Source organism: Capsicum annuum, chromosome 11 (assembly GCF_002878395.1).
Source record: "Capsicum annuum cultivar UCD-10X-F1 chromosome 11, UCD10Xv1.1, whole genome shotgun sequence".
NCBI lineage: Eukaryota > Viridiplantae > Streptophyta > Magnoliopsida > Solanales > Solanaceae > Capsicum > Capsicum annuum.
Window position 1 is genome coordinate 208,151,323 of NC_061121.1, and position 69,589 is coordinate 208,220,911.

At 34.2% G+C, this 69,589-nt stretch overlaps 2 long non-coding RNA genes and 1 pseudogene across 2 annotated transcripts; 1 reads left to right on the plus strand and 2 right to left on the minus strand.

Moving 5' to 3' along the window:
• Positions 1-2,327: 2,327 nt before the first annotated feature.
• On the plus strand, positions 2,328-2,961 carry LOC124888698. The gene is made up of 2 exons (XR_007047374.1): positions 2,328-2,438; positions 2,648-2,961. It is a non-coding gene; the product is annotated as an uncharacterized LOC124888698 (long non-coding RNA).
• A 6,175-nt stretch (positions 2,962-9,136) lies between these two features.
• On the minus strand, positions 9,137-36,881 carry LOC124888699. The gene is made up of 3 exons (XR_007047375.1): positions 28,853-36,881; positions 13,153-13,216; positions 9,137-12,579 (listed from the first exon to the last, which is right to left on the minus strand). It is a non-coding gene; the product is annotated as an uncharacterized LOC124888699 (long non-coding RNA).
• Positions 36,882-62,003: 25,122 nt separating this feature from the next.
• LOC107846280 lies at positions 62,004-69,150 on the minus strand (annotated as a pseudogene).
• Positions 69,151-69,589: the final 439 nt, after the last annotated feature.

Sequence of the window (69,589 nt, forward strand, 5' to 3'; positions counted from 1 at the left end):
TACCTCTTTCCCTTGCTGTCAGAGGCTAAGAAAGATGCATCAATTTGAACCATATCCGTGATATGATTATTTTCTTTTCTTTTTTTATATTTAAAATATTTTCTTGTTTTTAAAGTCAAATTTTTATAAAATCATTGAATTACATTTTTATTATACATACTTAAAACTTTTAAAAATTTGATATATCTTAAATTTTTCTTATTCTAACATTTTTATATTTATTTGTAGATATTTTAAATCTTCTTAAAATCAAATTTAATTGATTTAAAATTCTTAACTAATGGAAAAAATATTACTTGTTATCAATTCTGATGATTTCTAATAAGAAAAAGTCTTACCATAAATATATTTAATTAATTTTTAATTCTTAAATATTAGAAAAAAACAGTGAGAAGACGATTTTGGCTAAAACAAAAACTTTTAATGAAAGACAAAATGTTCAAACAATAATTCTAAGACTCTTCACACATTTAATATATTATAGACTATAAATTAAGATATAGATTGTGGATTATAGATAGATTATCGATATAGATTATAGATTATAGATAAGCACCACACATCCTTATTAATACTAGTTTAGGATACACGGTCCGCGCGTGTACCTTAATTCAATGAGTTCAATTTTATAAAATCACTTTGATATTATAAAAGAAAATATGTCTTGACCATTTTAGTGAAGTTTGCCTTCAAGCACATCTGATATCAATAAATAAATAAATAATAATAAAAACAAAAAATAACCTAACAAAAATTTATTGGAAAGTCATTCCTATCTGAAACGCTGATACTATAATTTTTTTTTATTCAAAATCAATTGGGATACGGTAAAGGCTAACACCATAACAGACACGATATTCCTAGACTTCCATCAATATTTACATCGCTAAAACTTTCAAGTTAATATTTTCAAATCTCAAAATTATATTCAATGTAATGAAATATAATTTTCACTTAAAGCTTACAAAAATCAACAATACTCAAAACTTTTAATAAATAAATGAGACCCAACATATGACTAACTAACGTGTGTTTGTGCATATTGTAAGTAGTCCAAGAAAAATTTAAATCAATATTGGAAGTATTCAATAAAGATTTACCACAGTTTTCTAATATTTCAATTCTATTCAAATAAATTAACCACTAATACAATTTGCAAGTCATTATTTGTAAGTATTTATTTTTTTTAATGGTTTTCAGCTAAAACTTAGAAATCTAATACTAACGAAAAACATAGTGCTCCTAGACTCCCACCAATTTTTCAAGTTAATACTTTTAAATTATAGCAACATATTCAATATATTTTGGCAAGTGATAACTAACAAAATTTTTCAAGGATTATGAAAAGTAGAACTGAATTGAATGGAGGAAGAAAGAAAAGAATAAATGGAAGTTACAGCTAATTAGATATGATGGATTATATTTTAAGGGCTTTTCAAATAATATTTCTAAGACTCTTCATATTTATAATATATTATAAATAGATTATAGATTATAGATATAGATAAAGAGGAAAATTGATTACCTTAAGGGATTGTTTGGTCTGAGGTATAAGTAATAATAACTCCAGAATAAAATATATAATTATTTTATCCCATGTTTGGTTGGAGGTATTAGTTAGTTAAGGGATTATTTATCCCACCATTCATGCTTTAGTGATGAAATAAGTTATTCCATATGTATGGTGGGATAATTAATCCCGAAATAACTAATCTCGGGATTAATTATTTTGAAATAACTTGTTTTCAACCAAACATCCCCTAATTGAAAAATATTATTCATAATTTTATACCTAAACTAATTCTACTCCTAATGAATCCTACGTTTAAAAGAGTTATTCAATTAAAATATCGGATGGAAATTAAATTAATTAACCAAGTAACATTAAATAATAATTTGAGAAAAATAATGAAAAGGCGATTTTATTTATTTCAAAAATTTTTAATTAAGGAAAAAAAATTAAAATCATCACACTTTTAATATATTATAGATATAAATACAGATTATAGATAAATATATATAATTAAGTTACTTTGATTTAAAAAATATTATAATCAAGTGACGTTATGTGAAATTTACTTCGTAAACTCAGTGGTACTCGTCCCGCCATAATTTTTAATATTTCCCTCCAATATTTGAAAAGAAAAACACAGAATGCCATGTCATCGATCTTCGTCATTTCATCATATTTAATCTCAAACGTTAATATCCTCATCAACGGCCAATATTATTCCTAATGACCTCGACGTGGATCGAAGCTCTCAATAGTATTCCCATCCTTTAAATGACATGGTTATAAAATATTTTGAGATGGGTTTGTTGTTTTTGAAATGGGTTTTCTCTAAATCATGTGAAAATATAATAATCTTAACTATAACTTTTTGACTGTGCAAGTTTTCTATCAATTTTCCAGTTAAATATTGAATGCTATGACATGGGTATAATTATTTTTTATGGGTTTTGATTATTTTTTTTTTTTTTTTAGATTGGTTTTCTTTAAATCACCTGAAAATTCTGCATTTCTTTTATAAGTTGTTTTGTTAAAGAAATCAATTTTTTGAGATGGGTTTTCTCTTATTTCTAGTAAAAAGTAGTAAATTTAGCAATGTTTTGTTGAATTTCGATTATTTCAATTGTTATATTGCAGGGAATAGAAGACGTCAGGACGTGGAAAGGGAGGAAAAGGATTGGGAAAGGGTGGAGCAAAACGACACCGTAAGGTCCTCCGTGATAACATCCAGGGTATTACTGTTGGGGAATAATCTCATGTGTCATTATTTCCTTTTTAATTTGTCTCAAAATAAGTATTGCTTTTTTTTATTTGACAACTTTAAAGGTACAATTATTGACATATTGGTCCTACTTAATTAGAGGTACAATCCCGAAGGATATTACTGTTGGTTCTATTTAATTAAAAAAAGATATTGATATATTTTTTAATAAAGGATAATTTGGTAAATTTTATTAAGTCTTCCTTTATTTCTTAAATTCTGTATTCGGTCAAATAGCGACACATAAAATAAAACGGAGTGAGTAATAACAATAATATTTAATTTTTAACAAAATATTATATTAATAATATTAGCAATACAATAACATAATAGTGTATAATATTATTAACACTTCAGTGATAATACTATAATTAATATGATAATTATAACAATAATCTAAATATTTTTTTAATAAGTTAATAGATTAATTATACTTGAGTCGTGTGAGGTACTTTCTTAAGAAATTATTTCAATAGTGTGAAAGGTTTTTCTAAGATTAAACAAGCATTTTTCTGATTAATTAGAAGACAATTTAAATTAAATAATTCTTTTCTAATTAATCAGAAGACATAGAAATCAACAAAACTATTAATACAAATATCAACAAATTAAAATATTAAAGCAGAAATCAACAATAAGATGATAATTAAATTGGAACAAAGGAAAAGGAAAAAGAATATTAGATAGAGAAAAATACATATTATTGGTTTACATTTTGCAAAAGGAAGAGAATGTTGTACGTCTCGTGCAAAGAGAGAATTGCTATTTATAACATTTGTTTGAGGTAATAACTTTTTATTTTTTTTCTTTTTCTAAATAATAATAAATTATTTTGAAATAAATAAATTATTTTTCTTACAATTCCCACATTATTTCAAAATAATTTATATAAAAAATGTTTTAATTTATTGAATTTGCATGAACAAAATGTAGTAGGTTTGATATCTTCTGAACTATGAATCAAATTTAGACTAATAAAATTTAATTTATAGAATTACTGGTGAAATATAATATTTCTATAAACTGAATAATTCTTTTTGTAAGTTAGAGATTTTATTAATTATAATTTGATCATAATTTTATTGTTCAATGCAATTTTGCTCCAATAAGTCATGCGCGTGCCTGGTATTCATGAGAGCTTTAGAGACTAAGGCTAAAAGTCTCATAGGAATGGTCTCATTTCACTTCTCATATAGGTGAATTTATCAAGTTTACACTGCTTTAAATTATGAATTCATTAAGAGTCAATAACTCATCCCTCCAGTTTTTTAGAAAGTGCGTAGAGTTAATATCAACTTGTTATTACCCATATGAACCTACTTTATGGGATCTCCAATCACATTGGTTGGGTTACCATCTTTATTGATAATCATATTGACTTTAACCTCATCTCTTTTGAGGTTTAAAGAATTAATTTTCTTCCCATAAGTTTAGTTAGTGAATCGGTCGAATTCAGTTCTGACTTCACATAATTAATGAAAATTATTTCATCTTTCAGCAATTGCTTAACAATATCATGCCTCAATTTATATGTCTACTTTTACAACTATAAGATTTATTCTTCGCAATAGTAATTGCGTCTTGACAATCACAGTGTATATACATAGGAGGCATCAGATCATCCTTTTTTTAAAAGGATATTAGACAACAAATCGTCTTTTTTCAAAGAAATATTAGACAACAGATCATTCCTTTTTCAGAGGGATATTAAACAACAGATCATCCTTATTCAAAGGGCTATGAGGCAACAGATCATCCTTTTTAAAAGGGATATTTGCTAAGAAATTTTTAGCCATTCAACCTCAGTACCAGCTAACTCCAGAGCCACAACCTATGATTCCATAGTTGATCTAACAATGATCGTCTGCTTAGATGATCTCCATGATACTGCATCTCCACCAAGCATGAATACATAACCACTTATGAATTTTGTCTCGTCTGAATTAGAGATCCAATTTAAATCACAATTACCTTTTAAAGTTGAAGGAAATTCACCATACAAGATACCATAATTCATAGTTCCTTTCAAATATTTCATCAATCGCATTAATGCACATTATTGGGATTATGAGTATATCTAATCATTCTACACACAGTATAGGCTATATCAGGCCTAGTAAAATTAATTAAATGTATCAAACTCTTAATGATTTGTACATACTTAGATTGAGCAACTGGGTCACCATTATTTTTTTTAATTTAGAATTAGCATCATAAGGAATGGCTACAGGAGTTATCTCTCAACATTCGAACTTCTTTAGAAGTCTTTCCACATAATGTTTTTGTGACAATATTATACCATGTTTACTTCTTATAACTTTAATTCTCAATATCATATTCACTTCACCCAGATCTTTCGTATCAAAGTTAGTAGACAAAAAAAATTTGGTACGTTCCACAATATTTAAACATGTACCAAATATAAGCATGTCATCAACATATAAGAAGATTATCACATAATCACTGTCTACCACCTTTGTATAAACACATTTATCCACCTCAACAGCAGAAAGATCATCTTTTATTAAGACTTGATCAAATTTTTCATGTCACTGTTTCGGAGCTTGTTTAAGGCCATAAAGAGATTTAATTAATTTACAAACTTTATTTTTTTGTCCAGAAATTACACATCCTTCAGGTTGAACCATATAAATTTCTTCTAAATTGCCATTTAAGAAACCTGTTTTTAAATCCATTTGATGGATAAACAACTTAAGAATTGATGCTAAAACAATTACTATTTGAATAGAAGCAATTCTTGTTACTGATGCAAATGTATCAAAGTAATCAATATTTTGCTTTTGAGAAAATCCTTTAGCTACTAATCGAGCTTTATATATATCTAAAGATCCATCCAAATTAAGTTTCCTTTTGAAAATTCATTTACAACCAATCGATTTTGCACTAGGAGGTAAGTCAGTTAAAACCCATGTATTATTTTTCATAATTGAATTAATTCAATTTTTATTGCCTCTTTCCAAAATTTAGCATCAAAAGAAGATACAACTTCAAAATAATTTGATGGTTCATTATCAACAAGGAAAGTTTGAAAATCATTTTCATAAGGAAAATGTTCTTTTCTAGGCCTTGTAATCCTTCTCAGTTCCTCAATATTAGAGGTAGATTCATTTTTTTTTCAATAGGTGCATGAGAGATTTTATCACATAGTGGAAAAATATGTTCAAAGAATTCAGCATTCTTTATCTCAATTATAGTATTACTATCAAGTACATCACCTTTCAATACAAGAAATCTGTATGCAACACTATGTTTAGCATATCCAATAAGCATGCAATTATCAGTTTTAGAACCTATTTTCAGGTTCAAGAAGAAGAACTTTAGCAACGCAACCCCCACATTTTTAAATATTTCAAATTAGGCTTATAACCTTTCGCAATTCATAAGGGGTTTTGCCAGTTCTTTTATGTGGAGTTCTATTTTGTAAATGACATGTAGATAAAATAATTTCACCCCATAAATTATCAGGTGCACAAGAGCTAATTAGCATAGAATTTATCATTTCTTTAAGTGTCTTATTTTTCCTTTCAGCTGCACCATTAGACTCAGGGGAATAAGACGGAGTTACTACATGAATAATACCTTCTTTTTTCACAAAAAACATTTAAAGATACATATTCTCCACCTCTATCAGATCTAATTCTCTTGATTCTTCTACTAAGTTGATTTTTAACTTCAGATTTATAAGACACAAAAGCATCAAATGCATCATCTTTATTTCTAAGCAAATACAACTTAACAAATCTAGAGAAATCATCAATAAAGGTCACATAATATCTTTTTACCACCTCTAGTCATAGTTTGTTTTAAATCACCCAAATCAGTGTGGATCAAAGATAATAGTTCAGTTTCTCTATTAATTGAAAAACATGACTTCTTAAGAATTTTAACTTCAGCACATATTTCATATTTATCAAAATTACTTAAGTCTAAATCAGATATTAAACCAAGTGATTGCATATTCTTTATATATTTAATATTAACATGTCCTAATCTAACATGCCATAAAGAAATAGACTAATTATATAAGCAGAAGCTGATGCATTATCATTTATAATATCAAGTATATAAAGTCCATGATTACAACGTCCATTTTCAATAAGAATATCATATTTAGTTAATATGACCTCATTATTTTCAAATATAACCTTTATTCCAGCTTTTCATAATAATGCCACAGAAATCAAATTAATTAGGATATTAGGAACATGCAACACATTACTTAATGCCAAAGTTTTACCAGATGTGAGTTTGAGAAGAACTTCGCCTTTGCCAAGAACTTGAATAGTTCTCGAGGTCCCAAGATAAATAATTTCTTCTTTCTCAAATTGGGTGTATGATATAAAATCACTTTTATTTATACAAATTTGCCTAGTAGCACCAGAGTCTACCACCCAATTTCTCACATTGGTCTTAATATTCATTTCTGAAAATCACTTTTATTTATACAACTTGGATTGTCATTTCTTTCACATATTTTCATACCTGTATTCTGCAGTACCTACAGTACCATAATCTTCTGACAAACTGACTGGAATAGAAGCAACCAGAGCAACACCAACATCAATATTATCAATAGTCTTAGGATCAAAATTATGTCATAGTTTCTTAGATTGTTGGGGAACAATGAAAAATAATAATAACAATAATATTTAACTGTTAACAAAATATTATATTAATAATATTAGCAATACAATAACATAACAGTATATAATATTATTACTACCTCAGTGATAATACTATAATCAATATGACAACTATAACAGTAATCTAACTATATTTTTAATAAGTTAATAGATTAATTATACTTAAGTCGTGCTGGGCACTGTCCTAAGAAACTATTTCAGCATGTGACATGTTTCTCTAGGATTAAATATGCACTTTTCTGAGAGGATAATCTAAATTAAATAAATCTTTCCTAATTAATCAGAGAATATAGGAATCAACAAAACCATTTATACAAATACCAACAAGTTAAAATATTAAAGTAGAAATCAACAATAAGATGATAATTAAATTAGAACTAAGGAAAAGGAAAAAGAAAATTAGATAGAGAAAAGTATATATTATTGGTTCATATTTTGTAAAAGGAAGAGAATGTTGTATGTCTTGTGCAAAGAGAGAATTACTATTTATAGCATTTGTTTGAGGCAACAACTTTCTCTCTTTTTTCTTTTTTCAAATACACAATAAATTATTTTGAAATAAATAAATTATTTTTCCTACAATTACAAGCAAACAATAAGGCGATTGGCACGTAGAGGAGGTGTGAAGCATATAAGTGGACTTATCTATGAGGAGACACATGGTGTGTTGAAGATATTTTTGAAAAATGTGATACGTGATTCTGTTACTTATACTGCGCATGCTAGGAGGAAGACTATTACTGCTATGGATGTTGTTTACGCCTTGAAGAGGCAAGGAAGGACTCTCTATGATTTTGGTGGTTAGAAAAAAGGACTTGGAAGAGTCTTACTGTCAAGAAAAATTGATAGGGGATTTAGCTATGTTAAAAATAGTATTGCCTGGTTCTTATGTAAGTTGGGTTTTAGGAAAATCTGGTTTTACAACTTGTGGAATTTTCTATGATTCAATGAATACTACTAGTTGTTTAAGTTCACATCTCTGCTTGTTCCTTTTCATGTTTGTTGATATTAGTTTTATCATGTATTTGTCTGCCAATTACTTTTTTGCAATGGATTGTGGATTATTGTTAAGTTAGTTGTGTTTGGCAATTGTGCAAATCCTTGGTTGGGTAGCAATTTTATTCTGTGTTGCTACTTAATGAAAGAGGTGTTTGATATCTTCATCTTTAAAAGTTTTTAAATTTTGCAGGATACCAATAAGCTTTGGTGTATTAATGTTTTTTTTTTGTGTCAACATTGTGTATACTGCTTTGAATTTGTTCAGACGTCTCTTAACTGGTAGTGTCTTGCTTTGGTTTTATGTTTCATTTTGATAGTTTTCCTTGCAAATGTTAAGTAATGGAAACGAGTTTTGTTGCATTTTATGCTCAGCTCCAAAGTGATACTTTAATGTATTCTAGAGTTCTTGTGGCTCTAAACAGCTCACAATTTTTTTTCTTTTGCGTAAGGACACGAAGTTACTATGGAAGATTTGCAAAAAGATATTTTAATTTTGTGAATAATCTATTATCCCCTAAACAATTTCAAACCAATATTAATACAATCTTTTGTATCCACATGACATGGAGAGTGTAGTACACTCTCTAATAAAGAGTGAAGCAAGGAAATTTTTTATTTCTTTCAATATTTCTTTCATAATATATTTTACTTTTAAGTTTATTGATTTTTTTTTCTCATTATTTTCTTCAATGGAATCACCCTTCCTTCTTTTTCTTTTTCCTGCTACATTTTTGCTTTTCTTTTTCCTCTTATTTTCTTTCTACATTACTTTTGAAGCTTTGTTCTTAAATCTATTTCTTGATATTTGATTAATGTGTCTATTCTGACTAACTTTTACTTTTTGTAGTTGTTAGATATCGTCTTTAAGAAGAACTATAACGCTCTACTTTAATTGAGTTTCGATCTCACTATTATGGCGATTTTGTTTTTTCAAATTCTTCCCTACAGTCTAAACCGCACCATAGTAGCCATAACCAAACACTAATAATCACCTTCTCCAAAATAAATTAAGCTTGTCCAATTTCAATCTTCACAATCTTAGAGTGGGTAGAAAGTCCCACATTGGTTGGGGAATGGACTGATAGTTTGCTTATATGGACTTGGATAATTCTCACCTCTTGACCTAACTTTTGAGGTTGAGTTAGGCCCAAAGTCCATTCTTTACATGGTATCAGAGTCAGGTCCATCCCCGTTTTGGGCTCCCGGTCCACGCGCTAGTGCTAGTTGGGCCTGGACGTGAGGGGGGTGTTAGAGTGGGTAAAAGTCCCACATTGATTGGGAAATGGACTGGTGGTTTGCTTATATGTACTTGGACAATCCTCCTCTCTTGAGCTAGTTTTTGAGGTTGAGTTAGACCTAAGATCCATTCTTTACATAACACCCTCCCTAGCATTTCTTTATTTTTCCAATGTGGGACAATTGATTCATAACAATCGCCTCCGCTTGAGAACCAACGACCTCGTTGGTCACGGCTGAGCCTAGTTAGTTACGGTGGTACCCTTTTTAGGTCCAGGCCACCACTCCTGGCGCATAGGACACCACTCCGAGTCATGGCTCCATGCGTGGATCGATGTTTATTGGTCACGGCTATGCCCAGTTGGTCACCATTGGCACCCCTCTTGGGTCCAGGCCACCACTACTGGCACACAGGTCACCACTACGAGTCACGGCCCAACAAGCGGCTCTCCACATGTGGATCGATCCTAGTTGGTCACGGCTACGCTCAGTTGGTCACGGATGGCACCCCTCTTGGGTCCAGGTCAACATTTCTAGCGCGTAGGCCATCACTCCGAGTCACGACCCAACATGTGAGACTCTCAACGAGAGAACCAATGTTATAAACCAAATGGGAGAGCCCAACCCAAAAGACTATCCTGATAGGTGGAAAAACCCGCGTGTAACTCCGCACTAGTATGATATTGTCCGCTTTGGGCCAAGTCCTCACGGATTTATTTTTGGGCACCTCCCAAAAGGCCTCATAATAGTGGAGTTGGGTGACATTTTTAAATATTGGACATGTTCCCTCTATTTTTTCGATGTGGGATTTTGTTTGCTTCGCAACAATTCCCTCCTCAAACCAAGAGCACATGTCTTGTGACCTCCCCGTACCTCCACTACCAACCAGTGGGACACGCCGCTTGACCATCACTTGTTAAGAAGACTTTCAACATGAGTCATCAACCGTAGATCTCAACTACTAGGTCACTTCACATGATTTGCCAAACATCTTGTACCGCCGTTATCACCCAACGGGACACGCCGCTTGAACTCCACTCGCCAGGAAGACTTTCGACACAAGGCACCACCTGCAGATCTCCAGTCTTGTCGTTACACTGAGAACTTCTCACCAACCATAGTCCACCACTCTGACACACCCGAACCTAGGCTCTAATACCACTTGTTGGGACCGCGTGTAACTCCACACTAGTATGATATTATCCACTTTGGGCCAAGCCCTCACGGATTTATTTTTGGACGCCTCCCAAAAGGCCTCATACTAGTGAAATTTGGTGATACTTTTAAATATTGAACATGTTCCCTCTATTTTTCTGACTCAACACGCAAATCCAAAAAAATCAACAAACACAAATAAAATCAACACAATCGATCAACAAACACGTAGATCAATCAATTACCAAGAAAAAACAAAAGTAAAACAAAATTGAAATCGAAGGAGTAGAATGTTCTAAAAATTGCTAGTTGAAATTTGACTAAGAAGCAATAAAGGAGGAGAAAAAAATGACACGAAAAAAGAAAAATAGTAAAGTACAAAAACGTGAGTAAAATGTAAAAGTAAATAAATTCAACACGCGTAAGATGTTGATTGATATGTGTTTAACCTCTCTTTGAAATTGTGTAGGGGGATAATAGGTCGCTCGCAAGGTTAAATTGTCTTTTTGTAAATTTCGGACAACTTCAATGGTGACTTTATGTTTTTTTCTTTTCTTTTTGAGAGTAATTTTATCATAACATGGTAACACATACAATTAGCATGTTTGATGGCCTTTATGATGTATGCTTGTATTCATGAGTTTGGCTACGCAAAAGTTGCTTTCAAATGTGTCCGAATCTCAATTACAAAAGCAATTGTAGACATTAAAATTTCGTGAACTCTACCAGAAGAATTTAATTTCTATTAGAGTTTTTGGAGGCTATAATACCCTAAACTGGCTAATTTATCCTAAATTCTAAATTACACCTATATAAAGGAATAAATATTTCCTAAAAAATGGCATCTCCAATATCCACAAAATCAATCATGGGATATTCATAAATAGATCATTATACATTCAAGAAATATGCTATTAATGACCCTCAAATTACAAAGAAAATCAAGAGGAAATAATCAAAGGAGAAACAAAATTATACTTATATCATTTATCCACAAATGTTCATTACTTCCTAGATTTAGTAATGTTCAAGAAATTTCTTCATTACAATTCAATGATTTCGATGTTGATGCCAGTATACAATTAGACCATGAGACCCTAAGTAGGTGTTATCATATTTTTGACGAAGACTTACCAAAAGAAGATGATATAGAAAAACAAGAGTTAGGTGAAATTATTATCCCTACTAGTCAGGTTATAGAATTACTGAAAAAGGGTGAAAAAGTTTTACCTTTAACGAAGTTTACTAGGGCCAAAGGTACCAAATGTACTAAAAGGTCTTTAATTTGAAAATTATGGAGCATGATTGACACGACCTGACCAGGGTCTGGCTATGTCGAAGATCTCAAGTTCAACCAGGATAGGAGACCACCCTCAATACCAAATCATTGATCACCCTACATCTATGTTGGATGAATTTCGAAAATCTAACAAGATAAGAGAATATCAATTTAAAGACATTATGATAAGTCTATAACCAAAACCAACCACCTACCCACCAAACAACCAATTAATACCACCCATATCCATACTAGTCTGACAAAGCCTCTAATCAAAATCAAAGAATATCCAGTCGGAACATATCCCCAACCACATCCAAAACCAAGACAAAAAAAGAATAGTAAAGACATAAAGAAATTCATAGCATGAAATGGGATCTTCTGAAGTATGGAAGCTCACAACTTTAGTCTGACTAAAAAGTTGTCCCCGAATCACTTAGTCACTGTGCAGAAGGAGAGGAAGTATGGCCAATTCCTACATCACATCAGGATGGAGCATCTGAAGATGGTTAGCAGGGTGAACACTAGTATGTAACTCAGGGATAAAGATAAAGTAATACCATCAATCCAAAACAAGTCAAACCAATGCACATAACCATATGAAAATGCATACATATATACATATATATATACACACGCACGTACAAACACCCACCCACCCACCCCTGTAACTGCCTGGAAATGAACCCTGGACACCACACGGTGCTTACAGTCCTGAGAGACCACAAGCTAACCCATGAGCTGATACCTACTGTGAGCACTGAATAAAATTAATAACAAATAAACATGTGTGTAATTTAACTGAAAAACGCAATAAGGTTTTAGACGATGAAAACAATACTGAATCATAAAGCTGAAAGCAACTATCTGAAAATGGGTAAAACCTGATAATCTAACCAACTGTCTGAAAGTGTCTGAAAAGCCTCTAAGACTGACCGACTGGGGAGTTGATGGGACAAACCCATAACTAACTACAACTGACCCTATAACTAAACTACTAATCTTAACTGAATAAAGATAAACTCGTCCTCGAAGTATGATGACTCACCACTGCTGCTGATGCTGGCTAACTGGTCCTGCCTAGGCCCGATCGGGAAACTGAATGTCCGAACCTATGATATAAGGCATCATAGCGCAAGATAACAAGTATACGATCAGTACTTTGAATGTACTGGCATATAAGATGGGGTTAGGCTGTAATGCATGGGTTAATTGAACATAAAGTAATGACTGGTTTAATAACATGAGATAACTGTATAAGAATGCATGAAAACTGAAATACTGCAAGTGCAAGACCAAACATAAAATATTTTTGATATAATCTGTAAGACTGACATACTATAATATCATAATACTGAAGTTTGATAACTGAGTAACTGATAATCTATATGCCTTTGTCAAGCGATCTGAATTGAATTCTGTACTGAGTACTGAACTGAGACTGTGGGAGGTATCATCTAATCGACATTCCCCATTGTAAGATGATTGGGGTCCAACCTGTGACTGCAGTTGGAAGGGTGTCAGTATCGTGCCATGGATAATAACACTGGCTGTGTGGATCCACTAAGCTACTAAAAAACTAGGGTATCAAGCCTAAAATAACTGGTGATCTCTGGGCAGAGTCAAGCCTAAACTGACGGGTCACCCTTGTGAGGTATTCAAGCTTAAACTGACGGGTGACTTCTTATAACCCACACTGTCTGCGTGGTTCTGGAATACAGGGACTACTACTAACGACTTTGCCTAACTGATGGGGAAACCGCCATCCTGCATTCACTCGATGCTAAATCCTACTCCCAACGGAAAGACGCTAATTTCTGAACTAAACTGAGCTTATCTAAGACAACAACTGAGCAATGATACTAACTAAATGAGAAGGCTCATGGTTTATCTGAAACCACTTTGAAGATTCTGAAAACTAGGTAAATAACTAAGTTTTGGGTATTCATAACCCCCAACACTGAATGGAAATAACAATAAAGGCATTTAACCACTTCAAAACCATAATGGAGAAATCATTCTGCAAAATTATTCTCTTTGGCATTTCATCAAACACTTGAAATTCATAGACTTTATCATGGGAATAGTTAAAATATGTGCTACTAACATAATTGCAATACTAAAAATCATGGTTTAAGGATGAAACATGCGAAAATCACCATTTAAATGTGTCACGGACGAATTCCAACGAAAACACATGGTAAACATGATTTGAAATCAAGGTTCATAATAGCTTCATGTAGATATTTCATAACAACAGGTAAAAATCATAACTTTAAACTTGAAAATGGATTCTTGGAATCCATAGGTGAAAATGGCCCATGGATGAACATCACAAATACCATAATTGATGAATTTGTAAAGGTTCTTAGCGAATTTCTCAAAGCTTGAGCTTGAATCTTGAAGAGGCTAGGATTTGTTCTTGAGAGAGAGTGTTTTCTTTTGAGAGAATTTGTGAATAATGGGACCAATTTTGACTTTTTGGACCCTTAATCCCGTGTTATGTACCAATTGGGTGAAGTTAAATGACCTAAATACCCTTAGAAAATGGAAATAGAAGTTGGAAAAAAGGAGGTGCGATGGGGTACGCGCCGCAGGCTTTGCTCTATCGGACTAGACCACATGCTGCGGGCTTTGGCATGGGCACCCCTACGGCACGATGGAGCGCGCGCCCCGGGCTAATCGCGGGCTGCTACTATTTTGGTGACCCAAACACAACTCTACACTTGTTCAAAAATTCCAATACTCACCCGAGATTTACTATCGATAACCCCGATCATGAATTAACTTAAAATTTAACTTTTTAAGGTCGGAAAGGTCAAAAATAAGATCATTAAAGTTTAGGGTGCTTTGGAAAAGACTAAGTCCTAACACTTAGTGAAATATTCTAATTCTTAGACCCCATTTTTAACATGCAATAGTAAGCTGAAATGAGTTAGGATCTTACGGGGTCTTACAACCCTATATCAGGATAGGGAACAAGTATATCATGCATTTTAAAAACTTAACTTGGGTTGTGTAGCTTTACTGTCATAAGTCCATTCCGGACTATTTGGGTCCAGTGTTACCTCCAGACGGGCTCCAGTGAGTGTTAGTTGCACGAACCAGAGATATCATAGGTGGCCGGAGATTCTCTTGTACCTTTCACCCTCTATGATACATATGTATATATATGCACTTGGGGGATTTCCTTGTACCCCACAAGCACTTGGTTATTAAGACCAACCCTTATATCGGCAAATATGAGTTTCTAGTGTCTGTCCTTCGGACTCACACCTTCACGACTAACTATCGCAATCCTCATTATTCCCCAATTAAAATATTTAACACATAACCAAACCATCAATTCCAAGAGTCAATTATTAAGGCATTTGTAAGTGGTATCATCATACCGACTACAGCTTGCAAGCAATTTTATTAGCCAACACTTAGGGGATTCCCAAGTACCCCGCAGACTCCATTTTTAGAATCACTTAGGAGATTTCCGTGTACCTCACAAGGTTTTCATAAATCTTTCACTTAGAGGATTCCATTGTACCTCACAAGGTTATTAAAACCATCCTTAACCACTTAACCATGTATTAGTTTCAAGAAACAAGCCAAGCCAAGTGATAATGCATAAACCAAAATCAATTATGCAAGTGAGTTGAGGTTATTACCAATTTCCATACCACACCAATTAATTTGGGGATTCCTTTGTACCCCTATTTTCATCCACCATTCCCATGCACCCCAATACATTTAAGAACTATCAATTTAAGCACAATAGTTTCATAAATATCATGGAAGAAACATTTCAAAAATTAATATTAAAACCCCTCAACCTATAGTTCAAACCCAACATCAATATCTAATGAACAATACTTTAAATCACATTCTTTTACAAAATTGATAGAGAGGAAAGAGTAACATGCCTGAAATAGCAAGATGTACGGAGAGAAATCACCCTTGAAAGCCCCAAGTAATCAACCTCTTGAAAACCCTAAGTGTTCTTGACCTTGAGGATTTAAGAGTATTTTGAGAGCTTATTTGATTTCTTTCTAAGTGCTAATGATACCCTAAAGGGGTTATAAGACATGGGTTTTCATTTGGTTAGGAGGTAAAATATCCAGAATGCCCTTAACTTAAAAGCTGAAAAAGGCTACCTTTGACTATGAGTCAACCATTGACTTGTTACCACACCTTACGACTCGTCACCACGTCATAACCAAGACAGTGACAAGGGCCCCATACACTGTCGACCTTACGACTTGACTAACCCATTCGTAATGAGACCCTATGACTCTTAGGGTCCAGTCGTAGTCAACAAAAAACCCAAATGGGCTAAGTACTGGACATCCTATGATTTTAGCCTACAACTCTTAACAAGTCCTTACGATTCATAGTGAGCCACTCATACTTAGAAAACTCTTGTCACAAATTTCCATGATTTGTTTACGACTCATCCAAACGTCTCATTACGAGTCTTTACGACTCATGTCCTCAAGGCATACCCAGTACAGAAGCGCAAATACCATTCACTAGATACCTCACGACTAGGGTCACTGACCTATCAAGACAGACTACAACTCATAGGGTCCAGTCTTAACCAAGGCAGTGAGCTCAAAGCTCAAGAAATTTTTAAGGGTCACAGATACTGGGTGTTTCAATTCTCCCCCACTTGGATCATTCGTCCTCGAATGATGGGTCAAGGTATACAAAAACACGATTTAACACAACTAACAACCACACTTCCCTTTAACAAAGATAGAAAATAAAGATGTTAAGAACACACGTACCTTAAGAACGATTTTTTGGGATTGGAAATAGGAATGGATACTTGGATGTCAGGTCCTCTTCGGCTTCCCAAGTAGCTTCTTCAACCTTATGGTTCCTCTATAGAAACTTTAACAAAGCTGAGTCCTTTGTCCGTAACCAACGAACTTGTCAATCTAAGATTTCAATTGAAACCTCCTCATAAGACAAGGAGTCTGCAATACCCACCTCTGCTAAAGAAATAATTGTCAAAGAATCACCCATGGACTTTATCAACATTGAAACATGAAACACCGGGTGAATGGAGCTCAAGCTAGAAGGCAACTTCAACTCATATGCAACACTACCAACCCTCTTCAAGACCAAGTAAGTACCAGCATACTGGGGACTGAGCTTTCCTTCTTACCAAACCACATCACTTACTTTACGGGAAACACCTTCAAGAACACCCTATCCTCAACCTTAAACTCTAACTCCCTACACCTCATATCTGCATAGGACTTTTGGCGACTTTGGGCGGTATTAAATCTATGTCGAATCATCTTCACCTTTACCATGGCTTGGTGAACCAAATTTGGGACAAACATCTCTGCCTTACCAACCTCGAACCACCCAATAAGAGATCTACACCTCCTACTATACACAGATTCATACAGAGCCATCCCAATACTTGAGTGGTAACTATTATTATATGAAAATTCTACAAGAGTAAAATGATCAACCTAAATACCACTGATTTAATCATACACGCTCTAACCATATCTTCTAATGTCTGAATAGTCCTTTCCGCTTTCCCATCCTACTGCGGGTGAAAAACAGTATTAAGGCTCACCTTAGTTGTCAAACCTCTCTGAAACAAACACCAAAAGTATGGTGAAAACAGAGTACCACGATCCAAAATAATAGATACAGGTGCCCCATGCAACTTTACAATCTCTTGAAGGTGCAACTGTAATACCCCGTATTTCTCTAGCATAATTAAGTCCTAATACATGAGTATTCATATATAAAATTTTATAAATACTCATTATTTCTCAGTTTGGATCACACCAAGTTATGGGAAATTGAATTATCTTTACAACGATATAAGATTCGCCTTAATCAGATAACCGAGTAAGAAGTTATAATGATTTTAAGTTTCAATCGTAAGTCACCGTGATTTGGGCCCGACGCGCAAGAGAAGTGTAAAATCACAATTGTAAAATTTCTGTGAGACTTCGCGATTTCACCATATCGTGGTGATGTCCCATTTCACATTTGGCAATTTTCAGTGAGCCTCCGCGATAATGATGCGTCACAGAGGTAGCCAAAAAGGCATTCCAAAGGCTTACCGTGATGGTTCTGCGTCGCGCCAATAGATAAAATGAGGATTGTCAATTTCCAGTGGCCCGGCACAATTGCACTGCATCGCGTCGGAGCCAAAAATTGGGATGTTCAATTTCCAGCTCGAGTTTTTTAATTTGTTTAAGGGTATTTGAATCTTTTTCCACAACCCTAATCAGTCTAAAACATGAGTTTTAACCCCTAAGTGACCTAAATAATCATCATTTATTCAATTCCTCTCAAAATTAAAGATCCCTTTCTCAAGAAAAAGAAACCCTAACTCTCAAATTCAAGGCCGAATCTCAAGAACTCTCCATCAATCCTCTCAAATTCATTAACCCAGGTATGTTAGATGTTCATCCATGGGTTCCTTTCACCCATGGAGTCAAAGTATCCAATTTAAATTGCAAAATTTTGATCTTTTCAAGTTATATTGATTTCAAATTATGATTAAACCATTAATTTCCATGAATCTTGTTTTGTACCATGTTTTAGAAAAATTGATGTCTATTACTACACTTCATATGTTTGAATATTGTTGTCCATTGATTTAATTTATGATTTGTGATAATGGTGTTGAAGTTGTGCTTTACTACAAGCTTTAAACTAATTCCCATGCTCTATATACACCATGCATATCAAGTGTTTGATCAAATGCTTACAAGAATGAATATTTGATAAAAGCCTTCATGCTATGTCCTCCAAGCTTTAGTGTCGTTTTACTATTATTGATTTTGAGTCCTGGGGGTATTAAATACCCAAAAATCGTAGTTGTTTACTTAGTATCATCTCAGTATCTTCAGGATAACTTCATAATACATCATGAGCATTACTAGATTAGTCAGTTAAACTCAAAAATAGTTAGTAACTCAGTGTCATTCAGTTGGAGTAGGATTTAACATCGAGCGAGTGTAGGGATGGCAACTTCCTCGTTAGATAGGCAGTGTCGTTAGGAGCAGTTCCTATACTCCAGAACTACGTAGCCAGCTTAGTATATGAGAAGTCTCCTGTCAGTTTAGGCTTGATTGTCTCGCAGGGGTCACCTGTCAGATTAGGCTTGACACCCTTAGTCCTTTGGGACAACCCAGTATACCAGACTAGTGGATCCACACAACCAACGTTAGTACCCATGGCACGATATTAACACCCTTTCAACTTGGGTTATAGGTTGGACCCCAATTAGCTCATATTGGGGAATGTCGGTTATATGATACCTCCCACAGTCTCAGTTACAGTCTTAGTCCAGAAATCAGTTCAGACATCTAGTCTTAGTGTTATTTGACCAAATCATACAAATATCAGTTATCTAAATATCCAGTTTACAGATTTTATTCAGTTTATGTTGTATGCTTGGTTATGCATCCTCAATATCTACAGATTTTATGTAACGTCAACATTTACAAACTTTCATGCATTTTATTCAGTACTCCACGTTTTACATATATATTCAGATAATTATTATTCCTGTTCATGAAACCATCCATATCAGCCTACCTCATTTAGCATACCAGTATATTCAAAGTACTGATCGCATACCCTTTTTTTGCGCTATGATGTATTAATCATAAGCTCTGACGCCTAGTTCCCGAACTGCGCTTAGACTTCTCAGACTCTCAGCAGTAGAAGTAGTGAGTCCTCATATTTTGAGGATGGATTATTTTATTTTATGCTTTCAGTCTAGTAGTTAGTTGGGGCCTATCCCATTAACTCACAGTTATTCAGTTTTGAGGCTTTCAAACACTACAATCAGTTATTCAGTATTTAGACATCAGTTGACATGTTAGTTCGTTATTCAATTTATCTCAGATTTCAGTATTTATTTAGACTCAGATAGTTATTTCTTCAGATTCATAATTAAGTATTTGTTTCAGTTATTAAAACCTTATGGCGTATCAGTTATTCTTCCGCATTTATGGTTATGTTATTCAGTGCTCACTGCAGGTACTAGCTTATGAGTTAGCTTGTGGTACCTCAGGACTGTAAGCATCGTGTGACACCCAGGGTGTACTCTCGGGGCATTACAACAACTTTGCATAATCCTCTGCCAAAAAATTAGTCCTCAGTGGCAAGAAGTGAGCAGACTTTGTCATTCTATCCACGATGACCCAAAATGAACAAAATTGATTTCGAGATCAAGGAAAACCAGTAACAAAATCCATATTAATCACTTCCCACTTCAACACAAGCAACTCATTTTCTTGATATAGCCCTACGGGCCTCAAGTGCTCAACTTTCACTTGCTGACACACCATGCACTTAGCCACAAAACTGGCCACATCCCGCTTCATATTATTACGCTAATAAATCTCCTTAAGGTCATGATATATTTTCTTCGAATCAGGATAAATAGTATAATGCTACTCATGAGCCTCAACCAAGATCCTTTCTCGCAATCCATCTATGTCAGGAACACATTATTTGCCTTGGTACCCCAAGATACCACCACCACCAATCTCAAAAGCTACTACCTTTTGCTGACCTACATATCTATTGCACTACCTTTTGCATAATTACACCACCATCCTCAGTATCCAAGAGATGATCTCCAAGGTTAGACAAATAGTGAATGTCTTTCACCAATTCCTACTTATCCTCATCCAAATGAGCTAGACTCCCAATGGATAACCTTCTAAGAGCATTAGTAGCTACGTTAGGTTTACTTGGGTAATAGTGAAGACTCATGTCATAATCCTTGAGCAACTCAAGCCATCTCCTTTTTCTGAGATTAAGCTCTTTCTGGGTGAAAATATGTTGTAGGCTCTTATGATCTGAAAAGATATCCACATGCACTCCATACAAATAGTGATGCCAGATTTTCAATGCAAACACTACCAACAACTCCAAGTCATGAGTCGGAAATTCTTCTCATACACCTTCAACTTTCTAGAGGCATATGTTACCACCTTGCTATGCTATATCAAAACGCAACCAAGCTCAACAAGGAACGCATCACAATAGACTACAAAGCCATCATTACCCCCGGGCAGGATAAAAAATGGAGTTGAAGTCAACTTATCTTCTAGTTTCTCAAAACTACCCTCACAAGTATTAGACCATAAGAACTTCACCTTCTTTTGGGTCAACTTAATAAACAAGGTAGCTATAGTCGAGAAATTCTCCACAAATATCTTATAATAACCGGCTAAACCCAAGAAGCTCCAAATATCGATTAGAGTCGTAGGTCTAAGACACTTCTTCACCACTGCAACCTTCTGTGGATCCACCATGATCCCTTCACTAGCTATGACATGGCCCAAAAAAGTAACAACGTTCAACCAGAATTCAGATTTTGCAAATTAGGCATACAACTGCTAATCTTTCAGGGTCTGCAACACTATGCAAAGGTGATCGACATGATTTGCCTCACTTTTAGAGTACACCAGAATATCGTCTATAAATACAATGACAAACAAATCAAGAAACTGATGGAAGAACCTATTCATCAAGTCCATGAATGTTGTTGGGACATTGGTCAACCCAAAAGACATAACCAAGAACTCAAAATGCCCATTAGGGTCCGAAAAGCAGTATTAGGGATATCCACCTCCATAAATTTTAACTGATGATACCCGAACCGAAGATCGATCTTGGAGAAAAACTTAGCACCCTGAAGCTGATTAAACAGATCATCTATCCTTAGAAGAGGGTACTTATTCTTTACCATCACCATATTCAATTGCCGGTAATCAATACACATCCGAAGGGAACCATTCTTTTTACGTATGAGCAAAACTGGTGCACCCCATGGGGACACACTAGGATTGATGAAACCCTTGTCTAAAAGATCCTTTAATTGCTCCTTAAGCTCTTTAAATCAGTTGGAGACATTCTATACTGGGGAATAGAGATAGGACGAGTGTTCAAAACAAGATCAATCTCAAAATCAATCTCCCTAATAGAAGGGACACTGGAAAGGTCATTAGGGAAGACTTTGGAAAATTTATTTACCACCAGAATGGAATGTAAGGAAGAACTCTCCGAGTTAGAATCTTTAACCTGGACCAAAATTATAAATACACCCCTTGGAAATCAATCTCTTGGCTCTAAGATATGATATGAACCTTCCCTTAGGCACTAGAGAACTCCCTTCCCACTCAATAACTTGCTCATTAAGAAATTTAAAAATGACCTTATGGGTCCGATAATCTATCGAAGCATAGCACGGGAGTAACCAATCCATTCCCAATATGACATTAAAATCAACCATGTCTAACTCCATTAGATCTACTTAAGTCTCTCTACCATCTACAGATACCACACAACCCCTATAGACTCTTTTAGCCACCACAGAGTCACCCACTGGGATAGAAATAGAAAAAAGGTCCAAAATACACTCAGGATTGAAATCAAAATACACAGCCACAAATGGGGTCACATAAGAAAGAGTGGACCCCAGATCAAGCAAACAGTACACATCACGAAAAAAAGTTTAAACATACCAGTAACGACATCCGGAGATGCCTCAGACTCCTGATGGATAGTGAGATCATCAAGATGGTTCCGACAAGTGTTAGAGCTAGATGGGGCATTCTTTGGTGTCAAAGCTGATGAAGAGGCAACAGGAACCTTGTTTGCTCCAGAAGCAACCTTACCCTGGGCATAGTTTCTAAGCATATGCCCTGGCTGATCATACTTAAAGCACCTTTCCCTTCCCTCACCACAGAAACCCCAATACGATTCGACTACAAAATCTGCAGGAAGGATATGATGGAGTTGATTAGGCCCCACTAGCTTGAGATTGGGCATCTTGTGCCCTAGAACCATTGCCACCCTGAAAACGTCGGTACCAGATGGCTTTAGGTAAGAAGAACTAGCCACTGAGTAGGACCCAGAATTTCCCCATATCTTCTTGGACCACTTTCCACCATTTCAGCCACTCTGCTGCTGACCTCCACCCTGATTAGGAAATTTAAACTTCTCATTCTGTCTCTTCCTTATCTCTGGCTATATCTTCTTCTCTTCCTCAATCTACTGCATGTACACAACCAACTCGGAGATATCTATGTCCTTGTTCAACAAGACAACCTTACTCTTCAAGTCAAGTCTTGGGATATCCAGAAGCAAACTTCCTAATTCTAGCTCTCATACTAGACACCAACTCAGTAGCATACCAGAACAACTGATGAAATTTCAAGGCATATTCCTTGATTGTCATTCTTCCTTGATTCAAATTGACAAACTCCTCTGCTTTTGCCTCCCTCAACTCTTAAGGAAAGAAACGGTCTAGAAAAACACTAGAGAAATCATCCCACAAGGCAGGGTCAACATCTTTACCCCAAGACTGGTCCCATTCTTCGTACCACTGATATGCCATATTTTTTAATTGGTAAGCGACGAACTCCACGCCATCCACATTAGTGGCATGCATCACATAAAATTTTTTTCCATCTCATCAATAAAATTTTGAGGATCCTCCTCAACCGTAACACTAGTAAAGATTAAAGGACTTAACCTCATAAACTAGCAGACCCTTGTGGCCCCAGAATATGGAGTAACAGAAGTACCATGCTCAGACTGAGACAATATATGAATCGACTAATGAAACTCCGTATTCGACACATCAACCTGAGGAGCTCGAGAAGGACTAGAGGGGACCTATGGAACTCCAGAAAGGCAATCAAGAGATGGACCCTTAGATCGGGTCTGGACCCCAATAATAGGGCGTGTCCCATCAACATTGTCCTCGATTGGGACAAGGGAGTTTCCATGAGATTCAGGTCGTCTGGGAGGCATAACTTGAAATACAAACAAACAAGAATTAGAGGAGATTTCAGGACCTTAAACTCTACAGCCCAAAAATAGAACACAAGAAAAGGGAAACATTCCTAAATTTCTTGTAGCTTCTCCCTTATGAATATGGTGTGCTACACACCTTTAAAAGAGATTCTACTTGATACGACTTTGTGGACACCCAATTGATCATGAACCTAGAGCTCTAATACTATCTTGACATAACCCAAACCCGGGCCTGACCGTGTCGGGGATCTCAAGTCCAACTAGGATCAAAGACTACCCCAATACCCAAACCATTGACCACCTTACACCCTATGTCGAATAAATTTCAAACATATAACAAGATAAAAAAAATATTAATTTAAAAATATTATGATGAGTCTATAACCAAAATCAACCACCGATAACCAAACAACCAACCAATACCACCCATATCCACAGTAGTCCAACAAAGCTCTTAATCAAAATCAAAGAATATCCAGTCGGGACCTGCCCCGACCAAAGCCAAAACCAAGACCAAAGATAAATAGTAAAGACAAAGAAATTCGTAGCATAAAATGGGGTCTTACAAAGTATGGAAGTCACCATTTTAGTCTGACTCAAAAGCTGTCCCCAAATCACCTAGTCACTATGCAAGTTGAGTGGAAGTATGGCCGGTTCCTTTATTGAGTGGGGATAATAAATTTGAAAATGGCTAGTAGGGTGAACACTAGCATGTAACTCAGAGATAAAGATAAAGTAATGCCATCAATCCAAAACCAAGTCAAACCAATGATAACCATATGCAAATACACACATATATATACACCCCCCATGCCGGCATAGGAAACAAGTATAGCATGCATTTTAAAACCTTAATCATTTAACCATTTGTACCATGCATTAGTTTCAAGAAACAAGCCTAGCCAAGTGATAATGCATAAATCAAAATTAATTATGCAAGCGAGTTGAGGTTATTACCAATTTTCATACCAAACAATTAATTTGGGGGTTTATTTGTACCCTTATTTCCATCCACCATTCCCATGCACCCCAATGCATTTATCAACCATCAATTTAAGCACAATAGTTTCATAAATATCATAGAAGAAGCATTTAATATTTTATATTAAAAACCATCAACCCGTAGTTCAAAACCCAACGTCAATATCTCATGAACAATGCTTTAAATCACATGCTTTTACAAAATTCACAATGAGGGAAGAGTAACATGCCTAAAATAGCAAGATGTATGGAGAGAAATCACCCTTGAAAGCCCTAAGTAATCAACCTCTTGAAAACCCAAAGTGTTCTTGACCTTGATGATTTGAGAGGTTATTTGATTTCTTTCTGAGTGCTAACGATACCCTAAAGGAGTTATAAGATGTGAATTTTAATTTGGGTCGGGAAAATGTCCAAAATGCCCTTAACTTAAAAGTTGGAAAAAGGCCATCTTTGACTACGAGTCAACTATCAACTCGTAACCACACCTTACGACTCGTCCCCACAAGTCGTAACCAAAATAGTGACTAGGACCCCATACACTGTAGACCTTAGGAATCAACCAACCCATTCTTAGTAAAACCCTATGACTTGTAGGGTCCAGTCATAGTCAATACACAACCCAAATGGGTTAAACACTGGACATCCTACTATTTTATCCCAGGACTCATAAAAGGTCCTTACAACTCCTAGTGAGCCTCTCATACTCAGAGTAAACTTACATGATTTGGTTACGATTTATCTTAACCACTCTTCACGAGTCTTTACGACTCGTGTCCTAAGTCGTACCCAGGATAGAAACTCAAACACTATTCACTGGACACCTTATGACTAGGGTCACTTGACCCGTGAAGATACCCTACGAATCGTGGGGTCAAGTCGTAACTAAGGTAGTAATCTCAAAGGTCAAGAAATTTTCAAGCGCCAAAAATCTGGGGGGTTTCAATAATAGGGTAAAAAATATCGCTACTTGCAATAAATGCAAGAAAGTTATGAAACATTTGACCAAGAAAAATAATGACGGGACAGGATTACTAAATAATCATTTAAGGAAATGTAATTTAGAATTTATTCGTCTAGAAATAGAGGCTAAGAAAAAAAAAATGGTACACCACTACCGAAAGAATTTGTAAGAGGTAATATGGTTTAGACTCATTTAAACATGTAACCCGACTAGCCCAAACTCATCACTGACATATAGTGAATATATAGATTGAGAAGAATTAGCAAAAAAGATTGTTGTTATGGGTTTGCCTTGATTTTATTCATTATATTCAATGAGTATATAATTCATCTTTTAAAAGTTTTCCACAAAATTCAATCAAGAATCGTATTTTTAAATATCAAGCTGAACATTATCATTTTTTTCATTGCTTATTTAGTAAATTTGATAGTAAAATATCTATTACTTCTGATATAGGTTGTAGTATCAACAATAATGATTATTTTACTCTTACGGCTCATTGAATTTATTACTATTGGAACATGAAAAAAAGAATTATTGCTTATAAATATGTTGACGAGACTATTGGTGTCTATATAGCTTGTACAATAGGGGAAAACTTGAAATATTTTCAACTTATTGATAAAATTATGGCATGCACATTAGATAATGTTTTTAATAATATGAAAGCTGTTGGATTTTTAAAAACTAAACTTTGTCCGATAGACTTTTAAACTGGTTATTTTAAAGTTTGAGTTACCTGTAGTTTTGTTTTTAAGAAAATTAAAAAAAGTCTACAGTTATTGATTTTAAACGTCGCTGTGGAGATTGTCAAATTTCATATAGAAAACTTTCAAGAGAAATTCCTACTAAATAAAATTCTTTATATGAAATGATTGATGTTGCTTATGATTATCGTGAACCTAGACAATTAGTTTATAATGCTCATAATGCGGATCTTAATTTACGATTCTGTGATGATGATTGAATTGATATAAAAGAACTCTGTAAATTTTTAAAAACTTGTTATCAAGCGATGAATACAGTATCTTCTCAATATACTCCAACTATTTCTTCAATTTTAGTAAATATTATTGATGTTAAAGTATTTGTTGAATATAAAAAAGTTACTTTATGATCTAAGCATCTAATTTTTTTTTCCTATGTGAATTCTTATTTATCTTTCATTTAGAACCTTTATGACACTAAGGCATTGATATGCCAAAACGTATTTATTACTGAATCTATTTGGTAGTTTATTTATGATATATTAGATATATTAACATTATCAATAAGGGTTGTGGTAGAGTAACTATTCTTTTATCTTTAATTAGAAATTTTGAGTTTGAATACCTCTAGATATAGTGTCACTTTTGTTGGAGAATACTTTTTTTAATCCAATGTGGACTTTTCGACATAAATTCAAATTAGTTGAGACAATTGAAGATGCATTACTATGTCCTAAAGAATCATGTTTTCAAGTTATTCAAATTCACTATATTTTGATGACACGTAAATCGTGGTGCATCTTTAATTTGGCAAAAGGAAGATACGAAATCTGAATAATTAATACCTTTGAAAGAGCAAAGATACAAAAACTTAAGAATTCATAATAAGATGAAATATCAGAAGTCTCACAACCCATAAAGGATCTGATCAATGTATCTTCTAAAGTTGGAGTCCAAACAAAAATTGTAACAATATCTAGCTTGCAACTCTAAATTATTTAATTTATTTATAAACAAGAGCTTTAAATTTTACTTTTAATTGTTGAAATCAAGGAAAAAAAATATTATAGTTTGTTTAAAGTCAATTATTATTTTTTAATAATTTATTCCTTTTTAATATATTTTATATTGATTGGTGGCCTGATGCGATATACACGTGCAACACACGTATTCTAAATTAGTTGTTCCCAAAGTATCTAACAAGAGGTGCATATTGTTGGAGAAATTTACTACTAAGGTTAGGTTTACTGTTGTCACATAGATCCAGTGACTTCCAAAGCAAAGACTGAAGGGATACGTGCTAAGAGAGAAAGGTCTCAATTCAATTCTTATTAGTATGAATTGGTGTTTATTTCATAGTGTGTTTGAGTATTAAGAAAATGTAGATGATACATAGATGTAATTTACAATGTCACAATTCCAACAAGTATGTAGTTATGTACTAGTAAGTATTAAGGCTTAATTCATTGATAGACCTTTAAACTTGTTTGGATATTTTTCTTGGATACCTTAACTCAGACTTGTATAAATTGAACACTTCATTCTGAAAAAATTTATACCTATTTGATACAAATTGAAAATTTGTTAAAAATTTAAAGTGAGTGTAACTCACATGCCAAATAGACCAATGAAGTAATGCCAGATGGCAATCAAATTTAAATAATTTTTTCTTAAAAACTAAATTTATTTATATAATAAAAAAGACAAGAAAATAATTTTTTTTAAATTAATCCCCCTTTTTCTCCATCGAACCCCACTCCCTTTCCATCGGCGCTGATGTTGCCAGTACACCATCAGCCCCCGCCCAAGCTAATACCACATTTTTCTTTTATTTTGAAAGAATCATGAACTCCTAATTATTATCTTCAACTTCTTTTTTAGTTACTAAAACTGACAATGCATTTGTAGAAAAAAAAATACTTCATATCATTCTTTGACACGATCCGAACCAGGGCCTTGCCGTAACGGGTATCTCGAACCCATCAAGGACCGGAGATCACCCCATTAGCCTAAACTAACCATCACATCATCCAAAAGTGTCGGATGAACTCCGAGCATATAATAAGATAGCAGAAACAAGACTAATAAATATAACTTAAGAATGTCTAATCATTTCATTCATTTCCACACACAACATCACACCTACCCAAGTCCACAATCATCCACAAAGCCTATACAAATTCAAAGTCAATAATATGTGGGAACAAGCTCCTAACAATAGCCAAAACTAAGTCCAAAACATGTACATGACGTAAAATAGAAAGATCATGAAATGTATGTCTTACGAAGTATGGAAGGTCACCGCTTCAATGTCAACATCCAAATTGCTTTAACACCTGGTCACTACGTAGGAAGAGAAAAACAAGCTCCGACCCTTGTGTCGCATGGGGACACAGCGTCCGAAGACGGTTAATGGTTGGAGCGCTAGCATGTAACTCAAGGATAAGGATAAAATAATGTCATTATTCAATACCAAGTCAAATCATCATAAGAAAACACATTTATACACATGGATATGCAGATATATAGATACATCAAGTGTTGAAAAAGAAGGCAAGGCCTTAGCAGTTCAAAACACCCAATTATGAACCATGAAGTGGAGGACTCTAACCTTCTACTTGCGTAGAATTAGGAAGTTTGAACTTCCTGGTTATATCAAGCAAAAGGACTCTAACCTCAAGTCATCTCATTGAGTAAGTGGACTCTAACCACAAGCCATTTCACTAGACAAGTGGACTCTAACCACAAGCCATGTCATTGGACAAATGTACTCTAACCACAAGCCATATTATTAGACAAGTGGAATCTAACCATAAGCCATCTTGTTAAGCAAGTGGACCCTAACCACATGCCGTCATGTCCATTACTAGTTGAAATTTGGACTCTAATCCTTTGTCCATGCATGCTCATCCACTCAGTTCACATTTGGGGATTCTAACCCACTCAACCAATTCAAGCCATCAAGGCTACAATTCAACACCATACATGACCACAAGGTCTTCATGAACTATTTATCAATCAATCACTTTAATAAGCCAATGCCTTAGTTTCAGATACCATTCAAGTCAAATTATGGTCATCAAGACCTTTTTACCAAACCATTCATTCTTCATCAGGATTCTTACACTAAACTTTAGTTTAAACACAATTCCATTTCATGTTTAGGGACTCAAACTCTTTTTAACCAATCATATCACCAGGATTACCATTTAATTCATTACATGTCCAACAAGGCCTTTACAAGATCATTTACCAAATATTCTTACTCATTAAGCCATTGCCTTAGTTCAAAACACAATTTACATGTAACTAGTTATTTATTTTAGACATTTTCACAAACAACTTGAGGGCATACCTTTTTCAAGACTAAAATCAAAGTAAAAATCATCAACCTTAGTGTTAATCATGACCCATTTGTTAAACCACAATCAACAAGCACCCACATGTGCAAACCATCAGTAAAAATATGTATAAACACAAGTTTAAACAAGAGTAAATAATACTCATCATTATGCATCAAAATCCTCAACATTCGATTTTAAAACGACCATTTACAATCCATAATCAATATTTAAAACACATAATATTTGATAAATAACAATGAGAGAAGAGTCACATGCCTTATATAAGATGATTCATGGAAGGAACTTGACCCCCTTTAGCCTTTAGATGAGCACTCTTGAAACCCTAGTTCCTAATCTTGAGAGAGAAGTTTTGAAGAGTGTTTCGGAATGTTTTGATCTTGTATAAGTAAATAATCAAAATCCAAACAATGTTATAAGTTGTGGTTCATAAAGTTTTAGGGGTGAGAAATGTCTAAAATATCCTCAGCTTAAAAGCTGAAAATTACACCCAGGAGGGTACGACTCACCCCCTTGTCCCATACCCTAGGGTATGAGTGATACACTAACTTGTACCCTAGACCACTCTTTGGACCCCATACTGACTAACATATGACCCCTCATACTCAATTCATACCCTAAGGTACGAGTAGTACCCTACACTCTGTACCCTAGGCAGAACACTATGGACAAGGCTCAAGACATTAAACAACTCACCCACTTACGACTCGTACACCATCATATGATTGGTATGATGCTAAATCGTACCTTAGACTATAATGCTATCAACCTAAACTGATCATCATACGAGAGAGTGGGTACTAGTCGTACCTAGCATATGAGTAGTATGTTTAAATCATACCTTGTCCAGAAACTCAATCTTAGGGAATATTTTCTAAGGATTCAAAGTCAAGGTGTTTCATTTTTACCCTCAAAAATAGCACTTTACCAAATTTCTTTTAAAAATTTATATCTACTTTTTCCTATGAACAAATGCAAGGAATTCAAACAAGAAAAAAATATAATTTAGAAAAAGAATTGAATAGAAAGAGAGGACGACAGAAAGAGAGAATAGTCATTCTTATTAAAAAAAAATGAGACTTTGTCGGAAAGGTTTTAAAAATTTATATTTACTTTTCTCTATGAAAAAATGCACGGAATTTATACAAGAAAAAAAAATGATTTAGAAAAAAAAATTGAATAAAAAGGGAGAAAGAGTGATCATTCTTACAGGAAAAAATTAAACTTAGTCAAAAACCTTTTAAAAGTTTATATCTACTTTTTGTATGAAAAATATTTATTTTATAAATAATTTATACTAAAATGTATTTTAAAAGACAACATACTTACTTGAGGAAGTGGCTAACTAACAAATAGTGTTGATAATATGCATGTCATTGTTTTCTTAAAACATTGACACTTGTTAGACTTGAAGGACAAGTATCATTTTGCATGAAAATATTTGAACAAGTGTTTGGACCAACATCTAAGTCTATTGAACCATTATAAATAGACATCATTTAGCCTTGAAAAATCATCCCCACATTCTTGTTACTGTCTCTTCCTTTTCCAACTTTTTCCTCTTTCTTTTTATATCATTTACTTAATAGTTCTGGTTATTATTTTAGTAAATCTCTAGTTTAACTTGTTGATATTTGTATTGATAATTTTGCTGATTTTTGTATCCTCTGATTAATTAGGAAAAACTTATTTAATCCTATATGCTCTCTAATTAATCAGAGAAGTACTTGTTTAATCTTGAAAAAATATTTCACACTGCTAAAATAGTTTCTTAGGACAATGCTTGGTACGACTCAAATATAATTAATATATCACTGCAAAAATCTCTTAATAATCTTTATTTAATAGTCAGTATCATTAACTTGCTAATAAGTAATTATATTACTGTTATAATATATCAGGATTATTATATTGATTATACTATTACTATTGTAGTAGTAATATTATCATACATTATTATGTTATTATATTGATATTATTATTATATTGATATTATTATTATTATTATCATTATTATGTTTTTGCTAACAAATTGATAACATTTTTATTGACGTTTTACCATTGTTTTTCAACAATCTGAGAAACTGTGGCATATAATATTGATCTTGAAATTATTTTTTTGGTTAATAATTTTATTTTATTACCAAAAGTGGACATTATAGAGCAATCCTCCAGCCTGGTAACACAGACTGGGTGCAACACTATCCCTTCACTACGAATCTATCACATTTATGGTTAATAGTTCAGAGTAGGCACCACACTAGCTAACTTCAGCTTTGAACTAACGAGAAGTATCACTTTCTATATTACTTTTTGCACTGTGCTATCAGGCTGTACATCTATTTCCCTAAATATTCTGTTGTTCCTCTCATGCCAGATGTAGTAAATGTAAGCAACCAACATCATCATGAACACATGAGCAGTGGTTGATTTCCCTTTGATATTTGTTACACTCTAGGTTATTTCACTGCTCCATGTAATTGCAGTTCTTTGCATATTTATCCATCGCAACAATGCATTTCATATTGCAGCAGCATAATCACACTAGAAAAATAAGTGTTCAACTATCTCATCTTCTTTCCTGCATAGTACCCATTGGGTTTCCACCTGCATCTTCCTTAGCTAATCTATCTTTAGTGTACAATCTGTTCATAATGGCCAATCTTAAAATGAAAATCCACTTAGGAACTCCATAGCTGTAACAAACTAATCTTCTCCACTCCACTTTTTGGAAGCACCCCATCAGTCGTTTATACATTTGGCATATATGAAACTGGTGCATATCTTCAAAATCTACCATTGTATACCCAACTGCTAGCCAATATTTGTGAGCCTTTAAAATCTTTTACAGTATCCAGGAAGCCTGTCTAGGTATCACCTCTCCGATTATCTCATTTTTTATGTAATAAGTATGCACCCAATGCACCCATATCTTATATTTTTTCCGGCATAGGTTCTATAGTATTTTAGGTATAGCGTCCTTGTTCCAAGTAGTCAGGTCAATGATGTTCACACCTCCATATGTCTTGAGTTTGCATAAATTTTCCCATGTTATAAGTGCTTTTTTTGAGATCTCTTTTGTTCATGTCCATAGAAATCTTTTGCACAAGCTTTCCATACCCCGAATAACACATTTATGAAGCACAAAAACTTGTGACCAGTAGGTTTGTATTGAAAATAAGACACTCTTGATCAACTGAAGTCTATCAGCATATGACAATTACTTAGTGGTCTAGGATGTAATCCGGTTCATAATCTTCTCAATCAGTGGCTAACACTGAGTGATGGAGATCCTTTTTGTACTCAAAGGAACTCCAAGATATCTAAAAGGCATAGTACTAATGGTGAAACCTAACACTTCCAGAATCTGATATTGTATATTACCTGGCACCCCTCCAAAATAAACAGAACTTTTATTGGCATTTGCTTGCAATCCTGAAGCCATAGAAAATATTGAGTAACAATTAAATATCTTTTCAAAACAAAAATCATCTGCAAATCCCAGATAAATCAGATTCACTTTTGCATACTTAGGATGGAATTTAAACTTCTTTTGTATTCTCAGACCCTTCAACAACCTTATGAGGTATTCCATTACAATAACAAAGATATTGACTCAACCCTCTTTTAGCAAGAAATGGAGTAGATGGGCCTCCATTGATCATCATAGAGTATGAGATAGTACTTATGTATTTCATAATCCAGTGCACAAATCTTTCAGGAAAATTCAGACCTCTCAGCATTGGTTCTATAAATGGCCACTCCACAGAGTCATATGCCTTTTGAATATCTATATTTAACATGCACCTTGGAGAAATACCTTTCCTACCATATCCTTTTACCATCTCATATCTGTTATTACTCTACCTAGTACAAAAGCTACCTGACAAGTATCAATCAAAGTATCCATTAACTGTTTCATCCTAGAAGTGATTACTTTTGTGATAATATGATACAAGGTAGTACAATAGGAGATTGGCCTAAACTCTTTAATTGTCTTAGGATTTTTAACCTTTGGGATCAAGGTCACACTGGTATAGTTCACTAGTCTAAACATTGTCCCATTGGTAAAAAATTCAAGCACAACATCAGTAACTTCAGTACCTAGCACAGGCCAAGATTTTTGAAAAAACATGCATTCATACCATCACAGCCTAGTGCTTTATTTCCATCTATAACACTGAGGGCTTCTAACACTTCCTGTCTAGTGACTGGTTTGATTAACTCTAGTTGTTGAGCCCTGTTAAGCATATTTCCATTTCTCATTACTGTAGGATCAAAAGTAGGTACAATGTTGGCTGCAGTACCTAGAAGAGCAGAATAAAAATCAATAACTCTTTCCATATACCATCTTGGGAATTCAGTATGTTGCCTATTATGGATACTAGGTTCTTGATCTTATTTTGAGCTTGTCTACCCTTTACACCTGCAAAGAAATATTTTGTGTTTGCATCTCCTAATCTAAGCCATGTCATCCTAGATTTTTGTTGCAGAGTATTCTCCTCTATAAGACACCACTATTCAAGCTTTAGTTTAATCTACTTTTTTTCTCCAAATAGTTCAGCTGATGTGTTGGATCTCATATCTACTTGTAGTTTCTCCAACTTTGCTCTAGCTTCTTGATTTTTACTAGCAGTGCTAGTGAATTCTCTATTGTTTGAATTCTTTAAACCTTATTTTACTATCTCAACTTTCTCCCACACCTTCTTTATAGTAACTCTAGTAACCAGCTTCAGCCAAGCTTGTCGTATAATTACAGGAAAGCTGAGGTGCTTAGCTAGTACATTAAAAATTTTGAAAGCCAATTTTCCAGGTGGTTTATTGCTGTCAACATCAATACCAATTGGAGTATGGTCTGAGCATCCGGGGTTCATCATAATAACTTCAATATGGGGAAACCTTTGCACCCATTTAACATTAACTACAGGTCTATCTATCTTGCTATAAACATGCCCATTACTCCATGTATACTTCCTTCCCACTGATCTTAGCTCTATAAGTTTATGATCTTCCAGGAATCGTGCAAAATCTTTAGTTTCACTATCGAGTACTGGACTTCCTTGAATCCTGTCATCATGTTCCACTATTGTGTGATAGTCACCTATTAGAATCCAAGGTCAGTGTATACCAGCAGCAATGGTGCCAAGAGAAGGCCATAGTTTACTTCTATCAACAATTGAATACAACCCATTTATGGCAATAAACATAAAACTCTCATTATTGATCTCTACTTTGCCATGTATATATTGTTCATTCATTTTGACAAGCTCAAAGTCAATTCTATCAGTATTCTATAGGATCCATATCACACTAGTTCTATTTTTTGTGATTTTTTAAATGATATTTGAAGCATATTGTTGTTGCACCTTATGTTCGACCATAGCTATCAGACTAACTCTATATTTATTTGAGAAAAAACTAGCCTCTTTCTGCTTAAATAACTTATTGATACCCCTTATATTCCATGCTACTATCATCATGCACATTTAGATATTTTCTTCTGATCTCCTCCTTCATCCCATTTACTACATTGACCTACATCCTGTCTACTCATAATACCTGCATCCTATATAATATAACCTTTCAGCATAGTAAAACCATTAGTCAGAGGTGTAATATCTACCTGATCTTTTTGCTTATTCTTAGTAGTTGATATGTTTTTTGCTTCTTTCCATGTATGATTCAAAGGTGGGAATGCCTCACTTGGCCCAACGACTACTTACATATCTGGTGGAGCTTCAGGATTAGGCTTTTGTACCCATGTTTGTACAGGCTTAGGCTTCCTATGTTCAGGAGGAGCCTTCTTCTCCACAAGCTATATTTATGGCCTACCATTAGGCATGTATTTCAATATACTGGCACCCAGTCATACTCCAGTTTTTGCCAAAAAATTCTACCACTCGGGTCCGGCACGGATAGCACCTTTGGAAGTACCTTGGTGACATTCATCTCTATAAGCACACGCGCATAGAAAATCCTTTCCACTCCTATTGTACAATCGTCAGCAAACAAAGGATTACCTATTGCACTACTAATCCTACTGAAGACTCCTTGACTTTAATAATTCAGTGGTAAATTGGAGAACTTAACCCATATAGGGAGCGTAGTTAAAACCTTAGCACTAAAATCAAACTTCTCTGACCATACCTTTAAGATTATTGGTTTATTGTTAAGCATATAAGGTCCTGATGATAGAATTGCATCTCAATTTTCCAACAAAGTGAACAACACAACAAAATAACCCTCATTATGATAGTATATCTTTGGCTTGGCTGCAAAGTTCCATTGCTCTGCTATAAACCTCTCTAAGGACCCAATCATTAGAGAAGCACCAACAACATAGAGTGTAAGAGCTTTTTTCCATTTTTCAGTGTCCATATCCACATCACTTGCTTGTAATTGAACCAATTTGGACCCATCTTTCACAACTGAAGCAACATACTCTAGGCTCATGCCTCGCCCTATTAGCTTAGATTGTTTGAATAGATTCGACTATTGTTTCTTCTCCTGAGGTTGTTGTAAATCAAGCTTCCGCTTGACTGGTACACTTTTGTCCTGCCTTGAATTTTTCTTATTACTATTCTTACCACTTGTGCTAGGTAGTTTGCTGTCAATTTTTCCACTCCTGAAATCCCCAAATTCAATGAAATAGTAGTCGATCCAGCAATTGAAGATCCACTTTCCATAGTTATCGGAGCCTTTCCTTATTCAAAGATTATTTGCTCTGGAGGTGTACATTTCTCAACTCTTGTCATTGCCGGTAGATCCTTTTGCGGTCATCCTCGAGCTCTCCCCATGGCTATCGGCGTATTTTAGCAGTCATGCTAACCCATGCCTTAGAGAGAAATTATTGATGATACTAATGTAGGTGTCGGCTTGGTTGTTCCTGTTTCAGTATCTTTCCAGAAGTTTATGGTATCACAAAATACTGTTATAAAAATAAACATGATTACATACCCAATGTTAAATAAAACCTTCACAAAAAAAAAAATGCATCTCAATGCAAGAAAATATGTGGAAAATAATAATTTTGCTAAGTTAAAAAGAAAATTTGACTTAAATAAATGATATAATTACTGCACTCATTTCATTAAAGAATATTGAGGCCAATGTAAAAAATTGGGTAATATCTAGTGCTCTGAAACACATATATAATTTAAAATAATTTTGTGTTATACTTTCAAGTTGAGAAACGAGAAGAGATTATTTATCTTGGGGCCTCAAGGACTACAAAAGTTTTTAAAAAAGGCAAACATCTTCTCAAACTCACATCTATTAAAACTCTAACTTTGAGTAATGTGTTACATGTTCCTAATATCAAAATCAATTTGATTTCTATGGGGTTAGTAGGAAAAGTTGAGGCGAAGGTTATTTTTGAAAATAATGAAGTCACGCTAACTAAAAATAATATATTTATAAGCAATGCATATTGTAACCATGCTTATTTGTGCTTAGTATTTTTAATAATATTTGTGATAATGTATTTAATTCTACTTAATATTTGAGGCTATATTTTTTATGGAATGCTAGATTAGGATATGTTAATATTAAATATATAAATAATGCACAATCACTTTATCTAATATTTGATTTAGACTCAAATAATTTTGATAAATATGAAATAATTGTTAAAGCAAAAATTACTAAAAAGTCAATTCAGTTAATAGAGAAACTGAATTGTTATCTTTGATTCATATCATTTTGGGCGATTTAAAACATACGATGACTAAAGATAGAAAAAGATATTATGTGACTTTTATTGATGACTTCTCTAGATTTACTAAGTTGTATTTACTTAGAAATAAAGATGATGTATTTGATGCTTTTGCGTCTTAAAAAACTGAAGTTGAAAATCAATTTAGTAGAAAAATCAAGAGAATTAGATTTGATAGAGGTGGAGAATATGTATCTTTAAGTGCTTTCTATGAAAAATAAGAAATTATTCATGAAGTAACGCCACCTTATTCTCCTAAGTCTAATGATCTAGCTCAAAGGAAAACTAGGACATTAAAAGAAATGATAAACTCTATGTTAATTAGCTTTAATTCACCTCATAATTTGTGGGTTGAAGCTATTTTGTCTGCATGTCATTTGAAAAATAGAATTCCTCATAAAAGAACTTACAAAGTTGTTTATAAATTCTGAGAAGGATAAAGTGTGAGGCTGCCTTGCTAAAGTTCTTCTGCCTGAACCTAAAAAGAGGAAAATAGGTTCTAAAATGGTTGATTACATGCTTATTGAATATGTTGAACAAAGTTCTGTATATAGATTAGTGCTGCATATAGATTTCTTGTTTTGAAAAGTGATGTACTTGATAGCAATATTATAATTGAGACAAAGAATGCTGAATTTTTTGAACATATTTTTTCAATGTGTGATAAAATTTCTCGTGCATTCGTTGAAAGAGAAAATGAATGTACCTCTAATATTGAGGAACCGAGAAGGAATAAAAGTCAGAAAAGAATATTTTTCTTATGAAAATAATTTTCAAACTTTTCTTGTTAATAATGAACCATCAAATTATTTTGAAACTGTATTTTTTTCTGATGCTAAATTTTGAACAGGAGCAATAAAAATTAAAATTGATTCTATCATGAAAAATAATACATGAATTTTAACTGATTTACTTCCCGGTTTAAAACCTATTTCTTGTAAATAAATTTTCAAAAGAAAACTTAATCCTGATGGATCAATTGATAAATATAAAGATTGGTTCGTAGCTAAAGGATTTTCTCTAAAGAAATATATTTTCACCGGTGATAAGAATTTCTTCTATTAGAATATTATTTACCTTGGCATCAATTCATAAGCTCTTTATCCATCAAACAGATGTAAAAACAACTTTCTAAAATAATGATTTAGAAGAAGAAATTTATATGATTCAGCCTGAAGGAAGTATTATTCATGAACAAGAAAATAAAATTTGTAAATAGATTAAATATCTTTATGGCCTTAAACAAGCTCCTAAAATGTGGCATGAAAAAATTGATCAAGTCTTACTAAAAGACAACTTTTTATCTGTTGAAGTGGATAAATGTGTGTATACTAAAGTGGTAGACAATGATTATGTTATAATATACTTGTATGTTGATGACATGCTTATATTTGATACATCTTTAATTATTGTGGAACTTATATTATTTCTGCCTACTAACTTTGTTATGAAAGATCTAGGTGAAGTGGATATGATATTGGGAGTGAAGATAGTATAACGTTATCACAAGAACATTATGTGGAAAGAATTCTTAAGAAGTTTGGATGATGGGAGGTAATTCCTGTAACCACTCCTTATGATGTTAATTCTAAATTAAGAATGAATTATGGTGATCTAGTAGCCTAGTCTAAATATGCATAGATTATTGGGTGTATGATGTATTTGATGAACTTTACTAGGCCTGATATAGCCTATGTTGTGTGTATATTGAGTAGATATACTCATCATCTTAATCAAGAGCATTAGTCTGTATTAATGCGATTGATGAAATATTTTAGAGGAGTCGTGAATTATGGTATCCTGTATAGTGGAGTTCCTTCTACTTTATAAAGATATTGTGATGAAAACTGGATCTCTAATTTAGATGAGATGAAATTCACTAGTGGTTATGTGTTCACTATAATAGGGGTGCAGTATCATGGAGATCAGCTAAGCAGACCATTATTGCTAGATCAATTATGAAATCAGAGTTTGTGTCTCTGTGTCTCTGGAGTTAGCTGGTACTGAGGTTGAATGACTAAGAAATTTTTAGAGAATATCCCTTTAAAAAAGGATGATTTGTTTCCTAATATCCTTTTGAAAAGGATAATTTTTTGTCTAATATCCCTTTAAAAAGAAATTATTTGGTGCCTTCAATGTATATACACTGTGATTGTTAAGTCGCAATTGCTATTGCAAAGAATAAAAATTACAATTATACGAATAGACATATGAATTGAGGCGTGATGTTATCAAGCAATTGCTGAGAGATGGAATAATTTTCATTAATTATGTGAAGTCAGAATTGAATTCGAACAATTCACCGACTAAACATGTGGGAAGAAAATTAATTCTTCAAACTTCAAAAGAGATGAAGTTAATGCCAATATAATTGTCAATAAAGATGGTAACCCAACCTATGTGATTGGAGATCCCATGAAGTAGGTTCATATGGGTAATAACAAGTCAATATTGACTTTGTGCACTAACTAAGAGTGCTTGAACTTCTATTAAAATTGAGGGTTGAATTATTAACTCTTAATGAGTTTATAGTCCATATGGATGGTGTATTTAAAATAGTGTAAACTTGATGAATTCGACTATATGCGAAGTGGAATGAGGCCGTTCTTATGAGACTTTGCCCTTAGTCTCTAGAGCTCTTATGAATACCAGACACGCACATGGCCTATTGGCACAAAAACACATTGAACAATAAAATTATAGTCAAAATGTGATTGACAAAGTCTTTGACTTACAACAAGAGTTATTCAGTTCATAGAAATATTATATTGCATTGATTATTCTGTAAGTTGAATTTTATTGGTCTAAGTTTGGTTCATAATCCAGATGACACCAAACCTATTGAATTTTGAACATGCAAATTCAGCAAGTTAATACTCTTTTTCCTATAAATTATTTTGAAATAATGTGGAGATTATCGGAAAAATATTTTTCAAAAATAATTTATATTAAAATGTATTTTGAAAGCCAACATATTTACTTGAGGAAGTGGCTAACTAGCAAATAGTATTGGAAATATGCATGCCATTGTTCTTTTAAAACATTGACACTTGTTATACTTGAAGGACAAGTGTCATTTTGCATGAAAATATTTGGACTTGTTTTGTACAATTGTCAACATCCTAAGTCAATTGAACCACTATAAATAGGTTACATTTTTGTTACTGTCTCCTCTTTTTCCAATATTTTCTTCTTTTATTTCTCTCTTTCTTTTTATATCATTTACTTAATGGTTCTGATTATTGTTTTAGTAAATCTATACTTGAACTTGCTGGTATTTATATTATTTCCTTCGTCTCATTTTATGTATCGTCATTTTCTTTTTTGTTTGTTCCAAAAAGAATGTCATCTTTTCTTATTTGGTAACTATTTAAAGACACAAATCCACTTTTACCCTTATTGACCCCACTTATAAGGTTCCACTTAATAAAAGATAGTAGTAGTGCATTTTTTAATAAAGAACAATTTGATAAACATCATCAAGTCTTTCCTTATTTCTAAACTTTGTGCCCAATCAAAGCATGTCACATAAAATGAGACATAGGGATTAATAATTTTGCTGATTCTTGTATTCTCTAATTAATTAGGAAAGACTTATTTAATCGCGGATGCCCTCTAATTAATCAGGGAAGTGCTTGTTTAATCTTGGAGAAATATTTCACACTGCTGAAAAAGTTTCTTAGGATAGTGCATAACACAACTCAAGTATAAATAATATATCACTTACAATAATATTGTAGTAGTGTTTATTTAATATTTATATCATTAAATTGCTAATAATTAATTTTATTACTGTTATAATATATCAGGATTATTATATTAATTATAATATTACTATTGTAGTAGTAATATTATTATACATTATTATGTAATTATATTGCTTTTTTTTGTTTAATTTTGTATTTTATTAATAATCATCACATAATGGACCAACCCATCATACAACAAAACATCAGCTTACCACTATTCTCCATACCCGGCCCAACCCAAATACCAAATATTAACAAATAGAAAGAGTAGTGTTTCCAAAAACATTTTAGTTTCCTAATCCTCATCTTAACTCCACCACCTTTTACACTGGTGCTTCCTTTCTCGAATCTGACCCTTCTTCTGATGATACTTTGGATGATCTATATTGCATCTCCTTCATCTTGATTTCCTTTAGCCTTCAGCTTGCAGAAGTAAGTACAAAGTTTCCCTTGAGTATTTACTTTTTGATTTCCCTGTTCAGCTAAATATTAATGCTCTCCTCTCTGTAGCTGTATTCTCCAATAGTTGAGAAAATGTAAATATTTTTATGCAACTAAGAGAGATCTGGTTTGCTGAGATGTGCTCTAACAGCTGAGTATGATACCTTCTCTTTGTTTTCCTTCATATTTCCTGGATCTGATTAAATTGAATTCACCTTCTCTTGCTTGTAATCCATAGATGTGGTAGAGCTGAAGAAAGAGAATTGCTTGAACTTACAAATATTCAACTAGTCGCCTCCATCTCAGGTTTATGAAGCTCCATCCGATCCATTTACCCTTTTATGGTACTGAGAAATATTTTTGTTGACTGTAATAGCCTATGAGTAGTACATACAATTTTTTTTAATGTTGTAGTATTCTGTATATAAATTACATATAAACTATTAAGCTTGAATGTCCTCCTACCCCTTATCATTTAGCTTGTATGATCCTCAAGTATGGACTCTGCCATTTGTCACTGTTTAATATGGCTTTTTCTTTTTTCTCTAATTACTGGTAACTTGTGATGGTGAAAGAACTTGTGTCTATGGCTAAGTTGGCTAGATGACCTGCTAATTGGTTTCCCTCCCTGTAGATATGCTGATATTATACTTGCTTGATTTGCATGAATCTGTTTATCTGCTTAACTGTATTTGCTATGTTCCATGGGCAATGCCATTTATTTATCAACACCTTCTGCATGAGTAGTGAGTCCATCTGAATAATAATCTTATTGTGCTGTGATTGTGAATAATGCTTAGCTGCATATAATATTGCATTAGCCTATGCTTGCATACTATCTGAATAGTGTTATGGTTCTCCCTTAGCAAATAAAACATCACTATTCTCATCCCTCAAATAAAAAGCATATGAGCTTCCTCTTTCTTCTCCTCTCACAGCTCCATCTGTGTTCTATTTGACCTAGCCCTCCTTTGGTGTCTTCCGTAGTACTCTAATAGCCTTTAATTTTGTTTTCAACTTGACAAATTCTCCAATTATTTGTGTCCACTTAGTTGGAAATTCTAATGCTAGATTTTTGACCTCCAACAGCATTCTAAGATTCATGGTAACATTATATATGATCCTCAATCTTGTAGTTTCCTTGTCTTCATGTTTCTTCCTGTTTTTTCTCCTCCACAACTTCCACAGAATCATACTAGGTAGAGCAAAGTAGTATGGTTGTTCTCTCCTTTTTACTTTAGCATTCCACCATCTTAGAATTGTTTCCCTTAGAGTTAAATTATGAATATGAATACCTGCAAAAGAAGAAAAGTAGAACCAAGTCCTGTTAGCATGAAAAAAATTCCTGAAGACATGAGCAATTGTCTCTACTTCTGGGTTATCACAACACCAGCACTTAGATGTAACTTGCATCCCCCATCTCCTAACTATGTCATTCACATAAATTCTTCTTCTCCACAGTCTCCACATGAAAAAACTTATCTTAAAAGGTAAACCTTTGACCCATATCCTCTTGAATGTGTTGTCTATCCCTTTCCTATTCCTTATATACTGCCAAGATGATTTTACTGTGAATAAATCTTTTGGTTCAATACTCCATATAGGCCAAACATCCTCTTCATCTAATGGGGGAAGCACTTTGTTAATAACATGATCTGCCATCTCTTTGTGAATAATGTTCTAATCAACTATTCATCTCAAGTACCATCCTTTAGCAAGTCTTTTACTTGCTTATACTATCCTTTCTTCTCATCACCTCTTTATATTATAGAATATAGATCTATTTGTCCAGTTCAGTTATCTAACTAGATGTCAGAGTTTCCTTGTTTCACTTGCCATACAACTAAATGCTCTACCAAATCTCTGGCCATTAGCATCTTCTTTCACACTTGTGATCCACCTGTACCTGTTTTCCACATTACTAGTTTTGGATGCTCCTTTTTAAAATATTTATTGAACATTTAATCCCTCTAAATTGACTTTGTAGTCCAGAAAGTCCACCAAAGTTTATGTGTTTCATTAAAAGTAACAGGTATCCCCCCAACTTTTCCTCCTTACTTCTTATTACATTGAAATTCCTTCCTATTAACTAAGATATTTAATATGTATCTGATAAATCAGCTAAGTTATCCCATTGTAACAACCTCTCATTAGCATTACATTTAGCATACACTAAAGTAACCAACAATGAAATACCTGTATTTTGATTGGCAACTTTCAAAGTTAATTGCTGCTCTTCATCTTTCACAATACTAAACTCCACATTCTTTTCCATGAAAGCCCAAATCTTTCCAGATTCATTTAGTAAAACATGTTTCATACCTAACCTCCTTCTATATTCCTCAATATGCTGACCATCTTGAAAAGGTTCCATAAGTCCAATAAAGTAAAACTCGTAGCTTCTTTGTATTGTTATTAGTCTAGTAAAGGCCTGTTCGGTGTTAACTGACCTTATGTTTCAAATCAATGCATTTATTTGGACTTTGATTTAGTTGTATGACTTGTTGTATGCATTGTTGGTGATTTAGCCTCTGCTACACTTGTACTACCACTCTTTTTCTTCTTCTTTGTTTTTCCTTACTTCTCCTTCAAAGCCTCTATTTGTTTAGGTGATAGATCTACTGCTTTAGTCACCCGATTGATGTTTTCTTCAAAATCATTCTCATCAAGGTCTTTCTTTATGTGATTACTACTTTCTATCAAATTTTGTACTTACATTGCTATGGGTGTGATCCCCTCTAATACAATCAACTCCTTCAACTCTTCATCATACACCTGCAGTTGCATTTTTTTAGCTATCTTGTTTATAATTCCTCTATCTAAACTCTGCTTATCCTTCCCATCTTGTACACACTAATTTCTATCATTTTGTATTGTCTTCTTTTTCCTACTATCATTACTTTGGTCCATGATTTTGCTTGACTTGCTCTGCTCCTCCACTCTATTTTGACCTTCAGTACTATTATTTACTCTTTACTCCTTTGCATCACTGTCTACTTCCTCCTGAGTTATTTGCTTTTCTTCTGTTAACTTAACCTCTTGACTAACTTCTGTACCTTTTCCAAAACTTTTAGTAACCCAATCTTTTATGTTAATCTTATCTCCCCCTTCTTTTTTGTTAGTTTCAATATTCCTATATTCTCTTTGCAATTTTTATTCTTGGTGTCTGCATCTTCTAAAGCTGTAAATGTATTTGACATCTCCAGCTTCTTTTCTTTATTCTCATTCACCTCACCCAAAATATGACCAAATCTATCCTTCTTATATCTATTTTTCCTTAAAAGCCACTGATGATTAGTAGTGCTTCTTCTCCTTACATTATTCTGGTTATGTGATTGCTTTCTTTGCATGTTATTCTCTCTACCATTTATCTTTGATTTTGCCTCCTTATTTTCCTCCTTTAGTTTGTCATATAATTCTGGATATTTGTTCCAGCAGCTTTCTTCATTATGTCCTTGTAAACAACATTCTGTGCAATACTTTGGTATATAATCTGGATTTGGACCCATTTGGATTTTATTTCACCTATAGCTTCATTCTGTTCATTAATTCGAATCCTTTGTGGTATTTTTGCTACTAAGTCAACCTCCACTTTTATTCATGCACAACTAGGTCTAATGTGATTTTTAGTAGCCATATCAACTGTAAGAGGTTTACCAACTGCTGAAGTAATAGAAAATATTGCATCTCTTGCAAAATAAATTTGGAGGTAGATCTGGCATTGAGATCCAAGTTACTGCAACCATGGTTTCAATATTTGGTTCAAATCATGGATCCCATTTCAGTGTCCTCATCTGCCAGGATTTATCCATTGATCCAATGTAAAAAGCTGTAGTCAACAATAATTGAATATAATCCTCAAACATCTTCAGCCTTAATAGTACATGCCTTTCATCCAAAACTCTAATTGTACATTGACCCTTGATTCCACATTGATCTGGAATGATTTTACGTAAAAGTTCGATATGTGGCTTATCATATGAGAATTTACCAATTATAGCATATTGTAGATTCTCTTGCATGATAAGATTTTGAACTTCTGATGATTTTCACGTAATTATAGGCTCTTCATGCAGTATAATAATAGGTTTAGGAGGAACCCTAATATTATTAGTATCCACCACTCTAGGCTTCAATAGATTTGCATATTTCATAATACAATCTCCTTTTTGAATGTTCTTATTACTTTCCTAAATACTCTGAATGTTACTATTATCCGGTGTGATAGTCCCACCGGCTATGGTGGCCATAATGGCCGGAGACAGCTACGATTTTGGTATTAGTCGTCTAGCTTATTTTAGGTTTTTCTCAAATTGTTAGACTTATATATGTGATTATATTGCTATTATTATTGTTATATTTTAGTTAACAGTTTAATAATATTGTTATTGGTGTTTTACCACTGTTTTCCAACACTCTTTTCTATGAACAAATACAAGGAATTTAAACAAAAAAAGATGATTTAGAAAAAAAATTGAATAGAAAGGGAGGAAGAGGGGGAGGAGAGAGAGTGACGTTTTGGGTGGAGAAGATGATAGAAGATATATGTGGAGAAGATGATTAAAAAAATCATTTTAAAAAAAATTAGGTGTAAAAGTTGAAAAAATACTTAATAAATTTGGTTCACGCGCCTCAAGATTGTAAAACACATTTTTATTGTCATGCCAATAGTTTGTGTCTACTAAGAAAGAATTTTGAATAGTTAAAGTGTTCATAGGTACATGGTAAGTTGAGGGGTCCAAGTGTAATCTCGAAATAAGTTTAAGGGTCTATCAATAACTTAAACCAAATATTAACGATATTCACAAAGTACTACCTACAAATTGACGTAATTCTAATTTCAATTGCTTGACTATGAATTTGGATAGAAACTCTTCAATTTTTTGAAATAAATTCTTTTTTTATTTGAAAATTTTGTATAAAGGTACGTATTTCACACTAATTGACAATTCAGAACATTAAAAATGACATACTAATGAAGTATTATTAACAACAGACTAGTTTAAATTGTGAAATTAAAAAAATATCATAAAAATTGGGATGAGGGGAGTACAAACTGAGAAGGTAAGACCACAACATGGGCTCAAAACCTAAAGCTAAGTTACTTCTTATGAAATTACGCCTAGTGTCTTCCAAATTGTTTGATTTTGAATTTTTATTACATGTAAAACTTAGTTGGAAAGAACTTTTGTTATCCATCAATCATAAGTTCTAATATTTGTATATAAAGTAGCGCGTGGTAAATTGTATAAGTTTACTATCTTGAAATATCCTTAACTTCTTCCTCGTAGGAAAAAAATATTTATATGCTCGTAAATTTTTGTAACGACCTGAATTTTGATGAAATATGTGTTTCTGCGTGAGTTGACTATTTTACCTCTTCTTGTAGTTGAGTTGTGGTATTTTTTTGGAGTGTGGGGATGATTAGCATAGTTTACGAGGTATTTTGATACCATTTATGTGATTTTGTGGTTTTTGGCGGCTTTGAGAGTCTTATAGTTGATTCAGTTGATATCTTTTGATCCGTGTGATAGATGACAAAACGGACTATGCTAATAGATCCAGAACATCTATTTGAGGGTGGTAACATGGTTGGTGTGGTTTTATAGATTTTAAATCTCATCTCGATCCTCGCTTCGGAAAGTTATGATTTTGGATTTAGGGGTCAACTTTGTGAAAATGATATTTTTGAAAAATTAGATATTGCCATTGAGTCTGGAGCGTAGAATTTTGTAGGACAACATATTTTTTCTTGCGTTCATGGGATTCCGATTGAATCCCGAGGGGTCTGCAGAGACTTGAATCCTATATATACTCATGTTTTGCCATTTTCTCCCATTTTTGAGACTTGCAGCTTAGGGTTTCACACTTTTGAGCATTTTCTTTCATCTCTAAGATTGGGTAAGCTTTTAAACACCTATTTCAACTGCTTTACTTCAATTTTATTATCTATTTCTTGTTTTAACATGGATTAAAGTAAAAATTGGGGATTTTGGCTTGGAAGGCCCAAAATTATATTTCTTCGATTTAAACCCAAATTTCAAACCATTTTCAATTGGTTAAGTTTCTAATCTTATTATTATTATTACTTTTCTATCAATTTCATCTTAAAATAATTTAATTCTTGATTTTTAAAATCGATTTTGGGAATTTTACCCAATAAAGCTTGAAATTGATTTTTCTTTGATTTGAACCTCATTTTAAACTAATTTTTGCTTAATTTTTCAGATTTATACCCCTAAAAATATGAAAAATATGTTTTTGAAATAAAATTACGATTTTACCCTTCTGTTTTGAAAATTCATTTAGGGAGTCCGTTTTGACCCCACTTGAAAATAGGTAATATGACTATCGTTGACTTTGTTTTGATGCATAGATTTTATATTTTCATGTTTTAGTTGATTTTGGGTCTATTCATGGGGAGTAAGGCTTTGGATCGAAGGCTTACAGACTAATTTTCGACATTCGAGGTAGGTTATGACTTAACTTCTTTCAGACTCAGTTGAATAGTTAATGTTCATACAAGATTATGTTAAGAATGTGAGAACTAATCATGAAAATTGATAAGATTATTGTTTTGTGCCCTTGTGGGGGCCTATATATTGATGTATTTGGTGGTTTTGAAACATTATTTACTATGTGTGATCGTGCGGGTCTTATATGATATTGTTGGCCTTATATATGTGAAAGGATTATATGTTGCTAATGAGAAAGCCCAGAGTGAAATCAATTGTATATTGTGATGTATTCAAATTCTGTTGGCATGTGAATCGTGTTAGATGTCATGGATGGTTGGAAAATTAAGTGGATATTTGGCTCACTTGGTTTGTATATTGGTTGGATATGAAAACACTCATATTGATTGATTGTGATCATTTTATCTTCATATCTTATTCATTTATGAAACATTGATACCACTGTGGAAATATCGAAAACACTGGTTTTTTCTGACAGAAAATGTGACATCTTAAAAAAAACCCTTCTAGGGATGTATTGGGGAGGGGATATGGATATGGATATAGATCGGATATGGATTGTATACGGGTTGAAGAACCCTCCATGGGTCCTTCGCCTGGAAGCTTTAGCTCCGTAGGTGTATACAGAGGTTGTGGAACTACCTCGTGCATTACATCATCATCATTTTTATTTTATATACCTTATTATACTTGTGTAGTGATTTTATTTCTTTGTTGACTTGTTACCTATCCAGTTGTTCTATCTTTCTTTACTTGTACTTGATATTCTCGTATATGTTTGTTCTTCTTTGCTCTACTTGTATGTGGTATAATGTATACTTGTATACTTTTTTAGTGTTTGTTACAATATATGTGAGTATTATAAAACTATTAGTGCAAGCGGTATGGGATACCGTTCTGAGATATTTTTAGCTTGTAGGTGACGTGACTTTAGAGTGTACTTTTGTATGCTTTATTTTCTATTTTACTCAATCAGACCATCATACCTATTGAGTACAAGTGGACCGTACTTACCCTACTATAACCTTTCAATGCAAATCTTGGTTCGAATATGCCTCACAGTAGTTGATTCGGGCACCTTCAAAGTTATTCAAGGTAGCAGTTGGATTTCATGCATCTGGAGTTCATTTTTATCTTTCTATATTGGACTATTTCTTTACTAGCATTCCTAGACAGAGTTATTCCTATTGGATTTCTTATGTTTTTTATTCATGGATTGTATTAGTATTTCTTACACTGTAACACCAGATTTTGGGAGTTATGGCACCATTGGTTATGTTTCTTTCTATTTTTATTATATGTATGTAGTTCATCTTTGTTTTAGAAGCCTTGCCTTGGGGTTATTATTGTCTTTTACCCTTGTACATCAGTTTGAGTGATAGGCTAACTTATTAAGGTTTGCCTCGACAAGTGCCATAACGACCTTTGATTTTTGGGTTATGACAAATTAGTATCTGAGCAGTCAGGGTCATTAGTCTCAATGATTTAAGAATGGAATGTCTAATAGAGTCTCATAAATTGGCACATAGACGTTTGTATCTATCTTCGAGAGGCTATACGATGTCTTTAGGAAACTTTTCTCATTTTATCCCTTATTACGAGAATATATTTTATACCTTGTGATTTGAGTTGTGTTTGACTCTTTCTTCATTGATGGTGTTGACTAGGTTTTACGAGAGTAGAGATATAGAGCCTTCACCTATAGGGAGAGCCTCGATTTATGGATGGATTTGAGAAAGTGGATAGGCCCGTGGAGTAGATCCATCCAGGAGGAGTGCTAAGGGACTTTCCCCTGAGCCCCGTGTTGAGCATGTTGGAGGTGTGGGTCCTATTTCAGTTACCCTGAGTTTTTTCTACCCCAGTATTGGGGGTTTTTTGGTTCTCTTGTTAACCCGTTTGAAGGGTTCTCCTTTGGTTATGTCAGGTGTTTCCCTAGTCTCGAGTGTGGATCCTCCAATTGCACCTGCTTCTACTCTTGGTACTCCTCTAACCTCGAGTACTATTCCTATTTCAGTGCCAGCATCTTAGTATGGTATTCTGAGGTCGGGAGCTTATCCTTCATCTATGTTACTTCCCCAGGCGGGATCCCAGCTTGCCAGATTCACCATGCCTTCTCTTGTTACAAGTATAGTTATGTTTTTTAAGGATTAGAAGAGGTTTGAGAGATTAACTCATTTTGGTCCCCCTAGTTCAGTGGTGCTGTAGGTGAAGATGCTTATGAGTTTCTGATTGACTGTCACGAGAACGTGCATAATTTGGGTTCACTTGAGTCGCATGGTATCAGTTATACTACTTATTAATAGAGAGATATTGCTAGGGATTGGTGAAGGTCGTTGGTTAGTTGCAGAACTCTTGATTCTTATGAGATGACTTAGGATTAGTTTATTAATACCTTTTTAGAGAAGTTCGTGCTTTATAGTTTGAGAGATCGAATGAGTGATGAGTTTAATCACCTGTAGAAGGTCTCCATGACTGTTGGAATATGAGGCACGCTTTCATGCACTGTTTAGATATTTTTATGCTAGTATTTTTGCCGAGTCTGAGAAGATTCAAAGGTTTGTAAAGGACTTAGATATCTTTCTTCAGTTGGCTACGTCTCAGATGGTTGTATGTGGAACGTCCTTTCAAAGTATAGTGGATCATGCTAAGATGACTAAGGTTATTTTGCAAGTATCTCAGAGAGGTGCCAAGAAGATGCACTATTTAGGTGAGTTCAAAGGTCAGGCTTCTCGAGGTAGATATTCCAGAGGGTTTATGGATATCATAGTGGACCAGTGTAGAAATTCTTTTAAAGTTCAGGTAGTGGGTTTTTTGGTTCAATAGTTCAGGGTGACCATTCGATCCAATTATACCTCTTTCTATTGAGTCAGGTCGCAGATCTTGCTACGTGTGTGATGAGATGGGCCATTTGGCTAAGGACTGTCCCCTTTATGTGTTCAGAGCTATATTTATTTCAGCTGTAAGAGGTAGAGGTTCTACCAAAGGTGCGTAAGGTAGGTGTAGTAGTGCCCACGGTGGTGGTCGTAGGGCTACTCAAGCAGTTGGCAGTCGTGCATAGTGCTATGCTATACCCACCAGACCAGAGGCAAAGGCTTTTGATATTGTAATTACAATTTATTTTAGATCTGCATCTATGTTTTTTGATCTGGGATCAACATTTTCCTATGTGTCTTTATATTTTGGGTTTTGATTATGTTAATGAGCCTCTTGCCATGCCTATTCATGTATCTACCCATATAGGAGATTTTTTAGTAGTGAAACAGGTGTACTGATCCTGTATTGTGACCTTTGCTGGGCGTGAGACTTGGGTAGATTTGCTTGTCTTAGATATGGTTGATTTCAATGTCGTCTTGAGTATGGATTGGTTAATTCCTTACCATGCTATCCTAGATTATTATTCTAACACCGTGACTTTAGCTTCGCCGGGTGTGCCAAGGATAGCTTGGAAGAATACGCTTTATTTAGGTCCGAAGAGGGTTATATTTTATGTTCAGGCTCGTCGATTATTTTAGAGGGGATATTTTCCTTATTCGGCATATATTCGTGATACTATTGTTGCTTCACCTCTTTTTTGGATTCTATTTGTATTGCTCGTGAGTTTATGTATGTGTTCTCTACGAATTTGCCTGGTATGCCTCCAAATACGAATTTGCCCTGTATGCCTCCAAATTGAGATATTAACTTTTCCATTGATGTTGAGTCAGACACCAAATCTATCTCTATTTTTACTTATAGGATGGGCCAATTCGAGTTAAAGGATTAATTGCAAGAGTTGTTGGATAAGGGATTTGTCCAACCTAGTGTATCACCTTGAGATGTATATGTCAAGTTTGAGAAAAAGAAGGATGGATCTATGCGTATGTGTATTGATTATCGACAGTTGAATAAGGTGACAGTTAAGAATAAACGTGTTCTTCCTCATATTGATGGTGTTGTTCTATTAGCTTTAGGGTGTTGTGGTATTTTTAAAGATTGATTTGAGATTTGGGTATCACCAGTTGAGGATTAGAGCTTTGGCTATTCTGAAGATAACTTTTCAGACTCGATATGGTCATTATGAGTTCTTAGTCATATTCTTTAGATGATAACTCCCTTGCCACATTTATGGAGTTGATAAAACATGTATGGCAATCGTATCTCGACTCTTTTGTTATTGTATTTATAGATGATATCTTTATTTATTCCAAAGCGAGTCCGATCATGAAAAGTATCTACGAATTATGCTTTTGAGGTTAAGGAATGAGAAGTTGTATATGCTGTGTTTTCCAAGTGTGAGTGTTGGTTAGAATCTGTCTCTTTCTTGGGTCATGTGGTGACTAAGGAGATTATTATGGTTGATCCATTTAAGGTTTCAGTAGTTCATGATTGGGCTAGATCTACTTTGCCCATTGAGATTTGGAGTTTTATTGGCTTGGCAGTTTACTATCGGCGTTTTGTTGAGGGTTTCTCATCTATCGCAACTCTATTGACTAAGTTGACTCAGAAGAAGGTTTCTTTTTAGTAGTTTGATACTTGTAAGGTGAGCTTCTAAAAGATCAAGGATTTGTTGACTTCAGCTCCTATTTTGACTTTACTCAATGAGGGCGTGGGATTTATTATCTTTTGTGATACTTCAGGTATTGGGTTAGGTGATGTGTTGATTCAAATAGGAAAGGTGATTGCATATGCTTCTTATCAGCTTAAGCCCTATGAGAGGAATTACCCTATCCATGATTTGGAGTTGTGCATGGTTGCATTTTCTTTGAAGTTATGAAGGCACTACTTATATGGATTCCATTATGAGATTTTCTCAAATCATCATAGCCTTCAGTACTTCTTCACCCAGTGAGATCTTTGTATGAGGCAACACCATTGGATTGAGTTTCTTAAGGATTATGACTTGAATACCCTCTATCATCCAGACAAGGCTAATATGGTTCCAGATGCCTTGAGCTAAAACCTAACTAGCATGGGTAGCTTGGCACATCTTTTGACCTAGGAGGGGCTTTGGCCTTAGAGGTTCGATCTTTAGCTATCTAGATGGTGTGGCTTGATATTTTGACACTTAGGTGTGTTTTGGCAATTTTTGAGACTAGATCTTCTTTGATAGAGCAGATTCAAACTCACCAGTTTGATGATAGTGGGTTAAGGTTGATTCGAGATAAGGTGTTGAGTGGTGAGGATAAGGAAGCCTCGCTTAATTCCGATAGCATTTTGAGAATTAGGGGCCGAGTTTGTGTGTCGTGAGTGGGTGATTGGATTAGATTGATTTTGAAAGAGGCCTATTGTTCCAGGTATTCCATCCACCCAAGAGTGAGTAAGATATATTATAAACTGAGGCAACGTTAATGGTGGGGTGGTATGAGGAAGGATGTAGCGTACTTTGTAGCTCGTTGCCTATGTTGCCAGCACGTGAAGGTCGAGCATTTGAGGCTTGGTGGATTGCTTTAGAAATTACCCATTCCTGAAACGAATCACTATAGACTTTATGACCGAATTGCCTCGCACTTTGCATGGTTCTGATAGTGTTTGGGTCATCGTGGATCGATTGACCAAGTCTACTTATGTCATTTCGGTACAGGTCTCTTTCAGTATTGAGAGGCTGGCCCATATCTACATTCATGAGATTATGCGACTATATGGGTGCTAATGTCTATTATTTTAGAGCGAGGTTATGTGTTCACATCACACTTTTGAAAGGCTTTTTAGGATGAGTTACGCACTTAGGCTGATCTTAGAACTGCATTTCACCTCTAGATTGATAGTCAGTCAGAGCGGACTATCCAAGTTTTGGAGGATATGTTTTGCACTTGTGTGATGGATTTTGGTAGCCCGTGGGAGCAATATTTACCCTTGGTGGAGTTTGCGTATAATGATAGTTACTATTCCAACATCAATATTGCTCTTTATAAGGCATTATATGGTAGGCGTTGTCGTTCTCCATTATGTTGGTTTGAGGTTTTTGAAGTTAGACCTTGAGGTACAGATTTTTTCGTGAGCTTTTGGATAAAGTTCGGATCATTTAGGATAGACTTCTAGCTGCTCAGATTAGGAAAAGTGCTTTGCTGATCGTAGACCTCGTGCCTTGAGATTTGGTGTTGGTGATCGCATTTTCCTTTGAGTTTTACCGATGAAGCATTTGATGAGGTTTCAGAAGAGGGGCAAGCTTAGCCCCATCTATATTGGCTCACTTGAGATTCTTTGGACTATTAGTTTCAATAGTTGTTCATTCAGTTTTTCATGTTTCCATGCTTCACCGCTACATTTCGGATGAATCTCATGTCATTCATTGGGAGTCGATTAAGTTAGATGAGGCTGTCTTTTGTTGAAGAGCCGATCTCCATATTGGCTAGGGATGTTAGACAGTTGCGCTCTAGAGTTATTCTTGTGGTTAAGGTTCAGTGGAGGCATTGACCTGTAGATGAGGCTACTTGGGAGGCCAAGTCTAATATGCGTGGTTCTTATCCCCAGCTCTTTGTTGATTTAGTTATTTCTCTTGCCTTTAGTTCAAGGATGAACTAGATTTTTAGTGGCCGATGATGTAATATCCTGAATTTTGATAAAATATGTGAATGTGTTTCTGTGTGATTTGACTATTCTATCCATTCTCGTAGTTGTGTTGTGGTATGTTTGGGGTGCGGGGATGATTGACATGGTTTTTGAGGCATTTTGGTGTCATTTATGTGATTTTATGAGTTTTGGCGGCTTTGAGAGCCTATAGTTGATTTAGTTGATATCTTTTAATCCGTGCAATGAATGACAAAATGGACTACATCAGTAGATCTTAAATGTTGATTTTAGGATGGTAACATGGTTGATGTGGTTTTATGGCTTTTAAATCTCATTTTGACCCTCGATTCAAAAAGTTGTAATTTTGGTTTTTGGGGTCAACTTTGTAAAAATAATGTTTTTCCGAAAATCTGATATTGCTATTGAGCTTGGAGAATCAAAATTGATAGGATAGCATATTTCGTTTGCATTCACGGGATTCCGGATGAGTTTCGAGGGGTTTGCGGAGACGTGAACCCTATATATACCTATGTTTTGCCATTTTCCCCTCATTTTTTAGACTTGAAGCTTAGAATTTTATACTTTTGAACAATTTCTTCCATTTCTAAACTTGGGTAAGCTTCTAAACACCTATTTCAACTACTTTACTCTAATTTTATCATCCATTTCTTGTTTTAACAATGTTAAAGTGAAAATTGGGGATTTTAGCTTGGAAGGTCCAAAATTGTATTTCTTTGATTTAAACCCCGATTTCAACCCATTTTCTCTTGGATAAGTTTTTAATCTTATTATTATTACCTTTATATCAATTTCATCTTCAAAAATAACTTCAATTCTTGATTTTTAAAATTGATTTCCAGGATTTTACCCGGTAAAGCTTGAAATTAATTTTTCTTCGATTTGGACCTCGTTTTAACTCATTTTCGCTTGGGTTTTGAGATGTAGACTCCTAAAATCTTGTTTTGATGCATAGATTCTATATTTTATGTTTTAGTTGATTTTTGGTCCGTTCGTGGGGATTAAGGCTTTGGATCGAAGGTTTGTGAATCTGTTTTCAGCATTTGAGGTAGGTTATAGCTTAACTTCTTTCATATTGGGATGGGTGGTTAATGTTGATATAGAGTCATGTTAAAGGTGTGGAAACTAATCATAAAAATTGATAAGTTTATTGTGTTTTGCCCGTGTGGAGGCTTATATGTTGATGTATTTGGTGGTTTTGGAACATTATTTGCTATGTGTCACCATGTGGGGTTTTATATGATATTGTTGGCCTTGTACATATGAAAATGATTATATGTGAAATTGATTATATGTTGCTACTGAGAAAGCCTAGGCATGGTATCAATTGTATAGTGGGATGTATCATACTGTACTGGCATGTGAATCATGTTGGATTACATGGATGGTTGAAAAATTAAGTGGATATTTGGTTTACTTGGTTGGTATATTGGTTGGATATGGAAATACTCATGTTGATTGGTTGTGAGTATTTCTTCCTCATATCATAATCATTCATGAAACATTGGTACCATTGTGGAAATACTGAAAGTACTGACTTTTTTTGACAAAAAATATGACATCTTAAAAGAAACCCTCCCCAAGGGATGTGCTGGGGGAGATATGATTATGAATTGTACATGGGTTTATGAACCCCCACGGGTCCTATGTCGAAAAGTTTTAGCTCTATAGGTGTATACAAAGGTTGTGCGATAGTCTCGTGCATTACATCATCATCATCATTATTTTCATTGTATTTACCTTATTATGCTTGTGTAGTGATTGTATTTCTATGTTCACTTATTACCTATACAATTATTCTAGATTTCTTTACTTGTACTTGATATTTTTGTATATGTTTGTTCTTCTTTGCTCTATTTGTATGTGGTATAATGTATAGTTGTATCCCTTTTTGGCATTTGTTACAATAAATATGAGTATTATAGAATTATTAGTGTAAGTGGTGTGGGCTATCGCTGTGGGATATTTTCTTATTGCAGGTGACATATCCTTACTGTGTCCTTTTGTATGATTTATTTTCTACTTTGCTTTATCAGCCTATAATACCTATTGAGTACAAGTGGACCTACTCACCGCTACTGTACCCTTTCAATGCAGATCCTAGTTAGAGTGTACCTCACACTAGTTGATTAGGGCGCCATCGAAGTTATTCAAGGTAGCAGTTGGATTTCATGCGTCTGGAGTTCACTTCTATCTTTCTATATTAGATTATTTCTTAAGTAGTATTCGAAGACAAAGTTATTCCTGTTTGATTGCTTATGTATTTGACTCATGGATTGTATTAGCAGTTCTTACACCGTGACACCAAGTTTTGGGAGTTGTGGCATTATTGGTATGTTTCTATTCATTTTTATTATATGTATGTGGTTCGGCTTTGTTATAGAAGTCTTTCCTTGGGATTATTATTGTATTTTTCCCTTGTATATCTGTTTGGATAATAGTCTTACTTGTCAAGGTTCGCTACGACAAGTGCCATCATGGACCTTAGTTTTTGGATCGTGACACATATGACCATGCAACAAAAAGTTTGTTTAATAATTTTTTTTTAAAGGCCAAGCACATTGTTAGGACCCTCAACTTGACACGGACTTTCACTTTGACATCTAAAGTGGATGTTTTTCATTTTACACACCTAAATTAGCCACCAACTGTATCATTTTGGCACCTTTCTTTGACATGGCAAAGTGAGTGCTCTACGCTTGCCTTTTGGCACGTGACAACCTTATTTTAGCCCATTTTTTATTTAATTTTATCTTCTTCTTTTCCATTTTTAATCTCATTATCTTCCACTATTTTTAAGCTCAAACTCTTTTAATGGTACTTTCAAATACCCTCTATATCTTAAATAATAATTTATTTTAATATCTTTTTCATATCACTTCTAAAAATATTTTCTCTAAAAATATGTGTATGAAAAAAAATTCTTAAATTGAGTTCCTAATTCAAATAAGAAGAGTAAACTATTGTATCAATATGATGATTAACTCTTAAAGAATTTATTAAAATATATTTTGATCTGCAAAGATTCACCTCCAGGCATCCATCCAGTAAAGTATCTGTATTTTCTTACGAGTAACTCCCAATCGTATTTATGTTTTCTTCCATTAGTTAATTTTCTAATTGACCACTGACCTTCTCCTCCTCCTCCATATTTTTTTAGTCATATGTCTGAATTTCATAATGCTATTAATCCAGATTTATCATCCTTAGAGAATGAGGAGGTATGTTTATCATTCTTGAAAAATAACCTCCATTAATGGTGGTTAAGCTCAAAAAAGGTTGGGTAGGGAAGATGTTGAAAAAATACTACAATATTGATATGAAACTAAAATTAATAAAAGTAAAAGAATAGTCACAAATACTGTGTCATGGAAAGCCACTTGAAAGCAACTTCGATCCAATTATCGTGCAAATTCTTCTAGCCGGTTGCTTCCCAAGATTTCGCAGTTACGTCCAAACACATGCACTAATGGTTGAAAGTTTAAAGGTTTCCCAAACCGATTGCCCAAAATGATTTAACTACAAGAGAAAAGGAGGAATATGTTTTCCTTGTTGTGGCGTATTGGTAAGACTAAATGTACTAGTTCAAGCAATTCGATCTTTCTACTAGTATTATATTTAAAAGATTTCTTGGCATGATTTGCTTCTACACACACAGGAAATTTAAAATTATCATCAATATTTACTCCAGAAATCGATTTCATTTTTCCAAGTCTTTTAGTAGAAGCAATATTAACATGACCTAATCTACCACGCCAAAAATTAATAGAGTCAACAATATAAGCAGAATTAGAAATACTTGCATTGTTGACAATATCTTGAACAGTGTTCTGTATAAATAAGTCCCCGCCAAGTTATTCTTTCCCAACAAAGTTTACTCCATGAGAAATAATTATTTTATCAATTTCAAAAATAAATTTAAGATCTACTTTGTTGAGAAGTGCTTTAGAAATTTTCTACAGGGGGGAGAAAACATACAAAACATTGGTACAAACTAATGTTTTACCAGAGTTAATTTAAGAGAAATTTTTTCTTTACCAATAACTCCAGTTGTAGTAGAGTTACCCATGTAGACGCACTCATCATCATTGGACTCGACAAAGTCATGGAACAATTCTTTATTGACATAGAAATACCTTGAAGTGCTTGTGTCCAACACCCAGTCAATCTTATTAGCTACCAGATTCGCCTCGAGGACTACTACAATGATCACTTCATCACCCTCAGTAAATGAATTTCGACATCATTTTGTCCTCCCTATTTTGAGTTTTACAAACTATCCCATAGTTCGTTAATAGATTTGTAAGTAACAAATAAATCAAAGTATTAGTCATATGACTTAATATATGTCCTCTAACATTTTTTCTATCCTTTTCAATCTTTCTTTTAGCAGATTCATCAACAACCATAATAGTGCTAGAACCAGTAGTAATGTTAGAACCATCATTAGACAAAACATAATCAACTTCGAATTGTTCTAAGAAAATCAAAAGTTTTTGTGATCAACATTTAAAATTATTTTCGTTCAATGACTAAAGTTTTGACAAATTAAGAAAAAAATTATTCAAAGAAAAAGTCATTTATCAATATTATATGTAAGAAAGTTGCTTTCAAATTGTTGAAAAAACATACTAAAATATTGACATAAAATTGGACTTAATAATAGTAAGAGAATAGTTACAAATACTGTGTCGTGGCAAGCCACTGCCTTGAAAGCAACTTTGGTCCGACTCCGGTGCAAATCCTTCTAGTTGGTCGCTCCCTAAAGTTCTACAACTATTTCAAACATGTGTACTCATGGCTGAAAGTTTTGAGTTTGTCCAAACTAATTGCCCAAAATAATTTAAGAACCAAAGGAAAGGAGGAAGATATTTTCTTTATTTTTTTGTTGTGGTGTATTATCTCTTCTCCAAGGACATCTTTTATATAGGATTTGAAAGAGTTGTTGCAAGAAGAAGACTTAATGGTATTAAAGAACCATTAATTTACATGTTACATAATTATGTTGGAACGGACATTTAGAATAAATGTATTCATCTCCTTTGTAACGTAGAAGTTTATTCATCTTTGCATTACATGAAATGCATAAATGTAGAATTAGTATCATAGTTGTGGGAGGCTTTTTTATAATTATTTGAGAAAAAACTACGTGGCTTTAATTCATTGGATTCCTTGTTATTTGTTTCGATTTTTTTTAAAAAAATTAATTATGGGTGTATATAATGATGTGGTGAATTAAAATAAGTTGGTGGTTCGACTGGCTATGTTGTATGGAGAGGAGTGTTGATCAGTTAAAAAACTCCACATCCAAAAGTTAAAGGTTTCGGAGATGAGGATGTTGCGATTGATGTGTGGTCAGACCAGGAAAGATAGGGTAAGGAATGAGATTATTCGAGAGAAGGTGGGAGTGGTTTCAGTGGAGGACAAGATGCGAGAAACGAAGTTACATTGGTTCGAGCACGTAATGAGGAGGGGTTCGGATGCTCCAGTGTGGAGGTGTGAGACACTGGCTATGGAGGATTTCAGGTGAGGTAGAGGTAGGCCGAATAAATATTTGAGGGAGGTGATTAGGCATAATATGGAGCAGTTACAACTTACGAATGACATGACCCTGGATAGGAAGGTGTGGAGGATGCGAATTAGGGTAGACGGCTAGGGGGTAAGAGTGCATCGATAACAGTAGGGGAGTGTTCTTTATTTGTGTCTGCAGTTTCTTGTTCGGGGTGTTGAGTGTTGTCTATGATTTCAGATTTATAGTTTTAGTATTTTCTTGTGGCTCTAGTATTATCTTGTGGCTAGCGTTGTTAGTTTATTTTGCATATTGTATAAGTTTATATGCATTTATGTATTGTGTTTGTTATATTGTTATTGGTTTTAACCCGGAGGTCTATCGGAAACAACCTCTCTAGTTCACCTGAGGTAGTGGTATGGACTGCGTACACTCTACCCTCCCAAACCTCACTAGGTGGGAATACACCTGGTATGTTGTGACAAAAATCAATTGAACGTTTAATCCATATTGGAAGAAAGTGCAACCCACACACTTGAACTGGTGTAAAAAAGTGTCAAAACAACACTGTTGATAGCCGGTTTAGGTATTTAAAATGAACAACATCCACTTTAGTTATCAAAGTAAAATTCATATCAAATTAAAGAACCTCACGATGTATTTGACCTTTCTAAAAATAAAAAATAATTTTTAAAAAATTGGCAAAAAGAATTAAGAGCATTAATTTACAACAAATGTCTGGCTATTCATCCATAGCGGGAATGGTCAATTAGTCCCGCCCATATTTGTATTTCCCACATTAGCAGGAAAAAAGAAATTCAAATTTTGGAACCTCAATTGCTGAATTGCTGCCATGTTATCGATACTCGTCACTTATCATCATCATCGTTTAATATACATAGCCTAATCAACGGCCAATACTATTTCCTCTTGAGCATACAGAGATCCAAATTCTCCAACCTTTTCTCCATTTTCCATTATCAGAAAAATCTTATTATGCCTTAGGTACATAAATTTTATGCTAGTATATGTCTACCATGAAATTTATGTGTTAAGACCTGATAAAATTTCTCTTTGGCTTCCAATTATTCATCAAGTTGTCTTGCTAACATTAGTTTTCTAAATTAATTAATCTGATTATATATGATTTTTGTTAATTTTCAGTTAAATAGTGACTTTTTGAGATGGGTTTTCTCTAAATCATGTAAAAATGTAATTAATTTTAGCAATAGCTTATTGATTTCAGATAACTTTATGATTTTTTAAAATCATTTTTCAGAGATTTTTTTTTTCAACTAGAAATGTAGAATTATTAGCAACTGTTTGTTGATTTTTGTTAATTTCAAAATTTTTTTTGGCAGGGAATACAATAAAAGATAGGTTGTCACTTAAAGAAACCTGGAGTCGTGGTGTTATTGAACTCACTATTCTTAGAATCAATGTTGCTCATTTTTGTGTGTTTTTTATTATCATCCATTTCATGGTTCTAACTAGACATAGAAAGTGTTAGTGTAGTAAAGGAGCCATCGGTGGTAATACCATTGCTAATTGTTCTACCCTGTAAGGAGGCAATTGCTGAGTCACTACAATTGAATGGCTAGTACTACTCCTAAGTCTAGAATATTCATAAACTGATAGTGCTGAGTATATATATTGGTTCAAATCCTCAGAATTTTGTTCAAATAAAGAGGTGCATAGCTTTTAGAATTGTATATATACTATAATATTTATTGTATAGGAGATGAAAGCACTGGGCTATAGCCAGTAATGCTTGTGATTGCTTCTCATATTTGAAACCATTTGATTTTGAATCATCAGCACTCCACACAAATATTCCAGCTGACTCTCCTTTACTTTTAAGCTTACTGCAGGCTGTGAAGAATCCATTTTCGGGAGATAATCCACCACTCCCATCTGTGGCAAAGCTAGCCAAGATCCTTCCCGCTTCATAATTTGATCTTTGAGTAGAAAAATAGTCCATGAATTGAGACAGTGGTTCCTTCATCATACGTATAAAATTGGAAGTTAACATAGTCTATAATTGTTGTCTTCGGGTACACAAAAATCTGTATTTTGGCAAAACAACTTCATCACAAGTTAAAAAAATAAACCAAGAACACTTATGAAATTTCCAACACCTTCAACACAAGATAAAAAAAATGACCTTTCAAAGAAGTGTGTTTTCAGTATTTTAAAGAAAATTGGATGAAGCAGAAAAAGCCAAGTCCTCTTAATTCACGGAGTTTCTTAAGGAAATAATTTCCCTTGAGTACCTAAGGTTGTGTTATTTTCCTCCCAAGTTAAAAAGACTTAACAATACGACTGTAGTGGTACCTCAAACGATCGGATTCTCATCAAACTCACTCAACAGTTAGATGATCACACAGAGTATTTTAGAAGACAAGAAATGTTTTCAAGTGCAGAAAAATTTGTTATAAACCTGTGGAAAAATACAGGTTTATATAGCCATTAAGTGCCCCTTCCGAAAGGTGGCAATGGTTCACCAGAAAGGTGTATCCTTTCTAAACAGTTATGTCTGTCCATTCAAAAGAGTGCGCCTTTTTCGAACAATCACAACCATCCAAATAGTCAAATCTTTTCCCGAAATAGTGTGTCTTTTATCAAAGAGTTGTGTCCCTTCCAAGCAACTTTTTATTTTTCCATTCACACCAATTGAACCCAACAATCTCCACATGAATGGGAAATGACTACTCTTTATAAAACTTTACGAACAAGTATGCGATCATCAAGCAAAGACTGATTGCATCTGGATAAGTGGGTTTTCCTTTGAACTTTTCATAGTGAACATGCACTCGGTAGATTTGATATCTTTGAATCGTCGAACTTTAATTTACGTACACGTAGACAATACATGTCACACAACTAGTTTTTTACCATTTATGATTCTCACGGTTTTATTTGTTTCAGCCATGAACACGTCCCGATTTCATGAGACCTTATAGAATAGGCCTTTACTAAAATTCTCTTTGAAACGGCTAACACTTCTCCCTTACATAGGTGATTTTTAAATGTTTAATCATATATATTAAACTATTTGGTCAAATCTGCCAAATTTAGATAATCATTAAAAGACTTCACTCTATAAGTCTTATCCTTGTTTACTAAACATTGTCTATATCATGAGAATAGGTTGGGTATTTGACAATGTTGAACTTGTTAGACACAACTTTGTTTGATGTCCTTGAACCTAGCTCTTGGGATCTCCAGACTGCTAGGTAGAGTTACCCCATGATGACTTGTCCTAGGCCGTAAACCCATTCCCTTGGATGTCCTTTTAACTCCTCTAGATAGACCTTTTGTAAGTAGATCCGACACATTATCCTGACTTTACATAGTCAACAGTGATAATTCCACTAGAGAGACATTCTTTAATGATATTATGTATCTGTATTATGTGACGAGATTTACTGTTGTACATCATGCTTCCTGCTCTACCTATTGCTGCTTGACTATCACAGTGTATGCATGCACACCGGTGCCAATGATTTGGATCAATAAGGAATATCTTTCAAAAAATTGCGGAGCCATTCTGCTTCTTCACCGGTTTTATCCAATGCGATAAATTCAAATTTCATTGTGGAGCGAGCAATACATGTCTGTTTGGATGATTTTCAAGAGACCGCTCCACCGACAGTAAATACATATCCACTCGTGGATTTTACTTCGTTCTATCTAGTGATCCAATTTGCATCTCTATATCCTTTAAGTACCGCGGGATATTTATTATAATGCAAAGCATAGTCTTAAGTGTATTTAAGATACCCTAAAACTCTTTTCATTAACATTCAATGAGTTTTATTGGGATTGTTCGTGTACCGACTCAATTTACTAATAGCACATGTTATGTTTGGTCGTGTATAATTCATGATATATATTTAACATCCCAACACTCTTGCGTACTCCAATTGTGAGTCATTTTCGCCTTCATTCTTTTGAAGTGTGAAGCTCACGTGGAGTCTTGGAAATATTAAATTTCAAATACTTGAATTTGTCAAGTACCTTTTTGATGTAATGAGACTATGACAATGTCAACCCTTGTGGAGTTCTATGAATTCTTATTCTTAAGATCATATCTGCAACTCTAAGGTCTTCATATCAAACTTGGTCTTGAGCATTCGTTTTGTAGCATTTATGTCAGAAATGTCTCTACTAATGATCAACATGTCATCTACATACAAACAAACAATTACTTGGTGATTTGGAGTGTCTTTAATGTAAACACATTTATCATATTCATTTATCTCGAAGCTATTTTCCAATATGGTTTGGTCAAACTTTGCATGCCACTGTTTAGGTGCTTGTTTTAGTCTATAAAGTGACTTAACAAGTTTACACACCTTATTTTCTTTTGCTAGAACCACAAAACCCTCAGGCTGTTCCATGTAAATTTCTTCCTCCAATTCTCCATTTAGGAATGTTGTTTTCACATCCATTTAATGAATTTCAAGATCATATACCTCCAAGGTAATTCGCATCTGCATTAATGTTATCCTTGTTATAGGCGAGTATGTATCAAAGTCATCAAGGCCTTCTTTCTATTTGAAGCCTTTTACTACAAGTCTTGCCTTGTATTTGTCAATAGTACCATCCACTTTCATTTTTCTTTTGAAGATTTATTTAGAACCTAAAGGTTTATTTCCTGAAGGATGATAAACCAATTCCTACGTATAGTTGCTTAGGATTGAATCAATCTCACTATTGACTGCCTCTTTCCAAAAGGATGAGTCTGACGGTGACATCGCTTCTTTAAACGTTCGAAGCTCATTTTCTAAGAGAAATATTACAAAATTCGATCCAAATGAAGTTGACGTTCTTTAACTTGTACTACATCTTGGAGTCTCATCATTATATACATCCTCACTTGGTTCATCTCGAAGTCATTTAGACCCTCCACTAGACTGTTCATGTCTAGTTTTATACGGATAAATATGTTCAAAGAATTCAACATTATCTGATTCAATTATCGTATTTTCATTGATATTCGAATGTTCAGATTTATGAACCAAAAACTAACATGGTTTACTACTTTTAGCATATCCTATGAACAACAGTCCATCATCTTAGGCCCTATCCTTAATCTTTTAGGCATAGGAACTTGGACCTTCGCTAGACACCCCCACACTTTGAAATATTTTAAGTTGGGCTTCCTTCCTTTCTATTTTTCATATGAAATTGATTGTGTCTTACTATGGCGCACCCTATTGAGTATTCAGTTAGCTGTAAGGATAACTTTTCCCCACAAGTTTTGCAGTAAACCTGAACTTATTATTAAGACATTCATCATTTCTTTCAACGTTCGATTTTTTCTTCCCGCAATTTCATTTGATTGAGGTGAATACGGGACCATAGTTTGATAGACAATTTCATTTTCTACACATATTTACACAAAGAGAGATTCATATTCTCTGCCCCTATCACTTCTTATCATTTTAATTTTTCTCTCTAACTGATTTTCAACTTCTATTTTATATTGCCTAAATGCATCTATTGCTTCATCCTTACTATTTAGCAAATAGACATAATAGTATCTAGTGCAATCATCAATAAAAGTTATAAAATACTTTTTTCCACCACGAGATGGTGTTGACTTCATATTACAAATGTCAGTATTGATTAAGTCTAAGAGATTGGAATTCCTTTCAACGGACTTATACGGATGCTTAGCATACTTTGATTCCACACACGTTTGACATTTTAATTTATTGCACTCAAAGTTTGGCAAAAATTCTAAGTTAATCAGTTTTTGCAATATTTTGTAGTTGACATGTCCTAATCATTCATGCCACAAATCATAAGACTCAAGCAAGGAAGAAGAAACTGAACTTTTATTGATTTCAACATTCATTACATTCATTTTGAATAGGCCCTCTGTGAGGTAGCCTTTTCCTACGCACACTTCTCCTATACTAATATAATTTTTTTGGAAATAAATACATATTTGAATCCATTTTTGTCACGAAGTAATACATAAATCAAGCTCTTCCGTAACTTCGGTATATACAAGACATTGTTTAAAGTCAATACTTTGCTTGAGGTCATTTTCAAGCAGACTTTTCCTATTTCTTCGACTATTGTAGTTAAGGAGTTGTCCATATATATCTTTCCTTCCCTTGAGTAGGAGAAAAAGCAGCAAATAACTACTTATTAGCACAAACGTGGCGGGTGGCACCGAAATCCATCCACCATTCTCGAGGATTTTTCACCAAGTTGCATTCAGGCAGCATGGCACACAGATCATTCGTTACTTTCTTGGATTCAGCCATATTTGCTTGGTCCTTCTTTTTTTCTTTCTTTGAGGCACGACAATCCATTGACTTGTGGCCAATCTTTCCATAGTTAAAGCATTTTCCCTTAAATTTCTTCTTAGGTTGATTGTTTTCATATCCAGTTTTCTTTTGCTTTTTGGAGTTGTTGTGGTCATCTTCTACAATAATTTCTCCACTTATTGCAGAATTCCCTTTTGACCTTCTTTTCGCGGCTTTTTTTGTCTTCTTCAATGCGCAGTCTTACCATAAAATCTTTGGCTGTCATCTCCTTTCACTTATATTTTAAGTAGTTCTTGAAGTCCTTCCACATAGGTGGTAACTTATCTATTATTATCGCAACTTGAAACGCCTCATTCACAACCATACTTACAATTAAGTTCATGTGAACATTAAAAATATTTTTAATATGTTCAACAAAGGTATTCATCAAACTCATACCTTTCGCGAGGAGATCATGGATGATAACTTGCAGTTCATGGACTTGAGATACAATAGACTTGCAGTCAATCATTTTCAACTCAAGGAATCTTGCAATGAAGAACTTTTTGATTCCAGCATCCTCAGTCTTTTATTTTATTTCTAGCGCCCCCTACAACTCTTTTGCCGTCTTCATTCCACTATACACATTGTATAGTTCATCTTGGAGGCCATTTAGAATGTAATTCCTGCCGTCTCCTAGTCCGAAGTTCCCTCAAAAACCTCTGGAGCTTCTCCAGATGTGAATATTTGAAGACATAAAGTTGTAAGTTAGAAGAACATCTTCTGTTGCCACCTTTTGAAATCAACACCCGTGAATTTTTTGGGTTTCTCCGCTGGTGCTATTACCTTCGGAGCACTCATACGACTCGTTGTGAAAACATTAGTTGTTGCCACGGTCGTTGCAGTATCATTCACTTGACTGTTAGTAGTTATCTTCCTGTCATAACAAGACAGTAAATTTTAGTATATCAAAATACTACTTATAAAGTTGCAGCAATTTTAAACACCCATTGTTTCTAGTTTAACGATGAAGTTTTTATAACTTCCAATCTTCAACCGAATGACCTCTAACTTGTAATGAAGATTTTATTTCTTCAAATCACTTGTTAAGTTAAAATGGAGTAGAAACCTTAAAACTTTAATCTCCAGAAATCAAATAATACAGATTATAGAAAAAAAGCTTTAGTGAAAAGAAAATTTCACCAAACAAGCAAACAAAAATATTGTTTTTTGCAATTTATTTCCTTAAGATTGTTGTCTTCGGGTACACAAAAATCTGTATTTTGGCAAAACAACTTCAACATAAGTTCAAGAATAAATCAAGAACCCTTATGAAGTTTCCAGCACTTTCAGCACAAGATAAAAAATGACCTTTCAAAGAAGTGTGTTTTCTGTATTTCAAAGAAAATTAGATGAAGTATAAAAAGTCAAGTCCTCTAAATTCACGAATTGTCCTAACAGAAATAATTCCCCTCAAGCACCCAAGGTTGCGGAATTTTTCTCCCAGGATAAAATGGCTTAATAATCTGACTGTAGTGGTACATCAAACGATCGGATTCTCTTCGAACTAACTCAATAATTAGATGATCACACGGAGTATTTTAGAAGATAAAAAATGTTTTCAAGTGCAGAAAAATTTGTTCTAAACCTGTGGAAAAATGCAAATTTATATAGCCATTAAGTGCCCCTTCCGAAAGGTGGCAATGGTTCACTGGAAAGGTGTATCCTTTATGAACAGTCATGTCTGTCCATTTGAAAGAGTGTGTCTTTTTTCAAACAGCCACAACCATCCAAACAGTCATACCTTTTCTCGAAACAGTGTGTCTTTTATTTGAAGAGTTGTGTTCCTTCTAAGCAACTTTTTATTTTTCCATTCACACCAATTTAACCCAACAATAATGTGACCGAGCTTTTTCATAGCGCCTTGTAGTGACTTTGAACTTCATCATCATCAAACAGAGTTATGGAAGAAAATGATATAACTCCGTTGCTTTTCAGGGTTGTAATTAACTTACCTATGCACTCAACAAAAGTGTTAGGGTCAGCTTGGAAATGTTCATAGTCGATATCAATTCCATCCAAATTGTGTTGCTTAATGATATCTGTAAGAGAAGAGACAACATTTGAAACCCAAGAATCAACTAAAGAAGGGTTGAAATAGGCGCTTCTTCAGCCAACACTGTCCCTTCCTAAGCTCAATCTACTTTAACATTAAAATGTTGGTCTTTAATCACAGAAACAGAAGAAGGCGTGAGGTTATTTGTGTGCCAAAAGATATTAAATTGACTATTTGTTGGAGCCGGAGAAGATATAGTGTAGCCGATAGAAAAGGAGAGAATGAAGTAAAATTCAACACCAGAGCAAATAGGGACGACATCACTAAACTTGACACCATTAATGTTATAAACCAAATGGGAGAGCCCAACCCAAAAGACTAGTCTAATAGGTGGGAGAACCCATTTGGCTATAATCCCCTTAGAATTTCTCTATTTTTCCAATGTGGGACAATTGGTTCATAACAATTGCCTCCGATTGAGAACCAACGAACTCGTTGGTCATGGCCGAGCCCAGTTGGTCATGACTGACACCCCTCTTAGGTCCAGGAAACCACTCCGAGTTGTGGCTCCACGCGTGGATTGATCCTTGTTGGTCACAGCTATGCCCATATGGTCACGGCTGGCACCCCTCTTAGGTCCAGGCCGCCACTACTAGCACACAGGCCACCACTATGAGTCACGGCCCAATGAATGTCTCCCCACAAGTGGATCGATCCTCATTGGTCATGGATGAGCTCAGTTGGTCACGTCTTGCACCCTTTTTAGGTCCAGGCCACCACTCCTGGTGTACAGGCCACCACTTCGAGTCATGGCCCCACGCATAGATCGATCCTCTTTGGTCACGGCTATGCCTAGTTGGTCATGGTTGGCACCCCTCCTGGGTCAAGGCCACCACTACGAGTCACGACCCAACACGCGGCTCCCCACATGTAGATCGATCC